Here is a 72,089-nt window from a genome sequence, read left to right as displayed (position 1 = left end):
TCCTCCCCTGCGTCAGTTTGGTATCAAAGCGAGGTTTTTCCTCGGATAGATGGCTTCTAACGACGGGTCGGGCAACAATCCCATGGGCGGTGTTCCAGGGAATTTACCTTTAACGGCGGCAGCTTTCGAAGCAGCACGGCGAGAGAATCGGCAAGCCATGCAAGGGCTGCAGGCTTCCATTGATCGCATGGCGGATCGTTTGGCGGAGGCCCTAGGGCAGCTCCGTGTTCATGGTGGTGATCCACCATCAACAATTGCTAGAATTAGTAATCATATTGATCGTAGGGCGACGCTATCAGTGAACCACAGGATCCCTCCTAATAAAGTGGGATCTAGCGACATGATTTTACAGCATCCTAGACGAGCCATTGATCAGATGGATCGGATGGATCAAGAATTCAAGATGAAAGTCGATCTTCCTAGTTTTAATGGTCAACTCTACTTCAAGGACTTCCTCGATTGGTTGCTTAAAGTCGAACGTTTCTTCGACTACATGAACATAATGGAAGAAAAGAAAGTTAAACTCGTGGCCTACAAGTTGACGGGCAGAGCTTCAGATTGGTGGGAACAACTTCAACTCGAGCGAACGAGACGGATGAAGACGTCAATCCGCATGTGGTCGCAGATGAAGAAGTTATTGCGCATGCGATTCTTCCCTACCAATTATGATCAGGTATTATTCCAACAAAATCAAAATTATTGGCAAGATAACCAATCATTAAAGGGTTATGCAGAGAAATCCTATTATTTGTCGGCAAGAGGTGACCAGGTCAAAACGGAGTTGCAACAGACCACAGGATTCATCAGTAGCGAACATGTGACCTCTATAGGAATGGAAAACCAACCCAAGACTTCTAAAGTTGAGGAACAGTCTCTCACAACTGAACAGGCTTTTGTCAAACAATCTGAGGAAACAAAACATATATATTCATTAGTTGAAAAAAAATAATATATGGAACCTGTGAATATCCCATAAAATTTGAAGCCAATTTTGTAGGAGTTCAAGGAGATTGTGCTCGATGAACCCCTCGATAAATTGCCTCCCATACGAGATATACAAAATCACGTTGATCCTGTCTTAGGGGCAAGTCTGCCTTATTGCCCACGTTATCAGAAAAAATATGAGATCTTGAAGACAGATGTGAAGGAACCGATCAATATTAGTCAAGTCAAGGAAAACATGAGTACATGTATTATGTCAGCTCAAGAGCTTAATGCCAAGTACAAAAAAAGGGCTAATGAACATCGGCGTCAGAAGTTATTTCAAACTCATGTGCCAAGTCTCTTGCGTAACTCGAGGACGAGTTTTTTTTCAAGTGGAGGGGTCCGATGTAGAACGTGTAATGGATACGTTCCCAGCATGGTTGAGCCAAAAGAAGATGGACTGTGAATTGACCATAACTTTTGATCCGGGTATTGTTATGGGGCATGCAACCTATCAATCTTTACTGAAACGGGTCATCCGAGGTGAACCGACCCACAAAGTGGGTCGCATCTGTCCGTTTCGTCAGAAAACGTGCGCTTTCAGCTCAAAAACGAATTTTTAGAAAAAATGTACTATTTTTAGTAATTCCGATTTTTTAATATTTTTTAGAGTTTTAGATTTTCTTTCCTTTTAGAAATAAATTTTAGTTATACTAGGACTCTTCTAGAGAAAGTTTATTTGCAATTTTTATTTTTAGAAATTAGGCCTTAGAAGAGTTTTATTAGAATTAGGATTTTTATTAGAGTTAGAATTTTGCTATTTTTGGTAATTACGAATTTTAGTTTTTTTTTTTCTATATTAATGGTGTAAGGACACACATTATGCAATGATCAATTATTCATCAATCAATTTCGAATTTATTAGAATTTATTTCTATTTTCTGCTTTCTTTCCTCGTGGATTCGAGAAGTCTCTGTGAGGAGTCCAGAGAAGTTCCGTGGATTCGGAATAGTTATCCTCTTGAGGAAGACGGTGCTCGACCTCACGTCCTCCCTGCATCAAAAAGACAATTGTTTAACAGTAGTAGACCCGTTTGAGATTCAGATCTACCTCACGTTTAGGATCATGTCCTAACATGAGCTGGAATAACAAATGAATGGTATGGGTGTGCAACACAAAGCAAGGTGGACTCCTAAATGAATTCGATGGTAAGCCTTCAATCATTAATGTCTTTAAGATGGGGTCCACACAAAGAGGGAGTGGATGGATGGTGTGCATGAGACACACATACCTTAGTTGGGCCCAAGGAAGGTTTCAACAATAGGGCTCGAACTCCATTGTTTGTTTTTTTGTTTTTTTTTTGGTGGTGGGGTTCACTTGAACCCTGGATTTAGTCATCACGGAGGACCCTTGCCAAATTGCAACGGACCCCACTCCTCTAGCCAGATAACAAATAAACATTACAGAGGAACCTAGAAGGGTTTAACAATAGTTCGCATTATCCTAATATTTCTATGGGGTCCGCCCCACATGAGTTATGAATTTATCTCATTTGTAGGCTGGAATATAGATGGACAGTATGTCCATCACACGTCCAACAGGGGTGGACCCCACTGTCTAGCGTGCAAGTGGTGGGGTCCACTGCTGGACGATATGCGACACCACTATTTCTTGTGGCAGGTTGGTCACCACCATTACCTATGGCGGGGGTCCACTAAAGATTTAGATCTGCCCTAACCGTGGGCCCTGTCTCTACTAGGCAGTAGGTGCATCATAAGGGGGCCTGGAAGATTTCAACGGTGGGTGTCATCACCGTTGCTGCTTCCTACAGCGGTGGGGCCCACTTGTACTTTAGATCTGTCTCATTTGTGGGACGCTGGAAAAATGGAGGGGTGGTGAGGATAGAACCCATATATCATAATGGGCCCTAGGAACCTTCGTTAACGATAAGCCCAATTATTTTCTGCAGTGGGGTCCACACTGGTCCCTGGAGGTTTTTAATAGTCCCATTGTTTCTAGCTTGGGACCCACCTCTGAGAGAGAGAGAGAGAGAGAGAGAGAGAGAGAGAGAGAGAGAACCTAACGGAGGGGGCCGGGCGTCGCCATAGGGAGAGAGAACCTGACGGAGGGGGGGTGTCGCCATAAGGAGAGATGAGGGAGGGGTTGTTGCCAAAGGGAGGGAGAGGGGGAGAAAGAGAGTGGAGGGGGATTTGATTTTTTTTTTTTTAATCTCCGAATTTCAAAAATTCAACATCCCCTGCTCGTCAAACAACTAAACCAAAAAATGGATGGCTACAGTTTGTAGAATAACTAAATTTTTTTTATTCAATTGGCCTTGGCCATTTGGTAGTCGATTTTTCAGCATTTTCTTTTAATAAGTTGTATATCTCATCATAAGATGTCCACGGATGTGTCCTAAATATTTGTTATAATTATGGCTCAAAAAGATACCAAGATCCATAGATCATTACTAGAGGTGTACATGAGTCAAATCAAGTCGAGCTTGGCACAACTCGACTCGGCTCGGCCATTAGTTGACCCCAGCTTAAACATAGCTCAGCTCGGTCCTTGAGCCTGTTTGGCCAGCTCGACTCGGTTCGAGCAGCAGCTCGGGCCAGTTCGAGCCAAGTTTGAGTCAAGATCAAGCCTGTGCGGCATTTTCACAAACACATGGAGTGCACTTTCAATTTCTTATTGTATGTAAAACAATAGCAGTTGTTTACAGGTATTTCATCAAACACCTTGTAGGCAACATCAAAATCAAGAAAAAAAGGGTATTTGTTTCATATACATACCTTCCTTGCCACCGGTCAACACTTCGTTGAGTCATTTCGTCGAACACTTAGTGAGCAACATTAATATCAAAGTAACCGAGTCACTGAACAAGTTTGATCCGAGTTCAATTCGAGCTAGGGTTTGATTCGAGTCAAGTCGAACTCGGGCAAGCTCAAACTCAATTTGAAATTTTTTTCAAGCTCAAAAAATCTGTTCGACTCGGCTCGAACTCCGTTTTGAACCGAGTCGAATTGAGCTTTTTCGAGTCAAGTCAAGCAAGCTAAACGAGCTAATTCGGTTTCTATACAACCCTAATCATAACTCAATCAATAATTGTCATGCCAATCTTGAATTCCCATGGACTCATTGAGGAATCACTCTTTACAGGACCTCTATCCATATATGTTTAAGGTGACACCACATATTAGCTAAGACATGTCATTCTATCGATTAGGAACACATGATCTACGGTTGAGATATTCCCTATCATATCTACATGACTAATTTAGGACTCATATTATTTTCCATCACAAGCAATATTAATAATATAATCACTAGCTTTTTAAGTATTTAAAATATTATGATTTTATAAAAACTAATCATTTTTAGTTATCAAAACAGCATATGGAGTGCCACTAAGACCACGTGAGGTTTATATTCAAATCCCCCCTCTTGGGGTTGTTTGGCACCATGATTTTGACGGTATTTCAAATCCCTATCAGTTAGTCACCATAAAGTAACTCGGTATTTCAAATCTGCTCAAAGAAAGGGTTCGAAATCCAAATTGGAAGCTAGGATTTCATCTAAAATCTCTTCATGAGTCGCATGTATAACATGTGTGTCACTAGGCTATTAATTTATTGGGCATGTGGCCCACCGATGATGTCACAAAATAATCATATTATCAACTGCATCACTAAAATTACTTCAATAGGATGATTTGCGCAGTCCAAACATTGTATCAGGTAAATCAATGGTTAGTCACTTGATTGTGATCCTATACTTGAGGCCCATCTGAGACTTGAAATTTAATCACGTTTTGCCAAAGTATATATTTCCTTAGACTTATTATAATCATTGTGTCAAACATTACATACGTATACTCATTAAAGATATTAAAGTTGATTTTGTAATTAAGTTTAAAACCTGTAAATATGTTATGCAAAGCTACCGCTGGATTACGGGGATTCTAAATCCAAGGTGTCAAATACAACCGGAGGATCCCAAATTCAGATAATTCCTAATCTAAAGTATTTCAAATCCAAGGTGTCAAATGAGGCCTCAATTTTTTCTTAATCTAAAAAAAGTAAATATTTTCCGAGTGACTTAGTTCAAGTTAAACTAAGGCACGTCAAATTAGCCTAGTTATCCAGCCAACTAGATGAGTCTTACTAAGTTAAGACTGAGTCTGGCTCAACTGCTAGGGATACGGCTCCAAGTCTCATTGAGTCAAGCTGACTGGACTGAGTCTCGAGTTATCCAAAAAGGTCACATCAATGGAAAAGCTGCTCCATTCCTTCCAAATTACTGAGGAGATGGCTCTATTACATTACGTGCTGTTCTACTAAGCTTCCATTAATGAGAGACGAAATCAGTACTCATTGGGGATATTGACCCGGTGCTTTTTTAGCAGTGCTGATGTGGTATATATTCTCCAGGTAGGATGCAGATTGAACCCAGCACCTCTGGATATGTGGAGACCACAATGATGACGACAACGTATGTGTTTTATCCACACCGTTCATCTATTTTTCTAGAGCATTTTTGGGTAAGATCTCGTAATTAAAGCACATTCAAAACTCAGGTGGACCCACCGAAAGAAACAGTGGAATTGAATGCATGCTTTTGAAAAGTTTTTTAAAGCCACGGAAGTCTTGGATGAAGCTGATATTTGTGTTTTCCCTTTATCCTTCATTTATATCTGAGTTTGGGTCATCTGCTTGTCACAAATAAGGAAATCCTACTTTACTGTGATTGGTCCATGTCATCATTAATATTGCCAATACTGGTGCATTAAATGTGGTGCGTGGTCCACTTAGATTGTAACAAGTAAGATTTTCCTATGGCAAGCAAAAGGATCCAGACTCTTCATGGCTGTGTTACCTTATAGAGAGGTTTAATGACAAATAAACATCACTACGAGCTTAAGAAAATTTTAACGGCATTATCCCCATGGTTTCCTCTGGTGTGGCCCACTTGAGTTTTAGCTATCATGCCATATAATGATCTGGCAAACGGATGGACGGCATGGATAAAACACATACATCACGGTGGGCCCCCACAGTCTTTACAGCACGTGGTCGGAAACGGATTGGCTACTCCCCCGGGCACCAACCCGGGGCTGGTGGTCGGTGCTCTGTGGGACCCACCATGATGTATGTATTTCATCCATTCGGTTCATCCATTTTTAAAGATCATTTTAGGGCTTGATACAAAAAATGAGAGGTATATAAATCTCAGGTGGACCACACCACATGAAAACAATAGTGATTGGATATCCACCATTAAAATCCATCTAAGGCCCGATGTACTGTTGTTTATTTGACATCCAATCTGTTGATTAGATCATACAGGCCCAGATGAAGGGAAAAAACAAAAATCAGCTTCATCAAAACTTTTATGGGCCCGAAAATTTTTTTAATGGCCGAAGCTCATTCAACACTATTTCCTGTAATGTGGTCCACTTGAGATTGGTATATACCTAATTTTTGGTCTCAAATGATCTGTAAAAATATATGGCCAGCATGGATGAAACACATACATCATGGTGGGGCCCACAGAGCACCGACCACCAGCCATTGGCTGGTGTCAGGGGGAGTAGCCAATCCGTTTCTAGTCTGGGTTGACCGTGCAATCCGCGACCCTCGGCGAAATGGAAGCACAGATATACTGCGTTTCAGGTCAAAGTCGTTCGAGGTGAATCGTCGACGAAATCAATTTGTATGACTTTGAAGGTGAGAGCACGTGTGGAGTCGGTTTCGGTTTCAAACAGCAATTGCTGGGAAGTTACGGTGCTGTGCACCGCCTGCAATTTGCACCTTAGGTTCCCCGTTTTCAGTTTGGACACGTAATGGACATTGGGGCCTATCGTTTGGTGATCTGAACCGTTGTTATTATGGACCCACTTAGGTGGACCATGCACTTAAAAACACTAGGATTGAAAGAATCATAGACCTTCGATAGGTGAACAACAAATGGACGGTTAAAAAGTGTACTGGGTGGATCTTTCTAGTGTTTCTGGCAATGGACACGTGGCGGTATGTGCATGAGATCCACCCCCATTCATCTGACGGCCAGGGGCCCAAAAAGAAGGCGATTCAATCCTAGGTTGGCCACGCTAAAGGAAACAATATAAAAGCATGCCTAAAACTTCCAAATTCATGTGATGTGGCCCACCTGTGTATTGGATTGGCATGATTTTGGGGTGTCCTTTCATTTATAGTGGAGAGTTTGGAATGAATGGATTGGATGGAGTATACACAAAACAATGGCTCCACGGACAATGTGAAAATGTCTAATGTTGTGTCCCCATCCCAGCTGTTCCTGTGGTGTGGATATAGGTATAGCCCTACTTTTTAGCTCATGGTCTCCGGACTTACGGCCGTAAGTAACTTTAGATAAGTTACTTTACATAAGATACTTATGCTTCGGTTAACTTTATTTTGGTTTTTACTTATCCAACATATAAGTATATTGGGTAAATAAAATACTCATCCACCAAAAAAATAGTATATAAATAAGAAAGTATATCTGGTTTGCTAAATCACATAAGCACTTGTCTCTCAAGTTTGTACTGTTCCCCCTTATTATCCACTTTCCATCATGAGAGCCCAATCTTTGCTGTGGACCGTTCTTTATGTTGGGCCCACCTTAGTCCTATCCTCAATATGAACCATCCATCGCGTGGGACCTGCTTTCAATGTGAACCATCCACCTTGCCTGGTCCACCTTTAATGTGGGGGCTATCCATCATGCGGAACCTACCTTGAATGAGCCCACCTCTAATGTGGACTGTCCATCATGCAGGCCCAACTACAATGTGAATCGTCCTTTAAGTGAGGCCCTCCTGGATGTGGGTCATTCATCATTAGGGGCCGACCTTTCGATGTAAATTGTCCTTATGTGGAGCCCACCTTGATATCGGTCATCTAATATGTGAGGCCTAACATCAATGTTATTGTCCATCATGTGGGCCCCACCTTTGATGTGGGCCGCTCATCATGCATGACCCACCTTGGATGTGGGTCATTCATCATCAACACCTTTGATGTGGATTGTCCATTATGTGGGGCCCACCTTGATATGGGTCATCCATCATGTGAGGCCCACAATCAAAATAATTTGTCCATCATGTGAAGCCCACTTTCAATGTCCACAGCCCATCATATAGAGCCCCACCTTTGTTGTGGACTTTCCATCGTATAGATCCCACCTTCAATGTAGGCCTTCCATTGTTCAGAGCCCACCTTATATGTGGGTCATTCATCATTAGGGGTGACTTTTGATGGGGACCATACATCATATGGTGTCCACCTTTAATGTTATTGTCCATTATGTTGAGCCACCTTCAATATCCACAACCCCTCATTTGGAGCCCACATTTGATATGGATTGTCCATCATGTGGGCCCCACCTTCAATGTGGTGTCTACCTTTGACATGGACAATCCATTATTTGGGCCCACGTTGATGTGGGCCATCCATAATGTGGGGCCCACTTTTGATGTGGACCATCCATCATGTGGCCTCACCTTTGATGTGGTCCAGGTATGATGTGAGGCCTCTTTTGATATGGACCATCCATTATCACATGGAGAGAATCTTTAAGGGCTCTTTTGGATCTTAAGTTGCTTAAGATAAGCTACTTATTCCACAAGTACCTTAATCGTAGTTTCTATTTATTAAGAAGATATGTATGAGAAACAACAAATTTATGCGAGTATCCTCACTTTCATGTCTCCTTGTGCCTCTCTACAACAACTTATGAAAAAGTAGAAAAGTTAATAATAATAATATAAAATAAAATAATTGAAATATTAAGTATTTAAGTAAAAAAGTTACAACTAATCAAAAACCAAACTTATATGAAATAAGTTACTTATCTATTTTTCTAAATAGAAAAAATAATAACTTATTTGATGGTATCCAAATGGAACTTAAAAAAGAAGCTTAAGGTGATAAGGAGATTTCATCAAGTTACTTTTGCAATTGTGCTTACCAAACTAACTTAATATAAAAAAGTATTTTATTGGCTCACATAAGTTAAAACATTTTGCTTATTTTGTGGTGTTCAAATGGGCCTTTCATGTCTAGCCCATTAGATAAACACCGGAGCCTAGGACCACCCATGCCATCCCCGTGGTCTAAGGTATCCATTTCAAGTACGCTGGATCCACTCCTCAAATGCTCGGTCCACTCGTGTTACAAAGGTTGGGCCCATCTATCGATCTTTTGGGCTGATGCAGGTTCAGATCTTGCCCGATTACCATTGGGTCGTAAAGCACGATTCAGCTCATGGGCTGGAGCTCCGCACAAGCCAAGCCCAAAGAAAGTTAGCCTTGGGTTAGGTGGGCCATCCTACCCCATTTTCCACCTTTGCCCATGGTCCATGCAAAGCAATGAAAACGCTTCAAAGAACCGAGAAAAATACAGAATACTCGACCAAGATAAACGGTATTCCTTAATTGGATCTACAATCATAAAGGACGTGTCCATCTTAAAGCGATCTAGACTGTTCATCAAGCTGGCCTATATAATTGACGCCTATGCTTGGAAGATATGCCCAACTGTCCCATTAGACTCTTCAGTTAATCATCCATTAGTAAAACACTTGTCAAAATCTTAGGATCCTGGAGCTGGACATTTTGTATTATGTCTGTCACGCCCTCCATAATTCCGATATAGAACGTCCACCCTTAGACCCGAATTAAAGACCATGATGCATACATCAAGTGCATGAAAATCATATGTTTAATTACTTTTCAAAGACTTAGTTTATATGTAATCTAAGTCCAAAAACTCAAACATTCTGCAAGACATTCCAAATTCAATTATTCAAATCATACACGTATACCAACCGCTAAGATAATTTATAATAATTCAGTCCACATGTTTATAACATTCACAAAAGCTAAGCATTCTACTATAGCCCATTCATTTGGAGCTTTATCATACCATTGACTAACAAATACTTTATCCATTCATAACTCCCGGTTACTCAATTAAAATCAATTTAGAAATATAGCTAAATAAATAACATAAATTTCAACTAAACACGCTAGTGATTTAACACGTTCAACTCATATTCTTCTATATAGGGCCACTATTCTCATGGATCATCTATTAGTTTACTTTCATGCCCTGAAACTTGAGCAATTGTTTCATCGTCTACTAAATCCGTACAATTTTTCCATCAATATAACGTCAACTTGTCATGCCCGATGAACGAACTCATCACGGTTCATGCACATCATAATTAAAATATGGATGTATGAATGTCATGAGATGTAAGAATGAATCAAGTGGATTGATTAGTTCATTTGCTTGAGTTGGATTCCATCAACCCGCATATCCCCTTTTAGGGTAAGCTTCCACATATTGTTGGCATCTAAGGATGGTCCTCTAGGTCATCGAGTATTTTAAGTACCTATAGGTCATCCACGGAAAGCCCCTCAAGTATTCAATGTAAGTATGCAATGCATGAAATGTATGCATGAGAATGATTGATGTGTCATATTAACAATTGTCACATATATAGCAGCACGTTTCAATAATAACATTCCAATTATAAAAAAATTCAACAAAAGTACTTGATACAAAAAATTACAATCAACAAAATCATCAAACAACTACTTTAATCACAACGGAGATGAAACATGTGGGGATCACTCACCTAAAATCTAGTGATGTGGATTCTGAAATGTTGTCCATATAACAATCAGTTTGCAATCACCTAAATAATTGGAATTTAAATCATATTTCTATTGGTATACATCAATACAATCAATACACCCATGGTTAATCATTTCTCAAAAACTGAAATTTATATAGAAATCAAATCAGCGTCATTTACTTTCTTTTCTTCCTTTTTCCTCCATAAAATTTTGAAATGGTTTCTTTCCAATGTGAGGCCTACTCAATTAACCAAGGTTTTTTTTTTTTTTTTTCATCCCAACATTATAAGAAAATCAAGTTTATTAATAATTTACAACACATAATTAAAATATCAAAGTTCTAAACAAACAAAAGATTCTAGTGTATTGTTGATTGGTTGAACCAAACAATCCATACTACCTTCGATCGAACAAATTAAATCCGAAACCATTCTCTGAATACTTTTTACCCATTTTGATCAGTCGAGACTACTTGATCGAAATAACCCTTCGATCGGTGGAATTGATCTATTGATCGATCGAACACATTTTGATTTTTGATATTTATTTGTTGGACCATTTGGGTTGTTTTCGACTGGTCGAAATGATCACTTTAAAAAAAAAAAAAAAAAAACATGCACACACACCCCCACACAGTAGGGGTGCACACGGGTCGGTTCGGTCTGGTTCTGGGGTGAAACCGGAACCGAACTGTTCCTAACGGTTCCATGATTTTGGGAACCGGAACCGGACCATTAGTACCCTAGAACCGAGTCGGAACCAGACCGTGAAAAACGGTTCGGTTCCGGATCGGGTCCACAGTTCTGGCCTAAAAATCAAGTCATTTTAAATTTTTAGATGTTCAGGAATCTGCCATTAAAGAAATAGCAAGAATGGCCTTTCTTACATCAAAAGCCCTCCGATGCTAGGTGAATTATATTTTGTGAACACTGTAATCAGCATCCTCTGACATCAAGCTCTCCTTCTAGTTCTCAAATTCCGATCCACCAAACACCAACTGTTTTATCCCGATGAAACTACCAACAGAACACCAAATAGCCATCGGTTTGTCTAAAAGATGAAACAACGAGACCATTTTAAGGTTTATCACTGTTCAAAAGCTGAAAAATTAAAATAAAATAAAATAAAAAATGCCATTCAAGATTTATATAGGTCAGCCCAACATTAGCATGCAGCTTCATGTCCTACATTTATGGTCCAAATGCCACAACACTATCGTGTGGTCAAGCCCATATTGCCCAAAAAAGGGTGCAGATACCTAAAACTATATCATCAAGAAGCTATACAAAGACAGAGATAGAGAATTGCTTCAGTCTCTATTCCATGGGACACCATGATTTTGTACCGCTTAATCAAAGCATAAGTAGACATGATATCTTAAATGGCAAATGTGAAAAATGTTTGGATCTACGGTTTGGGTAACGGTTCTGATATACGGTTCGGGTCACGGTTTGGTTCAATGGTTTGGTTCGGTTCTACAAGGCCTTAAACCGGAACCAATCCATATTCAACGGTTTTCCAAATTTTGGAACCGGAACCGGAACCGGTGCTATCTAGAACCGAACCAAACCAGACCGATCCAACGGTTCCGGTCTAGTTCCACGGTTCTACCGGTTCGATGTGCACTCCTACCACACACTCATGTCATAGTAGGATTTCACCACCTATGGGCACTCGAACCCTTGAGCAAGTGTTGAAACTCCTGGGAGTCTACCATTGGAGCAAGAGTAAGGACCTTATGTGGAAATGATCACTTGACCGTTCGAACCAACCTTGCTAGCAGACGATCTAGACTTCATGACTTTTATAAGTCCAGACGATTTAGAATTTATGACTTTTATAAGTTTTCTTATTTTTTCTAATTTCTTTGTTTTAAATGATCTATTGATCATATGGGATAGTTTTGCACTATCCATTAACCTCACAGAATTTCAATTTGGGAATGGGAATAAATTGCTTAGATCCAAACTATTCAGTTTTTCAAAATATAATGCAAAGTATAATAGATACGATTCTACCATTTTCTCTTTATGGCCCATCAAACGGCCAGATCTATCCATACTTTCTGAATGACAAGTTAAATCTATTTAAGAATAAACATAAATGGTGGGGATCAGATTTGATCCGTCATATAACCATTATATTAAATTTCATGTTTGTGATTAGATCTAATAAAAATAGTCCATTCACTTATTAGATCGATATGAAAATTAAGGATACAGTATTTTTTGGCCCTTAGAATTAAATGATCTGTTCAGATCTATCATAAAATCAATCTTCCAACCTCACCTCCAATCGAAAGTCATGGCATTCAAAGTTGTTACAATTTCCTATCCAATAACAAGGACCACCAAATGAATGGTCTAGATCACTGAATCACTCAAAGCTGTAACGTGGGTGGCTGAGTCAGTGAGTCAAGGTAAGATTCGACTACATTGGTCCTGGTTTCCACCTGTTCCATATAAGGAAGCCATGGGGCAGGTAGATTATTTTGATATGTAGTGTATTCAATGGGAGTCTGACAAGTGTCTTTAAATTGTTCATTCATTTTATATAATGTGACCCCACTTTATGATTGGATCAGGCCAAAAGTCAGGCTGGGCCATGCATCACGGGCCCTTGCCCGACTGGCCTGAATACTAGGCCTAGATTTCTAACGTGAGCCATGAACTTTGGAAATTGGGCTTGGGCTACACTGGGAAAGCGGTCAGCCCACCATGTTCAATAATTGGCTAGGGCTGGGGCTTGACCCTTATATAGAGGCAAGCCCATTTTCAAAGTAGGCCGAATACTGGAACCCATGACCTCAGTATTGAAACCCACAGCCACAAGGTCTACCACTAAGCTATGAGTAGGACCCATAGTTTGAGTAACTTCAAAAGGACCTAAGGTAAGTGGGGATCTGCCTCTTCATATTTTTATTAAATCTACTCCGTCCATCGGATGCCAACCCTTGACATTACACATTAAGTGCTCGCTAAAGAAATCTTCCCAATCCAAAACTCAAGTCCGCTATAGCATTAGGGCTGAAAGTTGGGCAGGTTCAACCCGACTAACCCGTGACCAACTCGATATTGGGTTGGGCTTGGGCAGGATGTATGGGATTTGTTCTCGGGCTTGGCCCATACAAACACCAACCCGATAAAACTTGGGTTGGGCTTAGGTTGAGGTCTCGGGTTGCCCAACCCAACAAGGACCCGATCAATATATAAGTTTCTTATAAATTAATTATAATTGAGTGTGAATTGTCTGTGTTGAAGGCACAAGAAATTCTAATGCCATGGGGTTTCATTGGTCGACGTCATATCCGATAACTCAAGCTAGCAAGATACGCCAGATTTCTCTCTCCCAAATATATTACTTGATACACAACACGACTTTTAAAGGAATAGTTATCTTATATTTTACCTTGTTTGTTTATAAAAAATAAACTTCTTTATGATAAATAACTACATATATAATTAATAAAATTATAGGTAAAAAAAATAAAACTTGTATTGAAAATATAATAGACTAATGTAATAATTAATGAAAATATTAGCATATACCTGCCGGACCAACCCCGCCGAGCCGGCTTAGGTTGGGCTTGGGTTGAGAATTCCCAACCTAAGGTTGGGTCGGGTCGGGTTGGGTTGGGTCGAGGTATATGAACATTGCTTAGGGCTATGGTTGATCACCAACCACGCCCAACCTGCGACTTTCAGTCCTACATAGCATGCAGAACAAATGAACTGGGATGCCGACTATAGGTCTCTATTTGGGTCAGCTTAAGGTGTGTATAGCCCATCCAAGCCGTTCATGCAGTGACAAAATGCAACATAAGGGACTTTCCAAAACATGGTCAATCTGAACCGTTTGTGTAAAGAATTTGCGGAGATCTGCTAAAACACATACCTTTCTTTGGTTCCTCTCCAGGAGCGAGTAAAATCTCCCCTTAAACCCTTATAATAATGGAATTTTTATTTATTTATTTTTTAAATTCTTCAACTGTAGAGATTATTTAAACACCCTAGAAAATAAATCATTTTTATAATTTTAAACGAATGAGAATTTCCTAAGTCACGTGCATGCATGCACGTAAGAGACCCTTCACATACCACACATGTATCAAAGCGGCACATGCACGTGCAATCTAATCCATCCATTGAGTTGGCCCAACCACACCAAGACTCTTATTTGACTTCAATCTTAGACTTGACAGGTACACCCAATTGATCTGACTTCAGGTCTTCAAGAATAAGACCCGGTTCTTAACTATGGGACATGAAATGACTCATACGTACCAAATTAACCTAGTTACAGTTATGGGTACTACAAGACCCGACCTGAACCTGACAAGTTGACAGCCGTTGATCCTATTTCTATATTAGAAAAAGCTTGTACTGTAAATCATTTGTGATGCTTCTGGACAACCACCACCAACTACTTACCGGTTAATGGTAGAAATTCACGCTTGTATTCTTTATGCTTACTTCAGATGAAATCAAAGTCACACCAAGAAATAGCATCCCCTTAGACCGTCCATCCTGTGGGCCCTACTATGAATGTGGACTGTTGGTGTGTCTTTTTCTCAACGTTTACTTAAAGGCACCAATCGAGGGTTTGGATGGTTCTAAGGAGATTTTTAGAGAATGATCATTCCATGGTGGGGCCATCTGAGAAATCTATAAACACACTCCTCGGATCATTAATCAATGGCAATTAATTCATTTAGGATGGGCCGGAGTCCAATGTTCGAGTTGGGTGATCCTAACCCTTGATTTGTAGACTTAAATGCAAAATATCGTTGGGTTTCTTTAAGATAGACCATTCAGTCATTCTACCATTCATGCATATGGGCCACAGATCGACCATGCACCAAAGATACCTCTTGATGGGATGAATCCTAACCGTTCAATGCATATGAACCATCATGAATTTGTGGCCAACACATTGAACGGTTAGGATTCATCTTTTTTCACATGGGCCATACATAGGGGCTCATATCATGGACAATTTGGATCAAGGAACCTACGGCCCGAGTTGTCCAAACCAAAAGCAAGACTCTGGCCCAGGCCCAGACCGTTGTCATGTTTTCGGTGGAGACAAAATGCCCATTTGCGGAACTTAGGGACCCGATAAGTAATGTAGGGTTTAAGGCCCTACATGATACCCCGGCTCGACCCACCTATTCTCCGATGTTGGAATGGCTTGGGACAGGCTCGGCCCTAGATTCATATCTCTAGAAGGATGGGCTTGGCCAGGTTTACAGATCATGGCCGGAGTCGAATTTTCTGCAAAAGAAGCTTTGTGGCAAAAGTTACAGATGAAGCCATAGAAGTTTTGGATCAAGCTGATATTTGTGTTTTCCCTTCATCCAGGCCTATGTGGTCTTATGAACAGGTTGGATGGCATATGGACATCATGGTGGGCCCCAGGAAGGTTTGAACAGTAGGTATCATTATGAATGTTACTTCCTGTGGTGTGGTGCACTTGAGCCATCGATCTACCTCATTTTTGGGCTTATACTCTAAAATGATCTGGATAAATGGATGGACGGCGTGGATATAATCCACACATCTAGGTGGGCCCCATGGAACCCCTGGGTGGACCGAGTCTGACCTAGCAGGGCACGACGCGGTGGCATGACGCGGTCCACTTCCAGTTAGCCCACCTACGTCCTATCCATTCCTTCTTCTAGAAAGGCTCGCGGATTAGGTGTGGCCGACAGTGCGGCCCTTTCTGTAGGGCCCACCTTGATATATTTATTTCATATCCATACCGTCCATCCGTTTTTCTAGATATTTTAGGATATAATTCCAAAAATTAAATAGATCTAAACCTCAGGTGGAACATACCATAGGAAACAGTGGTGATTGAACGCTCCACCATTAAAAACTTTCTAGGGCTACAACAGTTCCAGATAAAGATAAAATTTAATTTTTCCCCTTCATCCATTTTTTATTTTTTTATTTTTTTATTTTTTTTACCTCACCAATAGTTTGATGGAAAATAAAAATTACGAAATCATAACCCTAGGAATTTTTTAATAGTGAGACGTTTCTTATAGTGTAGTCCACATGAGATTTTTTACTTTTAATTTCTAGTATGATTCAATAAAAGTATCTTTAAAAAGGGATGGACGGAATAGATATATAACATATTTATCAATATGGGCCCCATGGTAAGGGACGCACTGTATTGAGTGAGGCCGGGGCGTACCTAATTGGTTCCGTCAATTACCCCTGACGAGCCTTTCTCGCGCGCTGTTGGCGCCAACTGACAAACCGGAAAAACGGGAATGCTATTTGTAGCCCTGCACATGTATATGCCAGAACAAGCACCCCACACTTAATGACTTCGAACACTTTAGAAGGATCTGAAACGTTAAATAGATGATATCCTTGTGAAAAATATCCTTTCCTAAAAATTAGATAGTCTAAATTATCAATTTAACCACACATGACCGTTGAACATTTAGATTGGTTATCCTTTTCTAATAGTCGGATTCTTCATGTAAGTGTCATCTATATGATTTATTGAAAAGAAAAAAACTTGGGATAGACAGTATTTAACATGAGACCTATATTATGAACGTAGGTGATCCTTTCCACTTGCATCAACATCACAAATATAGAGCGCATCCCTTTGGCGCTCGCAGATGCGCAGCTGCGACTGAATTCCACGCAAAAAATCTCCCAGTAATTCAAAAAACGGTACCCGTCTTCTCCATTTCGGAAGCGAATTGCGTCCTGCCTCAGCTGGACAGTTTCGGTCCAGACAAGGGCTCTGTGTAGTCCATCGTGATGGGACTCTTATATCCACACCGTTCATCCATTTTTTGGATCATTTTAGAATATATTTAAATAAATTAGGAAGATCCAAATATCAAATGGACCAACAATTGGGGAGTAAACGTTCACCGTTAAAAATTTATTGGGGGCCAAATAAGTTTTGGATCAACATGAAATATTTTATTCCCTTCATACCGGTTTTCTTGACCTTATGAACAAGTTTGGTGGAAAATAAATATCACGATGGGACTTATAATAGTTTCAACGGTGGTCATCATTATCACTGATGCTTCTGGTGATGTGGTCTACTTGAGCTTTTTATTTTCCTCATTTTTGGTTCCGTTTTGTAAAGTGATATTTAAAAATGGATGAACAGAGTGGATTAAATCTATAGATTACAATGGACCCCACAGAGCCCGTTTCTGGACTGATTTACATCCAGACGTGGCAGGACGCAATCTACTTCCCTCATTTTCGTACCCCTCCTCGTCCTTTTGTTTTAAATAAATAGTAAATCATCAAGGAATAATATTCGCACTGTCGCATCCGCACCCGCCAAACGAAAGCAACCACTCGTGCTAATTTATTACACGTGTAAAATATCCAGTCCATTCATTTAGAAGATATCAAATATTCTGAACAAAATGTTTGTCTGGGAGATTAATCCACTAACCTACATATCAACGGTCATAAAACACGTAGACCGTCTATACGCAATGTGTATATTTGGCCCATATGATGATCAAAGCATTATTAATTTCAGTTTCTTATATAAATAACAAGGGGTTGGTCTGATGAACGATCTAGATCTTTAACACGTTCCTATAATCCACACGTGTGTGGCGCTTATTTTTAACGCAACCACATACGTGGCTGCAACAGCATTCCTTAAAACTACAAAATAAAATAATAGTAAAAAAGAAAAGTCTGCGAAATGAATCTTCCTTCGAAAGCTTAAGACACGTTTTTTTTAAAAATGACGGAATTAATTAATCTCGTTTAATCCTTAATTTTCATTAATCAAATCAGATAATTCTCTTTTAAATTACCCACATTTCTCTCATCTCTATTTACTCTCTCTCTCTCTCTCTCTCTCTCTCTCTCTCTCTCGCAAGAAATCTTTCAAGATAAGCAAAATCCCGGTAAGGAGAGAAGCTTCATTTAGGTTTTCGATTTACATTGAAGTTTTGATTTCTGCTATTAATCGTTTTTATTTTTTATTTTTGAAATTTTGTGTTTGCAGATTGGGTTTGAGTTCTTGATTTTCCAGTATCTGCTCTTCTTCACACAGGTTTTTATTTATTTTAATTTGGTTAGTGTTTCGTTTGGATTTGATTTGTTTGATATTTCATCATCTGTAGATCTGGATATGATATTTTTTTCCTATATTTTGGATTTTTTTTTTTTCTTTTCTGTTTGGGATTGGTTTATAGGTGGAGGTATTGGAAATGGGGTCTTGTGGGGAGTGGGGTTATGGTTTTGCTTTGATGGATGGATTGAAATCTTAGAATCGTTTGGCCATACAAACATGAAGAATTGTAATTTTACTGGATTTGGAAGAAATAGGATTCTGAGAGAATTGGAATCTGTATAGCGACTATTGTCTTTCTCTGTTTGTATTTTCTTCCTAATATGTGTCTCTTCTTTGAAAAATGCTATCGGTATTTGGTTTTGAATTTGGGGGTTAGGGTTACAATTATTCACATCGTGTCCCATCCGCTGTGGGGACCATCAGATGAGTCGTTCTGATCACCAAAAGTGGGCCCCATATCCGGGAGTGGGGCCTTAGGACTACTATTTCAGGTTGTGCGGAACTAGTAAACCGGTCCTCGGTGAACATACAGTTGTTTTTTGTTTTGTAAAGTTGATAAAATGTCGAAATATAGATTAGGTGAATATAAATAACTCCTTCCCCTTTTTTCTCACATGCCAAACAATAGTAATCCGGGTGGAAACTGGTGGTCTTGAAAAATAGATTCCCCTGGAGGAGATTAAAGTCTCTGGGTGGTGACAAAGTTCCTGGCCTAGATGGGTTCCAGATAGACCTTTTGGGACGTGGTGCCGGGTGTTCTTCCGCAGTTCTTCTTCGAGTTTTTGGAAAATGGTTGGATGTTGTTTGAGCTAGGTGCATCATTCATCATCTCATAAGTTGAAGGTGTGGAGTGCTTGTGGTACTTTAGACCTATTAGCATACTAGGTAGATCCTAAAGAAAAAATACCCTTTTTTATTTCAATTGATTGCAACGTGAACACTCTGCATTAGGCGTTTACAGAGACAAGGAATTTAAACATGAAAACATGAATACAAATCTCTATAAAATCTGCTGCTACCGATATCCTTCAACGTCTCTCCATTGATTGAGGCCTACAAATCTCCATAACATTTGCTATCGTATCTCCAACCTTATCACCTCCACTGATTGAGGCCTTATCACCAACCTTATCACCTCCACTGATTGAGGCCGTAGTTGCTGAGCTGTGACGTGTGCTAATATCCTCCCGCAAACTATGCCGGGGTTGGAGGCAAAGTTTGGTTCGGAAATAATGAAGGGCGACCTTTGACATTGGCTTAGTGAAGAGGTTTGCAACTTGGTTTGCAGTGGCGATATGTCGAGTGATAAGTAAACCCAGCGCAACGCGTTCACGCACAAAATAATAATCCAACTCGATGTTGTACTTCGTGCATGGAACACAGGATTAATTGTCATATGAAGAGCACTAAGGTTGTCGCAGTAGAGTATGGGAGGAGATGCCATTGGAATGCGGAGATCTTTGAGAATGAAGGTCATCCATGTGAGTTCAGCTGTTGTGTTAGCCATGGCTCGGTACTCTGCTTCTGTGCTTGACCGAGAAATTGTATGTTGCTTCTTTGCACACCAAGAGATGAGATTTCCTCCAAGGTAGGTACAGTAGCCAGTAGTGGAACGTCTTGTAGTAGGACACCCTGCTCAATCTGCATCTGAAAAAGCAAACAGATTAAGTGTAGTGTTTGAAGAAAAATAGTCCTATGTCAATAGTTCCTTTGACATATTGTAGGATACGTCGAACCATTTTCAAATGTGCCAAGGTAGGAGCATGCATGAATTGAGATACATAGTTAACACTAAATGAAAGATCAGGGCGTGTTAGTGTGAGGTACTGTAATGCTCCAACAAGTCCGCGATAGTAACTAGGGTCTTCCATAAGAGTTTCATTTGATGAGGTTTTTGTCTTAGCTTCGAGAGGTGTACTCATGGGCTTGCAATCTACCATGTTGGATCGTTCAAGTATGGTAAGAGCATAGTGTGACTGAGACAGATGAAGACCATTTGAAGTTGGGGAGATTTGTATGCCAAGAAAATGATGAATTGATCCCAAGTCTTTCATTGCGAATTCACTGCTCAGTAGTTGAATGAAATTTGTAACAAGTAATGGAGTGGATCCTGTGAGCAGTATATCATTTACATAAAGAAGCAAAATTAGTGTTCCATAATTAGAATGAAAAATAAATAAGGAAGGATCTGCTAGACTGCAAAAGAACCCGTATTTAAGGAGAAAGGTACTGAATCGATCAAACCAAGCACAAGGTGCTTGTTTTAAACCATAGAGAGCTCTTTGGAGTTTGTAAACATATGTCGAGTGTTGAGAATCCGTCAGTCCTGGAGGTTATCGTGTGTGTGTGTGTGTGTGTGTGTGTGTGTGTGTGTGTGTATCTTCAGAGATGAGACCATGCAGGAATGCATTTTTTACGTCTAGCTGATGAATAAGCCACCGCTGAACAAGAGCTACAGTAATGATCATGCGAATGGTTCCCGGTTTGATAACGGGAGAAAATGTTTCAGTGTAGTCTACACCATCAATTTGATGATAGCTTTTTGCAACAAGACGAGCCTTGAGTCGATCTAGAGAACCGTCGGGTTTGAGTTTTGATTTGAATACCCATTTAAATCCAATAACGCGCATGTTAGATGTGCGAGGAACAAGTTTCCAAGTCTGGTTTTGATGTAATGCCGCAAGTTCTTCATGCATGGTAGCTTTCCACCGAGGATGTGCCAAGGCAGATCTAATATTGTGTGGCTCACGAGGTACGTTGATAGATGTGGTTGTAATCAAAGCATACTTTGGATTGGGTTTTACCACACCCAGTTTAGATCGAGTGACCATAGAATGGGATGTTGGTGTTGAAGAAACTGGAGTAAGGTGAGATAACTCTAATGGTTCAGACATGAGTTGTGGAAGCGGCGCTAGTTGAGACTCGTGCGGTGGAAGTGTTTCAGGTAGTGCCGAGCTATGATTGTGGGTAAGCATATCGGAAGTCTCTGAAAGGGAGGATGGAAAATCTAGTAAGTCAGTGGAACTGGGATGGTGGGATGGTGGGGTTGGATGATGGATGTATGTTCCTGGTAAGGGACTCAAACAAGGTAGTGTTGAAGTTGCCAAAGAAGGTTCAACAGGGAAGCACATGTCAGTGTGTGGTAACTAAGAATCAAAGATGCTAATGACCTGTGGCTTAGTAGATGTGATGCGAGAAGTGTTAGCAGTCTTATAAGGAAAGACTAACTCATCAAAAACAACATGCCGAGAGATTAAAAAAAAATTTGCTTGAAGGATGAAAGCACTTGTATCCCTTGTGTTTATCACTGTAGCCTACAAAAATACAGAGAAGTGTTTTTAGATCAAACTTATGACGTCGTGTGTCCCAAGTGTAAGGAAAACATTTAGAGCCAAAGGTACGAAATGAAGAGTAAATAGGATGAGATCCATGCAGCGCAAAATATGGGGTTTCAAAATTAAGGGCAGATGTAGGCAGTCGATTCACAAGGTAGATAGCTGTAGTGAAAGCTTTTACCCATAGAAATAAAGGAGCACCACAATGAAATAACATAGTTATACCTAGCTCTCTTATAGTCTTGTGTCGTCTTTCAACCATACCAGTCTGCTCGGGTGTATACGGGGAAGATATCTGATGAATAATGCATGTGGAAAGAAAGTGAGTTGAAAGTTTGGAGTTGATGAACTCACCGCCTCTATCTGAATGACAAATTTTAATTTGTTTGTTGAACTGCCTGGCAACGTATTTTTCAAAGGCCAAGTATGCATTAAAAAAAAAAAAATAAATCAGATTTATGACGTAAGGGAATAATCCATGTATATTTAAAGAAGTCATCAACCAAACAAGCATAATATCTGAATTTTGCAATAGATAAAACAGGAGTGGGTCCCCATAAATCACAATGAATTTTTTCAAAAATACTAGAACTTGAATGTTTAGAACAAGAGAAAGGTAAACGACTAAGCTTCCGTAATTGATAACTATCACAAAGATGTTGAGATTTTGTTGCCCCTAAAAGATCAATTAGCCCCTTATTTTTTAATAACTATAAAGCCGAAGACTAAGGATGGCCTAAGCGTTGGTGCCAAACTTCTGCAGTGCCGGATTTGAAGCGATGAGAAAAATATAGTTCTGGCGAAGATAGTAGTAGAACATAAAGATCACCCATGCGTCTCCCTGTTATCACTGGTTGTCCTGTTTCCCAATCCATAACACAAAAATCAGTGTTAGAAAATTCACAATCAACAGGAAATTGATTAGTTAATTGGCTTATAGAGAGTAAATTGCTTTTTAAATCTGGAACTAGCAAGACATCATGTAGAGGTAAAGCATTTTTTTGTTTTTTTTTTGTTTTTTTGTTTTATACACGAGTCACCAATTGCAAGAATTGGCAAGGAAGATCCATCGCCAATTAGAATTGTGTCAGTACTAGAATATTTACAAATATTGGTTAACATACCTGGCTTACCTGTCATATGATTGAAAGCTCCAGTGTCTGTTGTCCATTCTGTATCTGTGATGGTGTTGTCCAAGGTAAGTGCTGCAAGTGCTTGTGGGATTTCATCATGATGAGTAGATTTTTTGGGTACCCACCAGCAGATCTTTGCAACATGACCCATTATCCCACAGTATTGACACTATTGGTCACGGTATTTGTCCCTCTCTGCAGGAGTCATGCGACGCTCACCTAGTGGTGGAGGATGGCGCTATGAATTGGCAAAAGGAGGGTTGTTTGTGTAGCTCCGATTGGAGTCCTTATGTTGTTGTTGTTGTGCCTGGAATCCACGCCCACTGGATGTGAACTTCTGTGGGGTTCCATGATAGCCTGAGGAAGTTTGCTGAGATCATTGTTGCTGTTGACCATAGAATGCCATTTGATGAGTGAGAGATGAGGCTGGTACATCTGTATGACTAGAAAACCGATTGCGCCTTTAATCAAAATTTTGGAGTTGAGAAACCAACTCAGAGTATGATGGTCGTGGGGGCTTTAACATGGTTGTTGTGAAAGTTTCATATTGAGGACCAAGACTGGTGAGAAGACAGAAGACTTTTTCTTGGTCTGGAACAGGTTTTCCAATAGCTGTTAGATTGTCACATAGGCTTTTGATGGTACGAATGTGGTCTGTAATGGTTTTGTCATCTTCTTTTCGAAGATAAGTTACCTGTTGCCGTAGTGTAAATTCGCGTTCTTGCAAGTCTTGAGCATATGCATTATTGAGTGCTTACCATACGGCATGAGCTATGTTGAGACCAACGACGAGTCTGAGAGTTTCCTCTGAGAGTGTTCTAATGATCCACCCACGAAGGAGAGGATCAGACTTTCGCCAGGCTATGAAAGCATCTGTTAACTGTGGAATAAAATTTTCCGCATTTGCAGAACTATTTGAATTTAGTGTGGTGTATTTAATGGGAGCAGGATCTTCATTTGTGAGATGGCCGACCAATTCTTGACTCTCTGCAAGGGCCAAGGCTTGTTCACGCCACAAGGGATAATTATTTGAGGTGAGTCTGAGTGTAATGAAGTTGCCAACGTTGAGAGATAGAGTAGCCATGGCGGAAGAAGAGAGCGGAAGATAAGAGAAAGAAGCTTTGACATGGTAACAATGCCAAGTGTTCCCAATGGCTCGATACCATAAAGAAAAAATACTCTTTTTTTATTTCAATTGATTGCAACGTGAACACTCTGCATTAGGCATTTACAGAGACAAGGAATTTAAACATGAAAACATGAATACAAATCTCCATAAAATCTGCTGCTGCCAATATCCTTCAACGTCTCTCCATTGATTGAGGCCTACAAATCTCCATAACATTTGCTGCCGTATCTCCAACCTTATCACCTCCACTGATTGAGGCCATATCTCCAACCTTATCACCTCCACTGATTGAGGCCTTATCACCAACCTTATCACCTCCACTGATTAAGGCCTTATCACCTCCACTGATTGAGGCCGTAGTTGTTGAGCTGTGACGTGTGCTAATAGATCCTACAAGATTCTTGCCAAAAGTCCTTGCTACTCACTTAAGGACGATGTTAGGGAATGTTATCTCAGAACCTCAAGGTGCGTTCATGGCAGCGTGAGAGACACTAGATATGGCTCTTATTGCTCACAAGTGCTTGGACTCGCGACATAAGGAATGGAAGAAGTGGGTTATCTCGAAGTTGGGCATTGAGAAAGCTTACGACCATATAATTGGGGCTTCCTAGATGATATGTTGAGAAGGAGGGGGTGCGGTAAAAAAATGGAGATGGATTCCAAGAATGTCTGAGATCGGCCAGGTGTCCTGTGCTTGTTAACAGGTCACTTAAAGGCTTTTTCTGTGCGACAAGGGGCCTTTGGCAAGGGGACCCGCTTTTCCCTTCTTATTTGTGATGGTGGTGGAAGTTTTGAGTAAGATGTTGGAAAATGGCCAGTCATTTGGGTTGATTAGTGGTTTTAGGGTGGAAAACATCGACTTCCAGATATTATATCTTCATTTTGCCAATGACACAATCCTCTTTTTTGTGACATGGATGCTAGGAAGATGGACAACCTTAGAAAAATAGCGAGATGCTTCGAGGTGGTCTCCAAGTTAAGAATCATTATTCTTGGGAGCCAGTTAATGGGTATTTGCACTTCAAAGGATGAGGTCGAAAGTTTAGCGAAGGTGTTTGGGTGGTCAGTATGGTTCCCTTCCATCGTCTTACCTGGGGCTCCTATTATGTGTTGAAAAGCTCGCTAAGCATCTGTAGAACAATGTAATTGAAAATGTCAAGAGGAAGTTATCCAGATGGAAGAGTCGACACCTGCCCCTTGGGGGGGAACCTCACGTTGATTAATGCAACTTTGTCATATCTTCTGGTTACTTCATATCACTCTTTGAGTGACCAGCATCAGTGTTAGAATGGTTAGATAAATTGAGCAGCAACTTTGTATGACATTGAGCTGAAGTGAAAAAGAAATTTAATCTCCTGAGATGGAACAAATTGTGCAGGCTGTACCAGGAACCGGGATCGGGGATAAGGAAGTTGGATAGGCTGAATCAAGCTTTGCTTGGAAAATGGCTACAAAGGCTTGGAGTGAAAAAGGGGTGGATGTGGAGAGGTGATTGCTAGCAAATATGGAGTCCAAAGAGGAGATTAGTGGGTGAAGGATTCGTCCCTCTATAGAGCTTCTGGGGTGTGGAAGGCAACTGGCAAACTGTCGAACAAGTTCAAAGAAGGGGTTAGATTCTCATGCGGCGACAGGAGGAGGATAAGATTCTAGCTAGATCCATGGCTTGGAGAATCGACCCTCAAGGATGAATTCCTGGTCATGGCTAACCTTTCCCCAAACTAGGACATCTTTGTGTTGCATTGCTTTTGTATCTTTGGTGACTCAGTTTGGGCACCTCCTTATAGGAGGAACTTGAAGGACAAGGAGGTGGAGGCTTTTAACTCACCTATTGGAGAGGCTCCAGTGAGTTAAGCCATCTTTGGGTGAGGAATCGATGGTGTGGGATAAGGGTAAGTCTGGTTGTATCTCTATGCGCTCCTTCTACAGTCTACTGATCGGGAGCTCTGTGGAGGTGGCATGCGACTATAATTCCCATGTGTGGTGTTATGGGCCCTCGTTTGGCTGGTGGGGAGGAATAGGGTGTTGACAATAGACAATTTGCAAAAATGGTTGATAGCAATTCCCAAATGTTGCATATGCATGAAGAATGTGGAGTTGTTGAACCACTCATTCATCCATTGTGGGTTTTCTCAGAAGGTGTGGGAAAGGTTTTTCACCTTTTTCAAGGTCTACTAGGTAATGCCGAGGTCTATTGAAGGGCTTCTCCGTGCATGACATGGGGGAGGAGGTGGGAGTAAATGGAGAGTGGTGTGAAGATTTGCTCTTATGACAATTATATGGGCTTTATGGGGTGAAAGAAACAACTGTTCTTGATGAGATAAAAGTATATTGGAGTCTGTTGTGTTAGAGGGGACTATGTTAGATGTATTGACTTGGGTCAATCATTTCAAAGCCCGAGGCCATAGTGGTGGCTTGCAATGGCCAGGTGGTTGCTGTTTAATTTTTTGCCTTTGTGGTGGTTTCAATAAATTTATTTCAAAATGTAATAACTTTTTTTTTTTTTCCTGTTCTGGGTTATTTTCAACTATTGCATTTTACAACATGTTGCAAAGAACACTAATATTACCCCTGTTCTTTTCAAAGTAACATAATATGTACAATGGTTGTGACAATTGCCGGTAAGACTCGAGTTTTAAACATGTCTCATGTAAGGTTCTCTCTTGTTTTTGCTCCTGAGAATATGGAATTTGCACTTATTAAATTTTAGAAATTAATATAATTTGGCCACACAATTATTGTAACATATGGGGTTATTCAAACATGATTAAGTTTTTTTTTTCATGGCATTATTGAAATGTATAATGAACTTTGAGGCCCTCATGAAGTTATTGAGGATGGGACCTTGACTGTCGTATTTTCTCAGCAATTTTAAAATATTAATTTGAGGGGAAGTGATTGACATTGACGTGGGTGTATTAGATTTAAATGATCATAAATGACTGAAGGAACCACAGTTTTGTATGATAGAAACTAAACTTTTATTGATATGGAGTCTGTAGTGTTGCTTGTTGACGCTATTATTTTATTTTATTTTATTTTAGATATATTTGTTAGATACTGGATCTCTTAGATGAGATGGCCAAATAGTACATGGGAGTGTTTGTGCTTAATGAATTACATCAAATGTTTTTCCCCCCTTCTTACCACCTATTGCTACAAATATCGTGTCAGATTGGTTGATATTGTAAATGTGCAGTGTATCATGTGGGGGACAACATGATGCTGATAGCAGATGTTTTGACAATTAACAAAATTCTGTTGTGTAATGTTCCTTACTTATACAATCCTAACAAATTTCTAACATTCTTGTCACACATGTAGAAATAAGGAAATATAGAATGTCTTGCTATAGGAAGTCAAGGAAATGTAATTAGTTTCATCAAATTTTAGCATGCTAGAAGGTCAGAAAATAATACTTTGTTTAGCTTTCAATCAGATGATGTTCTGCCTTTTATCTTTCACTGTTTGACTAAAATTTCTGATATGAAATTGGTTTACCAATGGAGCCTGACACCAGCTCATGTCTAAGTTACTTTTGGTGGCGTATTTTGACGTTTTTGTCAATATTCTTTGAAGAACCAATAATTTAAACTTAATCTGGGAATACAAGCTTGTTTACAAATGTTATATTATGATTGGATAATGGCTATGGCTTATTTAAACTTCTTATGTCTCAGTTCATCAAGAGGAATAGTTGCTCTTATCATCTTCACCTAAAGGAGCAACCTTCTTTTGGCCACCTCCCAAACTAGATTATGATGGATAGAACTCAGAATGTAGCTAGTTTTTCTACCTCTACATCCCAAAGCAGTCAGCAAAATATTGAGGATGACAGAATGATTGCAATTGTACTATCAGAAGAGTTTGGTCAACAAGATGGTGCTGTTGCTAAGCGCCTTTCTCATCTGCCATCCATTCCAGTAAGCTATGTTCATTTTTAGTACGTTGAAGTCTCCATTTTCACCGTTTTTGTAATTAAACCAGCCTTCTAGGGCCTGGCTATGCCTTGATATCAATCTTGTTCAGTAGTTTAATGATAAGCCCCCTTGTTTTCATCTAGTTTTGATTAGTATGCACATTGGTATGATATTATTTTTGCCCTCTGATCAAGAAAGATAGCTACATTTAAATTTTACCAGCATTTACCCTCTTGATATTTCAGCACGTTCCAAAGATCAACTCCTACATTCCCAACTTAAGTGATGCTAGTCTAGATCACCAGCGGCTGCTCCAGAGGTACGATGTTCATTTTAGTCAACATAATTAGTGACACCTGGTAGATTTGCTGCAAATGTGAAGCTATGCATGCACAATGTCAATGAGTTTATGTGTCCATTCATTTTGTCCTTTTTCAAATAGCTTTCTAATATACATTTTATGATTTTAGAATTTCAGCTTAGGGTATGCATATAGAAATTATTTTTGTTCACTGAGGCTCCTCTCTCTCTCTCGTCTCCCAAATCAATGGTGAAGAAGCAAGACCTTAGGAAGTTTGTGCTTATTTCAACAGATTTATTCATTTACACTTGGACGGATATGCTCTCCCATTGACATTTCCATGGCCCTCAACAGTTTGATGCTTTTGCAAAGGATGCACGTTATGCCATTTCTAATGTTGATATTATCTTTTGTAAGCAACATTTCTTGAAATTGTATCCAAACTATGAAAGTTGTATCTAGGCCCATAACCATTGAACCAACTGATTTTAAACCTATCACATCTTAGATTATATGATCCTAACCACTTCTCATGCTGATTTTAAAGGAAACATTGCAACAATTCCAAGGATCCAGAAAATTCAATCATAGTAATGGTCAATTAGCCCCGTAACTGTTACCATTATGTAACGGCTGTGACGTAACCATTTCAGCATACCTGTACTTTTTTTTAGTGGTATTGTGCAGCCTAGACTTTACTTGTGTCTGTAACACATGCTATTTATTGCTCTTATATTTAATAGGCTTATTTTAGGGAAGACCTGCACAGTCATGCATTTGAATATGTGCATGTGCCAGCTTGTTTTCATTAGCACACAGGGATTGTGATATTTGAATCATTTTTTATTTTTTTTTTAAAATTTTTTTAGAGATATTTCTCAGCCTTTAGGTGTTGGCGTAAATAAGGTGCTTCTATATATCAGGGAGTGGAGCTCCCCATTGTGGGGGCTGTTTGTACTTTTAGTTTTTTTTTTTTCCTTGATTTTTCTTGTTCTTTGTTTCTCTTTTTTGGGCCATTTGGCTCTTGCAAAAAGAAAAATAATAACAAATAAATAAATAATATCACACATACAAGTATTTTCTTCCATTTATCTCCTATCATAGCTGAGGTACTAACTGATGCCACATTCTTCTTTGTTAGGCTTCATGTTTATGGCTTATATGAAGTAAAGGTTTCTGGAGATGGCAATTGTCAGGTTGGTTTTACTATTGAGGCACTGAGTATAGGTCCAATCAATGAATTTAGTGGTGCATCAGAAGCATGACAATTATTTCTTCTGTTTTGCAGTTTCGGGCACTTTCGGACCAAATGTACAAGTCACCAGAGCACCACAAATATGTGCGCAAAGAGATCGTAAAGCAGGTTTTTTATGAGTATCCTTTCTCTAGCCACTCTCTATTTAATGGCTGAGTACTCTTCCTTGACTTCCCAAGGTTAGGGCTGTCAATGGGTTGGGTTTGGGTTGGGTCCAGGTATATTCATATCCGGACAGTTCAGGTCCTGGGTCATGTCAGGTCAGGTTCCGCCAGTTCTGAGTACTATATTCCACATCCCAGACCCAAATTCTGTCGGAATTGAGTTCCCATCAGGTACCCATGATATCAAGCATCCTTTGGTGGTGGTGATTTTTTGAAACATGGGCCATCTATGATTAGACCCATCAGTTAGACCGTCTCGATTGCAACATCATCACATGTAATCAAAGGAGATTGCTATTACCATATTTAATTCTTTGGCCTCTATCATTTGATCCTCATGCAATGGAGGTATGAGTCTTGAGGATTGTAGTATTCAACAGCTCTTCTACACAGCGCCTAAAACACCCTTGTTCTATGGGGCCCATCATGTTGTATATGTAAAATCCACTCTGTCCATGAGGTGAGAAGTATTATATTTGCCGTTTGTGCAGAAGATCAACCTTCTAAAAACCTTGAGTGGGTTACACCAAGGAGAATAGTATAAATTGGCTCCTAGAACCTCTAAGTTCAAGTGGTGTGTCGCACCTGAGTTTTGGATCAGGATGATTTTTGTATCTTCTTCATCCTAGTGACATACGCTTGATTAATGGGTTTTATGAGAGATACACAACATGGTGACTCACACGAAAACCTACGGTTGGCATCCTATCCCCACTTTTGCATGTGGTGTGGCCCACCTGAAGTGTTGATCTGGCTTATTTTTTGCCCCAAGGCCTAGCATTGAGTTGAGCACATGATAACGGGGCGGATTTTAACAAACAACATAGTGGGCCCCACACAGTTGAAGATTAAAGATGCCACGTAAAACAGGTGTTGTGGACTATTCTGGACTGATTTCTGAGGACCAAATACATTTTGGAAGTTGTTACCAGAAAAGAGTAACCTTGGGGTGTTATCTGATACTCTAGCAGGGTAGGAGGCTTGATACACAGGCACTCAGAAATTGTGCATGTGGAATACACACTCAAATCAAAACCACTAAATTCTAGACCCACTGTTTCTAACTCAACATTTAAAAATCAGATTAGATTGAACGATCATAACCTCTTCTCTGTGGACATGTGTTTGTTGAAATAGGACAATTGGATATTTTGTTATTTTAAACATCCAAATATCCAATAAATGTCAACAAATCTGATGGTCATATAATCAAACTTCATGGTACCTCTAGACTGTGGCACATAATTTGGATGGTTCAGATGGTTTTTGTTGATTATACATTGATGACTTTATGGTGGCTAACTACATATATATGGTTTATGCATGTGCTTATACATGTATCAAGGCTCACGAGTTGGAAAATTCTCTTGAAATACTCTCCAAATACAGCATGATTTATGGCATTAAATGCCTTAAATATTTAAATTAGTACTAATTCCACACAGCCCATACTCAGGAGCCAGTCGGGTACCTGTACCTGATACCTGACCCGATCATACTTGGTTTTCTAAATGGGTAAGAGCGGTGGACCCAAACATTACCCGTTTAAAAATCAGGAATTACCGCTATAACTGGCTCGAGTTTTATAGGTACCTGTGGATCTGGGTATCCATTGACAACACCACCTATGATATAAGGTCTCTACTTATGCAACTATTTCTTCTAAATAAAGTGTAAGTATTTTTTGGGTCCTTACTCTTACTCGCGTGGTAGACTCTCAGGAGTTTCAACACCGGGTCAAAGGTTCGAGTACCCATAGGTGGTGAAATTCCACTACGGCTTGCGTGTAAAAAAAAAAATGTAAGTATTTCTAATGATGGCCTTTCCTTTTTTCTAATTCCAGCTTAAAGACTTCCGTTCATTGTATGAAGGATACGTACCTATGAAGTACAAAACCTATTACAAGAAAATGGCCAAGTAGGATACATTCTCTGAGGTTACTTTTATCTTTCCATTGGTCATTTTGTTGTGAATCTCCTTACCCTGTTTGTGCATTTGATTTGTTAATTTGACCTTCATTACTGTAAGGGTTGAGAAGACAATTGTTTCTAGGATTAATTTTATGCATTATGCAGATCTGGGGAATGGGGAGACCATCTTACCTTACAAGCAGCAGCTGACAAGGTGAAGCAATTTTAGTTAGACAAATTATATTCAGCTACTGGTTTACCAGATTAAAAATCTAATTCTTTATCTCTGTCTTGGCATTTATAACAATATTCAAGTAGTTGATTGATGCAGACCTTGGCTGCATCAACTTGATCTTACCAAACTCTGGAGTACTAATATCCAATTTGTCATAATTGGTTAGTTAACAATGGTTAGTTGACATCTTGTCTAACCATGTTCTGAAAGCTTATTAAATAATCTGTCTAGCAATGGGAAAGATTTGAGTAGCACAATCCAATTTAAAAATATCCACAAAGCCAAATTGCTCTAATATCAGCTAGTTTTCCATTGATTCAGCCGAGCAAACTTGGAAATCAAAATACCAATTTATGAGATGTGCTGGAGTCTATGAACATTGATCTATAAAACGATGAGTTGTGCAATAATAGTTCTGTCTACTTCTGTTGTAGTGGTCTTTATGTGGAACTTTTAACATTGGCATCAACAGCAATTCTCATGCTCTGTCTATTTATTTTGCAGTTTGCAGCAAAAATATGTCTTCTAACTTCATTTAGAGACACCTGCTTTGTTGAAATTGTTCCACAACACCAGGCTCCTCAGCGAGGTAAGAACTTCAAAGCAAGCCATCTTTGTTTGACCATCCTGGAAAGGTTAATAGATCAACTACAGCTGAAATATGGAAACCAGTTTTCTTGTGACACCATCTTGCATTATATTTTTGATTTCTATGATGTTTTGTGAATGCCTCTTATAGATCTGCCAGCCTAAGGCATCCATATCTTCTTAATTCCATTGACATGACATGGTTATGTGTATGAGTCCATGCTTGATATGGCTTAGCTTCACCCAATTCTTTAAAAAGCAAAAAAAAAAAAAAAAAAAACTAAATTACAGCAAAACTATTTTAAACTGCAAAAGTACATGCAAACATTTTCTATGACATTTTTAAAAGTATACAGGTGTTGAAACACACACAAGCACACACACAGGTTCTCTGTGCAACACCCATATCTGTAGTCGTTACCTGGCACCTGTTCTGGTATATACCTGAATAACATAGCAGTTGACTCGTATCCATTCAATGATCATCATTGTAGTCATCTAAGCCTTATCCCAACAATGATAAGAAACTATTAACTGCATCACCATTTGAGCAAGCCTTAATCTTATTGGTTCAACTATAGGCTTTTTTAAATTCTGAAGTTGTGTGATCCTTCAAAATTTCTTCCCACGATGCAGAGCTCACAAAGGGTTTCCATAGCCTAGTGCTTAGAACTATAGATGTACAAATGTTCTCTTTAGGAGCACCTTCTTGCTTCAAAACCTCACAATTTGTGCATTGTTGGGGTTCTAAAATTTCTTATTTTTCTACTTCTCTTTCCCACTCCCCTCTTCTATCATTTTTTCGTAACTAAGCTTTAGATTGAGCTGGTGCTTTTTTTCCAAGATGGATGGTATAATGCTCAATCGAAACAAAGGATTTTTTTTTCTTTCTTTCTTTCTTTCTTTCGACTTTGCAATGGTATGGGCGCACCTCAGGAATTGGAACCATAGCAACTGGGATGCTCTTTTACCACATTTGTTTCACGCTTCTAGCTAAATACTGTACAATTGTTGGGTTCCATGCTCCAAATCTCCGTAATCAGATAATTCTAGCCATCTGATTGGTGGCCTGTGAATGGAAAATTACAACGCTCCATATTTAATTGATAATTTGGTTTTTTTTTTTTTTGATTGTTGTTAGTTGGGCTGAAACTCAAGTACCTCAATGTTGAAACATGAATGGATTATTTCATTCAAAAGAATAAACAACCACAACACAGACAAGGGGAAACAATTCCACCCAACATGGACAAACAGGGACCCATAACCTAGAAGACAACAGAGCTCCTCTATCACAAACCACACTGCAATCACTAACTGCACTGCAGCAGCTCCCTCCAACTTGATTGAAAAAGAACACTCTGAACTTCCAGCAACTAGTTGGGATGCTTTTCCCATTGCATCACTTGCTTACAAATCTTTCTGAAGTTCGCCTTTTAAAAGATTTTGCAGTTCCTGTCCAACCAAATGCATCAAAGCCTAGCCGTGATGGCTAAGATCCACAATACCCTTCCCAAGTGACAGTCCATGATTCAGCAATGAATTCTGCCACTGACTCAGGGATGACCCATTGAAACCCAAATTTTCTGAACAAACCAACCCAATTCTGCCTTGCCACTTTGCAGTGCAAGAACCACTGAGAAACTCTCTCCACATTAGCGGTGTACATAATGCATCTCTGTTTGGCAGAGAGATGTCTCTGTTTTGAATACGATTTAAGATGCAAACTGGATCCCTGTATGAGGCCCACAACAGCACCTTCTCCAACATCAGACTTACACTTTTGGCTACAGCATTGAACAGAAACGAGGATGTAGGGTCACTCTTGAAGAAGCCCACTGCGGTACCATTGATCTGAATGGAAAGCCAAAACAAGTGATGTAGAGAGGCTGGCAGACACTTTCATGGCAAAGATGGACCAGAGAAAGCCTGATTGGATGCAGAAACAATCCGGACCGTCAGAACCTTAAATTAGTCGTATCTCACAAACCGGAATGAGTTTTTCGACATACTTAAGCCAACCAACCCACTACATCGGGTTGCCCACGCCAGATTTGTGAGATTCCATCAGATCGACGGTCCAAAGTTCCATTTAGTTTTGTTTTTACTATAAATAGTAAGTTTTAATTCGAGTATAACTTTTTATCCTTGAGTTGCAGAAGTCGGGCCCAACATGAAAAGGGCTTAGAAAAGTAGGAGAATAACATGGTTGGGCCAAATTGGACAATTACTATTTTTGGCCAAAAACCACGAAGTCTAGTAGAAATAGAAGTTGTCTATAAATAGTAAGTTTACTATTTATAGTAAGTCATGTTTTTAGGGTGTTTGAGTTGGAGTCTTAAAGTCTAAAACTCCGTCCTAAGTCTGAGTCCCTTATTTAAAGAGTTGTAATTTCCTTTTTTAAAAAATAATAAATCAAGTTATTTCGAATTTATTAGGAATTATTCATGCTTTTACCCCTCGTGGATTCGAGGAAGCTCTATGAGGAGTCCTGAGAACTCCGTGGATTCAGAGTAGTTATCCCCTGAGGAAGACGGTGATTGACCTCATCACGTCCCCCCTTGCGCCACCAAGGATACACACAAACTGATCTACCCCCTTCATCTGTGTCCAATTCGCACAATTGTAGGCATTCTTCAATTCTGCATGGCAAAATGCAAGCAGCGCACACATACTGGCATGGCCCATGTGTGCACGATAAAGTAATTTCAATCAGTGGGTGTCTCTATGAAAATGTAAACTAGTTTAAAAGTCAGGATAGCCTACCTATCAGTTGGGTCATACATCTAGATTTAATGTTGAATGTTGGTTGTCATTTTTCTTACCAACCATTTTTTGGCACACGTGTGGTTCGGTATTTACATTGTGTATATCCTCTGGTCCAGGATTTTCTAATTCCTCTTTCTTTTGAACTCTGAGATGGGCAATTATGCCTGCTTCCACATTTCATCATTTCATGCGTTTGCTTGAATTCCATTCATTTCTAACACAAAGATTTCTTCTTTCAATGCAGAGTTTTGGCTGAGTTTTTGGTCTGAAGTGCACTACAATTCGATTTATGAAATGCGAGGTCTGTTCTGGACAGAATCTTGATTTATGCAAGTGTTCAGAAATGGTTGTATCTAAAAGTCGATTTTAGCAACTGCTGTTTGGATTTATCTTTGCAGATGCTCCAATTCGGCACAAACCTAGAAGGAAACACTGGTTGTTCTAGGGGCCTACCAGTATCAATGCAGCAGGTTTGGCTATTGGGAAGCTGAGGCTGTGCGTACTGGTGTTGGTTATTCTTTTTACATTTTTGTACATTTTTTCTTCATGTCTTTGGAGCATTTCCTTACCTACTTGTGAGGTCAAGGCTATTTATTGTATTTGTTTTTTATTCTTTGTAAATTGTAACACATCTTCTCATGTACTACAACCAGTTTTCAAAGTATCAATTTGCCTATCATATTGCCTACTGTTTTAAAACCAAGGGTTTTAATGGGTTGGGTGGACCCAACAGGTACCCAAGCTGAGCCGAGATGGGTCAGGTATGGGCGTAGCTAAATGGATGTGTTTTTTTTTTTTTTCCTTAGCCTGATTAATAATTGGGCCGGGTGTGGGTATTCGTGTGGCATATCTGGACCCTACCCAAACCCATTTGTACACATGCACAACATAGTTCAAAAACCCAGAAGCTTGACTCAACTTGATAACCATCCTGGTTGGGTTGACTCAAGGAATCGGCCCAGTTTGCTCGACTTGAATCAACTATTTATTAATTAAATTAATTAATTTAAGTAGATGTTCTAATATTTGAAATAGTTAATTTTCATTACGACTAGTGTAAAATATATAATAATATATGAGTTGTAGTTCATAGCACATTGTTTGTGGCCTCTGCTCCCTCTAGCAGAGGTCAGTGTTTTAAATCACACCATCAAAGTCGGGCCCTAGGTAACTGGTAGCGAAGTAGTACTGTGAGGAAAAGGTGAAAAGAACCCCTATCGAGGAGTGAAATAGAATATGAAACCATAAGCTCCCATGTGGTCCATGCACTAGTCTATTTTGGGTTAGGTCATGTTGATTTTCACCAGCTGTGTTGGTATGCTTATCTTTTATTATTTTCTGAAGGAAAAGGGATTTTTGCATATAAACCCCAATCTTTTGGTCCATTGCCATAAGACCTCCTTCCTCATTACTATTCCCAAATAAACCATATAAATACATTATAATACTTCTTCCTGATTGGTTGATAGATTTTAAGGTGGTTAATGATTGATTAGAGAGTTCAGTTATGCTGAGTCATTGGATTAGGATGAGAGGCTGCATGTATTGAAATCTGTAAGGCCTTTGGTTACAAGTACAATGACTGATTGTTTGATGTTATTTGCAAAAGCTTGAGTTGTTACACTCCCATCTTCCAGCATGTAGCTTGAGGATCCAGGCTGATGATGTTTTCACGACCTTTTAGTTGATAAACTTCCTTCTAATTTGCCACCAATGTGTTTGCCGAATTGAAAGGAGCATTGGCAATTTCCATCATTGCCATCCTCTCATCGATTGCTTGACGCACGGAAAGGTGTGGGAAAGTGGAGACAATGAACACTATCTCTTCTACGTGGTGTGAACCTTGAATCCACAAGGTGTAACGGCTCTGGAAAACATAAAAAAATAAGAAATTTTAAAATATTTTATTGAAATATGTTTGTAAAAGGAGATTACAAGGCTTTAAATAATAAAACACAACCCTAATTAAGAGTCATATCATTCCTCCATGGTTAAAAGCAAATCCTAAGAAATTACATGTTAAAACTCTAATATGAAAATGATATCCAATCTAAAACTTATTAAAAATAGTAAGATTTCTAAATTTTTATTATTTTTTTTTATAAAAAAAACCACGAATTTTTAATAGGACTAAGTCCTTTTCTCATGAAATGAAGCGACGCGCACCCATTTATAGAGGTCGGTTAGCCCCGGATGGCTCGTTCCAGTCAAAATTTATAGGTGTGCGTTTCGTAACTCATCTCAAATCAAAAGTTATAGCCGATTTTTGGTTTGCACTTTGAATGGCAACTTTTTCTCGATCCGGAATGAATTTCTTCAATCTGGGCGCACTTCTGGCCCAGTTATGTCATGCCCCATGTAAAATTGGGCCTAGATCTGACGGCCTACATGCTTCCATTCGGGCCTTCTTTTGGTCCATTTGTGCCGGGAATACGTCTGCAGCTTGCTCTTCATCATTGCTAGTTGTCACCATGAACACAATGACTAGCATAAATTCAAAGTTGAACCAGTCCAATCTTCAGGCAGTCTGAATTTACTGGTTTAGGAAAAATGTTTAGGGGTTTTATTTATAATTTAACAGAAGTTATTAAAGAAAAGTTTTTTTTTTTTTTCTTCCCTTCCTTGCTAATCTGGTACAGGCATTAACTTGGGACATCCATCTCTGTCATCTTCATGCTAACTTTCAATCTTTTGTTACGTTTAGTTGGTAAGGTTGTAAATATAATAGTCAGTGCTAGCTAATTTTAAATGATTAGAGATGGGGCTTGAAAGCTGGAACCCATTTTAGGCCGTAGACTAGTTCTGAGCTTTGAAGACCCATGGTTGGTCAGGCCAAGGCCCTACCCTAGTCATGGTTGAAAAACCTGAAAACTCCAAGTCAATTCTGTCATCTAAAATGTTCATGTGGTGGCCCAATCATGATGAATCATGCCCTGAAAATCTCCAACTAGAAAATCATAGGCATTGGTGGATTTCACCCATTGAACTGCAGGGCACCATCAGACAACTAGGATCAATTTAACAGAGGATAGCTGTCTTATACGCCTCACTCATGATTGGGCCCATCACAGGAACAGCTTAGATCGCAGAGGATTCGCTGGGCCAAGGTCAACCATGTTGTTGTTTTTCATTAATCAGTCGATTTCATCATCAAATCCATTCAAGAGGAGTGTGATTTGAAGCAGGCCTGCTGCGCATGTGATGCACTAATACAGGCACATCAGATGTATCAAAAATCTGACATGGTACTTTTGTGAGATCTGAGACGTTCTTCAAGAGAGCTGATGGTTGATGTGTATGTTGATTGATCTCTTAAATCTGTAAATCAACGGTCTGTTGATGACACCTCAATGCCATTGAGTAGACTTCAATGCCATTGGAAAAATACGGGAATTTCACAATTGGTTGCTAGACACTTTTGGGGTCCCGTTCGATGCCATCAAAATGGGTTCAATGACATTGAAGTCTCATCGAAGCACCATCGAGAAAATACAAAAAATATATGTTTAGTTGTTGAAACATTTTGGTATTTTGTTCAATGACATTAAAGCTGTTCGATGACATCAAAAGTTGTTTGATGCCATCAAAGTGACATTGAAGGTGTTATTGAACGATCACACAGAAATTATGTGAAGTTGTGTAAGTGCGGAATTTGTTTTCTATTTCGATTGTGATTCACCTAAAGGCTATATATATGAGTGTAATCGGGAATAGGAGATATTTCAAGGCTTTCTAATTCGTTACAAAGGGTTTCAAGGGCTTATAAGGGGTAATTCGAGGATTGTTCGAATCAGGTAATCTATTTATCTCTTGTAATTTCTGCTTTCATGGTGCGTTACTATCGCTTGGTGCAGTGGTTTCTCCTGTAAGAGTTTTTCCACGTTAAATTCAATTTGTATGTGGTTAGACTTAATTGTTGCCATTGGAGTACTTTGCTTAATTGATTCATCTCTGTGTACTTCCGCAGTCCCCCACTCTTCTGGCAAGCCACGATGTTGACTGTTGGCTCTCTCTCTCTCTCTCTCTCTCTCTCTCTCTCTCTCTCTCTCTCTCTCTCTCCATATCCATACTTTTGTACACATGGCCCTTGTGTTGGGAGCTGATCAGGTGTTGCCCGAGTAACACGCAGTGGGTGTTTCCCTGGTGGGACCCACCTTGATGTATTTCTTATATATGTACACGCCCTCCATCAGTTTTTACTGTTCATTTTAGGGCATGGTCCAGAAAATGAAGCAGATCTAAATCTCAAGTGGACCACACCACAAGAAAATTGATCATTAATAACTTCTTGTGGGCTACAAAAGTTTTGAATCAACATGATATTTGTGTTTTCTCTTCATCCAGTTATGTTCGAACTTATCAACAGGTTAGATGGCAAATAAACATTACGGTGGGCCCTAGGAAGTTTTTAATAGTTAGTGTTTAGTAACCACTACTTCCTGCGCTGTGGTCCACTTAAGATTTAGGTGTGCTTTATTATTTTGAACATACCCTAAAATAAGATGGAAAAACTTCTGTACGGAGTAGATATACAAGTCGTACATCAAGGTGGGCCCCACGGTCAGGCAAACACCCGCTACTGTGTTACCTGGGTAACACCTGATCCGCTCCACCTTGGAACTCCCTTATCCATGTAGCCCTGTGTTTTTTACCATATGGGTCTGGCAATTTCCTACTCAGGTTAAAATTTTCTATTGTTATGAGTAGAATAACTGGATTTTCAGTACTCTTAGAGATACATCATAAGGTCCACCTGATGAATGTCCCAAATATTACTACACGTGCCACATAAGCACGTGCGAGTAGCATGTTCATGACCCACTGGAAACAGTATTCCACTTCATACAATTCATGGATGATTGGGATACCTCAAGACACTCCTTGGAAAGGTTAGCAATGGGGGAGGTGATTAGCAATTAAAACATTGTTTCATACAAAACTAACCTTGACATACAATTAAGATGCACAAGATGCTATAAATGCAATGTGAACCGCACAATTTCTCATGCGACTGAAGCAATCCCAAGCCGCATGATCTCCTCTTATTTTAGAATAATATTATATAAAATTAATAGAGTAACACATGCATGGTTATCATTTTGTTCTGCATGAGATTTCTATTTTAATAAGTTGTCTTTAAAATGATTTAAAGAAAAAAAGGAAATTCTAATATTAAGTAGGGTGGTTATTTCATTTTTAATCAATGATTAATCCAGACTATCCAATCAATGATCAAGTCTTGAATGGGCCACGATATATGACCATCTGATCAATATGATAATTGCTCACAGAATATTCTCACTGATTAAAAGGGTCAATCAATTCAATTTGATGACTTCAGTTCTAGCCAAGAGGCCACTCAAGACACCCATCAATTGGAGGGTTCAGATTGATGATAATGTGCGAGTATTGAATGGCACATGCAACTAGTTATGGATAGGAAAATCATGCAACCTTTCGGTGTGGAGTCCATACCATGTACTGTGATACCCCCGCTGTGATGATGGGACGCCTTAAAAAACAGTCAATTCCAACCATCAGATGGGTTCCCAAGCGAATTTGGAAGTTTTGTATCATTGCCTGTTGTTTTGTAAGGGGTGGCTCACCTGATATTGCTGATTTTTTATGCATCCCATCATCATGAGAGGGTGATCCTATGGTGTAGAGCGGGTCAAGGGCACTTTCATGGTAAAGATGGACTAGAGAAGGCCCAATAGGAGGTGGAGGTGATCTGGACCTTAAAACAAATTGATCTAGCAAACTGGAATGAGTATTTTAACATATCATATATAATTTTAGGGTAGGAGAAGCTACAAGCCAACCAACCCACTAAACCAGGTTACCCATGCAGGAATTGCGAGATTCCATCAAATTGATAGTCAAAAGTTCTATTTAATTTCATTTTTACCATAAATGGTAAGTTTTAGTTGGAATATAACTTTTCATCCTTTTGAGTTGTACGAGTTGTGCGCAACATGAAAAGGGCTTAGGAAAGTGGTTGGGTCAAAATTGGACACACACTATTTTTGGCGGAAAACCATGAAGTCTAATAGGATTGGAGCAAATTTACCATTTACACTAAGTCATGTTTTTAAGGTGTTTGAGTTGGACCTTAAGTCTAAAACTCCATCTTAAGTTTAAGTTCCTTATTTAAAGAGTTGTAATTTCTTTATATATATATATATATATATCATCCGATGAGATATTTTAAATTTTTTAGAAGTTATTTCTGCTCTTATCTGATAAAGTTATTTCTACTTTTATCCCGTGGATTCAAAGCTCTGTGAGTAGTCCATGCATCATGAGGCTGACAGTGATCGACCTCATCACATTCCTCCCTACATCATCCTGCTATATGGACCGGAAGCTGTACACACTGCTGTTGGCTCAACAACAGTGGGTTCCAAACAATGCATAGATTTTATGACTCAAAAATCAGGCTGCTTCACTACTTAGGTGCTCACATTGTACAAATTAACTTGAAGGTCATAACAAATTATTATTTTTTGACTGTTCATTTGTTTGGTATGATCTGAGCCACCTCCACATAGATGCATGATTAAATTCTAGATAGTGTAGTCCACTTGATGGGAAGTTCAGGTCTTGTGCACGTATTCTATGGGTATGGTTCTTGCAAGTGACCATGCATAGCATCCACCTGAAACAATGCTCCAGCTACGAGCCTTTACAACAGCCCGTGAATTTTTATAGCACATACAAATGGTGCATGGTTCAGGGTCCAACCATTGGTATTATGGTCCCACTTCGGATGGCCCATGATTAAAAAATCTTCTATATGGGAAAGATCCTAAAAGTTCAGTTGTATGGTTAAAAATAGACTGTTAAGAAAGAAAGTAATTCGATACTCCACATCAACTAGAAAAGTCGCACTTATGAAAATATCTCACCCTTTTTTGATGTGGGCCAATCATCCATGTTGGGTCAGATCATCAGCAGTCACTATCTGACAAGAGGAACGGCTTGATTTTCGGGCCCAACCATCTTTTTCGATGAGGCTGACTGTTTCTACATTGGCTTATGATATGACACAAAGTGTCTATTTCAACCAAAGCTTTGACTCGGCAATACCATTAAAATACATTATACAGCTGTAGGGTATACTGTCTCTATTCCAATACGCATCAGCAGGTGTGAGACACAGTATGAGTTTAGGGCCTGTTTGGCCGGGCAGATTGGATGGGATTGGATGATATTAGAGCAGATTGCACGGATTTCAATGTAATGATAGCTGCATCAGTGAGTTGGTGCAAGATCTATAGGATTGCTATACCAGGTCTGTTTGGCACTCCCGGCCAATCCTAGGATTAAACCTTTCAATACCTTTCAATCCCTCGGACCAAACATGTCCAGGCAATTTCAAAGGGATTAGGGTGGATTGGATGGGATTTAAAGGTAATGATGGTGATGTCAGTGGATTGTCTTAAGATCCATGGGATTGCTATATCCGGGGATCAGGATCCCTTGTCTGTTTAGCATGCCTGGCCAATCCGGGGATCTATCTTCCAATCCCTTCCAATGCTGTCCAAACTGCCAGGCCAGACAGGCCCTTAGAAAATAGATAGATCTGATCAATGGCTATGAAAATGGATGATCCATATATATCATACTAGAAATGTTCAAACATTGGTATAGATCTTTCACCGGCCAGATGATCCTAGCCATTCAAATTGATGGCTAAAGGAATGGACAATCCATATTGATAATATAAGAAAATGTTCGATAGTTGATATTGACCATTTTTGGACCCACCCTTGATGGCCCACTTCCCTCATATCACTTTGGCGGGATGACTCTATCTGTTCCATCAGTGGCTAGGAAATGAATGATTTATATTGATCGGACTAGCAAAGGTCCAATCATTGATGTGCACCATGAACAGTATAGGGCTCATCCCTTTCAAATCACTTGGGTCAAACGATTCTAACCATCTTATTGAAGTTTCTAATCAATATTAATTATGCTATAAAACAATATGATCATTGATATGGGCCGTCCAAACATTAGGAGCTGGCACTACTCAAAGCAGTACATGAGTAAGTCCACCTAATTTAAACATGATTGGCCTCCAGATCAAAGACTTGATGTCATTATGATGTAGAGTGGGTCGCAAATACTTTCATGGCAAAGATGGATTAGAGAAGGCTCGATTGGAGGTCTAAACAATCCGGACCACTAGAATATTAAATCAGTCGTATCTTGCAAATTGAAATGAGTTTTTCGATATATTATATATGATTTTGAGGTAGGAGACTTACTTAAGCCAACTAAACAGCTATACTGGGTTGCCTGCATTGAATTTGCGAGATTCCATCCAATTTAGTTTCATTTATACTATATATCCTAAATTTTAGTTCAAGTATGACTTTTGACCCTTTGAGTTGTAGAAGTGGTGCCTAACATAAAAAAAGGGGCTTTTAAAAGTTGGGAGAATAACATTGTTGTGCCAAATTGGACACTTATTATTTTTGGTAGAAAACCATCAAGTATAGTGGGAATAGAGGTGTCTATGAATAGTAAGCTTACTATTTATAAGTCATGTTTTTAGGGTGTTTGAGTTGGAGTCTAAGTTTAAAACTTCATTCTACCTTTGAGCTCATTATTCAAAGAGTTGTAATTTCTTTTTATTTTTTTCTTTTTTATATCATTAATTAAGTTATTTCGAATTTATTAGGAATTATTTGTGCTTGTATCCCGTGTGGATTTGAAAAAGCTCTGTGAGGAGTCCAAAGAGTTCCATGGATTCAAATTAGTTACCCCCTGAGGAAGACAATGATCGACCTCATAGCGTCCCTTCCCGCGCCACATTCTCCAATGTACATGCCTTGCGAGGTTCAAGCATAAGATCCTACATTTGTGAATATTCACATTCCCATGTGAGATAGAACAAGACACCTCAAGCTTGATGATGGAGACTATCCATCTCAACTCGTCACTAGTTTCCACACATAGGCTGACCAATGTTTGAAATATCGGTATTGTTCACACCCCAAGTATAGGGATGTAGTAATAATCTCGGTAAGACCGAGGTCGAATCCACAGGGACTGAACCTTATACGTAATCTGAAAGTAACTCGAAGTAGAACTAGGAGAAGATGTATTTAAACCAGGGAAAATTTAAGGGAATAATTGTGAATTTAAATACTAAAATTTGTAAAATTCAAAAGTGAGAAACTAGGGTTTCTAAGGATCCACTTGTAGAGATCAGGGAGATCTATACTTGATTCATAAACATAACTGGAATCAGAGTCCCATCTTCATCCAGTTCGAAGATAATCCATTAAAATCCAATCTGAACTTCTTTTGATCTAGTTTTCAAGAGATGAGAGGTATGAGAATTAGAATTGATTCCATCACAAAACTATGCCCATGAGACAAAGCAAACAACAGAATTTAACTAATCCACATCCAATCTAAGGAAGTTATGAACATTAGGAAGGGTTCCATCATCCAATCATGCCCATGAGACGATGGCGAACAACAAGGCTCCCACGTTCATAATCCCTATAATGAACAGAACATGCTCAGAGCCATCGCAGATCCATTGTAATTTAAGTCACAATAAACCATTAAAGACTAAAAACATTCCATGTAATCAAACTATAATCAAAGAGAGTTCATAAACATAAATCAAAACCATAGAAAACTCTCCATCACACTACAAGCTTCACCTCTTAGCCCTAGCTAAGAGGTTTAGCTAATCATAGACATGATTAACTAAAGAAATTTCAAGGAAAGATATAAACAAAAGGATAAAGAAAGGGGAGAAAAACTCCTAATGCCGGTCCGCTCCACATCTCTCTCCTCTCTTCTGTCCTCGTCTTCCCACATCCAAGCTTCCAAGGTGCCTCCACGGCTGCCCAAGATGATGGATTCACGTCCCTGCCTCTCTCTTTTATAGCCACAAGGAGGCGGTGGCTGGAGTCGGTTTCGTGCGTAAGTTTATGCAGCAACAGAGTTAGAAACGTCTTACTGCACAAGACGCGGAAGCTTCTTGCGCTCGACCCGTGTTTAGTGCTGTGGAGGACTCCCCATGATCGGATCTTCTCCATGGAAGGGTTCGGTTCTTGCCTGAACTTCATCTGGATGGTCCGGATCGGCCATCCAATCAATGGTGGTGGGCCACTACTTCCCGTATCATCAGGAACTCGCAGATGGGCATTCCTTACGTACGGCAGCTGCATTGGACCCTGTGGGGCCCACTCTCAGTGATATTCCGTGAATCAGCGCCGATAATTGTATTCATAAGGTTGATTTAAGCTAATATTCCAATTTTTAAGTAGATCTGAGCTTTGGGTGGACCACACCACTAATCAACGTGGTGAATGGTTCCTTACTGTTGTGATCTTGAATGTATGCATGGATGCATGGAACTGATTGGGATTTGGTCAAAATTTTCTCCCGAGAACGTTGGATGGCTCAGATCATCCGTCCGTATGGTGAAGGTGGGCCACAATTCGTCCAACTGACGGTCGTCCACACGGATGTGAGAGAGAAGAGAGAGAGACTCTCTCGAATTTAAATTCCTTCGAGTCTACGCGCTTTGACCGGGCGTCCCGCTTCAGTGTACATCCAGTGCATACATAGGACGTGCACATGAATCACTGATGGGGTTCACCAGTCTGTCTTTTGTCAAATCTACACCATCCATTCATCTTTTCATCTGATATAAGGGTTGAATCCAAGTTTGAAGCATATCCAAATATCAGGTGGGCCCCAAATCAGTGTTTTATTGGATGATCTGTCCGTTGGGCTACTTCCACAGGGATCTAATGGCTGAATTTCGACATGTGCGGTTAATTTAAGATCCTTAGGCCAGATATAAATTTTCAAGCCAAACGGATGGTGGGAACCCTGTGATCTTGCATTCGGGATGATTTTTGGGCTTCTTTATCTTCAATCACTTGGTTTTCTCGGATTTTTGGCATGTAATTTTTTCGATCTTGGTCCCCTGGGATCCGTCCCTTGCCTTGGTGATTTTTGGGCGTTAAATATATGCTTTTAGTACCCTTTTTCAGTCCAAGCTCTCAAATTCATCTTGCAATAAAAACACGATTAAAATAGGGTGTTAAACGGTATCATGTTCATAAAATCAAGTAATAATTGGGGTCTAATATGTAATATTTAACCCTCAATAGGGATCGCTATAAGCTTTACATGTTGGGGATATGAAAATAGTATCAATATCATTGATTTCTGAAAATCTTAAAAAATATCAAGCAAACATGGAAAAATAATGAAATTTTTCAGTGAAACTTCAAGAGATTCTAAAATATATATATTTGCATATTTAAGAATAAAAAAATACATAATGTGACGTCCTATATTTTTGCTATTTTGGATTTTCAAAAAATTCTTGAAGATTTTCAATATAACTAGCTTATGTCGTCACTAAGTGACCCTTAACGCTCGAAATGAGCCTATACGCGAGTGGTACCGGTAAAGAACCGCACAAATTCAATTAATCAATCATAGGAAGCCAACAAATCCACCCAATCACTTAAACATCGAGTTTAATCACGTGATTTGTTCATTTAGAGCCAAAATCTAGTTGACCTATCACTGACTAATCAAGACAACCATAATTAAATAAAGACATACTAAAAGTCGAGACAAATAGGGGTCAGATATTAATTAACAAACTAAATTGACCCAATTATCCTTTTAGCCTAAGAATCAACGGTTTAGGGTGTTATGAATGAATCGCTATTTTTGCTAGTTACGAATAGGCCACACAATGAACTTAGTTAATCCAAACCCCAATCATTATGTACAAGAAATCTAGATACCCAATTCATTCTAGAAATGTCCTGATTATTCAAACAAGCTCTAGACCACTCGTTGGTGGCTTACTAAATTCGAGACTATAGAAAGACATTCGTCTTAGTGGGCTTGATGTCCATTATGGAACATCGAGCTAAGATAACATCTCAAATCACTCAACTTGGACTTTCAAGGTTAGTGCATGAGATGTGTAAATATTCTTGAAATTAATCCAGAACTGAAGTTAGTTACTTGTGTCTGGTCTTTACCGAAGTTGTAGCTTTCAAGCCATTAGATTGTGACTAAATTTAGGCCAACAACGTAGAGTAATGTCCTACACAAATCCGTATAATCGCGGGCTTGATCGATGGTCGGTGGCCGTCAAACTAATTTTTAGTCGTACCCATCAATCGACGCGTCTAAATGACGGGTCAAATGTATTTATGCATAGATCATCACTAGGGTCAACTATCCTACGGTGGGTGTCGACCCCTACGCCTTGTAGTGACCCCCAAAGGGTAGAAACACACTCCTATAGGGCTAATATAGTAAAAGCTCAGCCCTTACTGCCATTTGCACCAAATATGACACTATATAAAGCCTTCGTTTGGGCACCTCCTCCTCCCATACGAATTTCAACAAGAAAAAAGGGGAGAAAGGGAGAAGAAAAAGAGGAGAAAGGAGGATAGAGAGAACTTGGGGTGTGGGTGTTGGTGCACCTCCACCCTCTCATCTCCTCTTTAGCTGTCTCGCCGTAACAAGAGCCATCGTCGGAGCTTTCCCGATAATAAATGGAGGTAAGTGTTGAATCTCACTTGTAATTTAGGGTTTTCAATAATTATTTTCCTTAATCTCACATGCTTGTATGCTTGTTTAGGTTCTTTAATGATTTTCTCTAAAACCCTAACCCTAAGAGCGTCGTGGAATGGACGAATCGTCACAAGGAGTGGACCATTATGCTAGGTTTCCATTTATCGACCCTTGAGGGTCTTAGTTAATCATTAGTTGCATGTATATGAATTTGTGCATATTAATATGTTAACATTTTAATTTTTACTATAATATATGCTATTGCTTGGATATGGATGCTCACATGTTTGATGAAATATATAAGTGGCGGAATATCTTGCTTTGTCGATGCTCACATGCTTGATTTAATGCTTTAGTGAATGTAGTACCCTATTGATGCTCACATGTTCGATGAAATGCCTAAGTAATTGTGTAATGAAACTTATGCTATAATTGTGTGATGTAGTGTTAGTCCATAGCAATACTTAGTATTGTTACGATGTCAGGTCAATTGGCTAATCGCCTGAACTAAAAGGGTGACCCAACTTAGGGCGACCACCTTAGGCTTGTTTGATCGACTCGGGTTGAACACGGACAACCGACAGTAGCTGGACTATACGGGTTACTTACACCCAATATCGGTTCCATCGGGGTTCTCCCAAATTAATCAAATTAGTCTACTAGTCGACTGATCATGTATGCTCACAATGTATGATATGAGCAAATTGAATCTAGGATACCCTTTTCTCAATTGATGGTTCATTCATAACCGTTAGTGCAATACGATCCACTAAAACTTATGAGCCGAGCATGGTGGTATGGGACACCGTGTCTGAGTTGTTGACTTATGCTGGGGTGACGATGTAACGCCCTGAATTTTGAGGGTCGAACAAAGCTCTACTCCCGAGATCCATCACATCACTTATGCAAAATGGATAATGATGTTCAGATTTCACCTATATTAATGAGTTAAACATGAGTAGGATTATACTCAAATAGCATATCATACTCCGGATATAATTAAATTAAGTAAGCAGAAGTTTGAAACATATATTTAAACATATAAGTGTTTCACAAACCTCCAGAGTATGAATATGTAACCGGGCTCAATATATACACGAATTGTTTTAAAATATACAAAATGTGAAAATGTAAGGTATTCAACTAAGCAAAGTATCTCTATAGTCCCTACGCATTGCACGAGGTTTACGTAGACCTGCCTGAGAATTGAACGTAGGAGAACTCCTCCTCCTAATCCATAAAGTCCTGCTCCATCGCATAGACTTCATCAGCACATGCATCTAAACCACAGTCTAGTTGGTGTTTTAAAACACTGTCCTAGAGTGGGAAAGAGTGGCCAACTCAGTGGTACTATAAGGCAAAAGTTAACATGTTATCAAGTCAATCAAGCAGTAATGATAAGGCAATCATAACAATCACTTCCTAACTACTCTTATTAATGTAGGAATGGAGTACAAATAATGATGTATGCCCTCGCATCAAAGCTCACTCACAAGTGACTCCAACAACCTATTTCGCATATGACATCACTGCCTCTCGTGCAACTTCATCACCTTTAAAGCACATCCTAACTAATGCAATGCGAAGCATGGTCGTGTTAGCTGAGTACTTAATTAAGCTTATTCATATAGTAGATTTGGGAAGCTAGAATACCTCCCTTTATATCATTGACCCGAATCGAAGGATCCATCTAGTTTCGTTACTCCCAGTTGAGCACATACGATAGGCAAGTTGTAGGACATCACTCTTAATGAAAAGCAGTTGATAAGCAAATTCAAGAGTTTATACTCACGGTCACTACGGGAGGCTCGTCACCTCAGTGTATGCCAACAGCACGAACACGATGTCCCATACCACCATGCCCGGCTCACGAGTCTTGGTTGCTCACTGGTCACTACGGGGAGGCTCATCACCCTAGCGTATGCCAACACCTCGAACACAGTGTCCCATACCACCATGCCCGGCTCATGATTCTTAGAAGATCATGGTACCATAGTTAAAGTGGGCCTTTACATTGGTGAGGGGTACCTTAGATTCAAGCAGTAGTGTCCACACATGGTAAACACATAATATGCCAATCGATTTATTAGGCAAGTTCGATCGGTACATGCACACACTGAGTTAATCGACATGGAGCGCATAAGCACTCCTTGTGACCTAACCACTGTCGACAATCGTTGTGCGACCCGGATTCACCGAGTATACCCAATGTGGCGAGACTAAGTCAACCACCTGAGCAGGGACTGTTACCGATTGCCTGGGCTACGTTGTAGTCCCAATCTTACTCAGATGTAGCAAATAAACACATGTGATAATCACTTCAGCATTTAATAAACAATTTAAGTGAATTCCTCATTTGAGCATTTCATCAAACACATTGATCATGTCACCAAACACTTACATTTTATCAATGAATTGCATAGAGGTAAATATGATTACATGAAAAAAACTATACATATGTATAAGGCAATTAAAAATCTTATCTAAATACTCGTAATAAATACAAGTCATCAACGATTTTTCATTCAGACAATTCATCAAATACTTAGACTACACTTCACCAAATATATAAATTAGATTAGTTACAACCTATAATTTAGCAATTCCTCATACAGAGAGGTCAAGATGTATATGATAATGATTAATTAATCCTAGATCAGTAATCATGGCAAGCACAAATCATGTCTAAATGTTCGTTCAAACATTTCAATAAACACATGGGATGCATCTTTTACTCATCATAATTCATATGTACATTTCATACAGAAATTGGCATATCTAAGATAATACGGCAGCAATCAAGTCAGACATAAATCATTAGCTGACTTTGAAGGCATTGATAACCATAACCTAAGTATTTATAGTCCGCACCTTTCGTCGGAATACTCAATTTAAACTCAGTTCAAACTCTACGTTGCCGAAAATAAAACATCGGACACCTAAATGACGAAATAGGTTAGCTAGTTTGATGAACCATCAACCCGGATCTCTACAACGATATTAGGATTAGGTTTTCTTACCCAAAATTGTAACCGGAAGAGATTCGGTAGCGCGACGGGGAGGCGATTTGGTGTGTGGAATTGTGTGAGAGAATTACTGCAGTAATGTCCCAAAATCCTTCTTCTCTCTTCTTTTCTCTCCTCTCTCCCTTAGAGTTTGGTGAAATTCATATATGAGAGAGGTGGGGTGAAATAAGGGGTATTTATAAGCCTAGAAGTGATGTAAATGGCCCTAGGGCCACTATATACATAGTTTATACCCTTTGGGCGACTATTTTTGACAAACAGGGCTGATAAGGAGGCCCACAACCCACCTACATCATAGGGTATGCCCTTCGATAATGGATCTATGCTAGGTTATGATTTCGATGTGATCGGGTAGGCCGATCGTCCGTGGAGGACCTGTGTCAGATCAACGGTCATACTTACTCGATCGAGGCCACAGTTATATGGATATGTGTAGGGAAATTTTCTTTTTCCATGGGCGAAGTTTGGTTTGAAACTAACGGTCTGAAATCCTTAATTTCGCCTAAGAGGGAATGATCCAATTCACTTAAGTTTCATTTCATTTTCTAAAGATATTCGCGTTTCTCACGCACTTCACTCAGCGTTCAAATTGGACGTTTCTGGACACCATTTGGGCTTGATTCCCGCGATGGTTGTCAAGCCCATTAGGACAGATATAGTCCTATAGTTTCACAGTCATCGGATCCTCGACATGCGGTCTAGGTCCGATACGGGGTTTCAATGTACTCCCGAGAGCAACAGGCTCTTGTGATTTCACCTAGGTCTTTAAGTGATGGTGTGCCCATGGTATTAATGGTTTTAGGCCTTCTCGTTTGTGAAAATGGTAGCCCGAGCTTAATCCACCTATTATTTAGTTTAGTACTTAACTAATTTTCGCCTAAATTATTCGACAGGATGCAGTCCTTGGGTAGTCCTGCCCGAGGTGGTACTCGGGTCCTTGTACGGATTTTTTTGAGCCATTACAGATGAGCCGACCACTGAGCACTGATGTAGGTGAAAGATTGTTGTTCGAACAACCCCCGTCAAATTACTCGCCCGATGGTTCTGTACAAGAGTACTATTCGAATGACCCAGGAGTGAATGGAATTGGGTAACGAGCCCTTTCCTTTATGGTGGTTTGATTTTATGTGACAATCCCGTATCTCAGAATTGAGTTATCATACTCGGTGTTTGGGTGACAACCTATACTGAGTTGATCCTCATACATCTAAGTATCATGTCGTACCTTTGAAATCGTTGATTTGTGAGATAAACGGGTGATACCTAAATTTGAATCAAGGGACACTGGTAAGGAATCGCTACGTACGGCAACGAGCCACCTGATCTGGATAAGGAATTATGCTATAACGTCGGTATCCTAGCTTCGACGATATACTGGATGAATGTAACTTAATAATTACTCAGATAACATACATATCAATCACATTGCATTAGATAAGATGTGGCGATTTGGCATTGAAGTTGCGTGATGAGGGAGGGTTGGCATTTACGAAATAGGCGTTGAAGTCGCGTGTGAGGGAGTGTAGGATTTAAAGGTGCATACATCATTACATAATCTCATTCGTGCATTCAATAAGTGTATTTAGAAAATTTTTGTTTTCTTGTTTTATCATTACCTGTGCTAATTGGGTTGATAACATGTGAAACTTAGAACTAATGAAACCACTGAGTTAGCTACTCACTCCCACCTGGGACGGTGTTTTAAAACACCAATTGACATTATTATTGAAGCATGTTCTATCAAGGCCTCCGGTGGGTAGGCTTGGATTGGCTTGTGCTTTTCGTCATGATGCCTTGGGAGCATCGGACGAAACTAGAAGACTTTGCTTTTATTTTTATTTTGTGCATGTATATGTTAGAGTTCAGGATCGGGCATGCTTTATGTATAAATTTTGTTGTATGTTCGTTGTGGCTTGTATAATCCCTATTTTAGGCGATCACTACTATTGGAATTATATTTTTGACTGTTAGCCCTATATTTTTAAATTTTTCGCTATCTCTACCTCACTTTGTATCCGCTAAGTTAACTTGCATTACTCTAATTATTTTTACATGAATCTGAATGAAGACACGTGCACATTTTATTAAGTTAACACTCGGGAACTAGGGATCAAAGTCTATGTACTTAGATGCCGATTTTCAGGTGTTATGTTCACTCTCCAAGTATAAGGTTGTGATGTAGTAATAATCTCGGTAAGACCGAGGTCGAATCCACAGGGACTGAACCTTGTACATAATCTGAAAGTAACCAGAATTAGAACTAGAAGAAGATGAAATCTAAATCAAGTGAATATGAGGGAATAATGGTGAAATATTACTTTAAAACTTGTAGAATTCAAAGGTGGGAAACTAGGGATTCAGAGGATCCACTTGTAGAGATCAGGGAGATTTACGCTTGATTCATGAACTCAACTGGACTTCGAGTCCCATCTTCATCCAGTTGGAAGATGTATCACTAAAACTCAATCTGAACTTCCTTTAATCTAGTTTTCAAGAGATGAGAGGTATGAGAATTAGAGTGGATTCCATCACAAAACCATGTCCATGAGATAAAGTAAACAATAGAATTAAACCAATCCACAACCAATCTGAAAGATGCATGAATGTTAGGAAGGATTCCATCATCCAACCATGTCCAAAGGGCAATGGTGAACAACAAGGCTTCCTTACTTCACAATCAACATAATAGAAAGGAAATACTCAAAGCCATCACAAATCTATTATAATTTTAATCACAACAACCATTAAAAACTAGAGGCATTCTTAATAATCAAATTATAATCAAAATCAGTTCATAACATGAATCAAGCCCGTAGAATACTACCCATCATGCCACAAGCTTCACCTCTTAGCCCTAGCTAAGAGGTTTAGCCTGACATGACTAGGCTAACTCTCTCAAAAATCAACAGAAAAACAGTAAAAACAAGAAATTCTAAACTCTCTCTCTCTCTCTCTCTCTCTCTCTCTCTCTCTCTCTCTCTTCTCAGATGTCCAAGCATTAGATGATTTTCTTCTCTCTCCCTTTCTTCTCCTTTTATAGCCAGCAAGGAGTGGCTAGGTCAGTCAGAGTCAGACGAATCGACCTAGTTTACGCAGCAATAGTGGTGAGAATCTTCTGAAATTTATCTTATGCAAGTCGTTCTTACGTTGAACCTGGCCTTCTCATACAAGTGTGTTTTTTGTGAAAAGATGGGATTCTTACGGATGGTTTTTGGCTTCCATTCAGATGAACGGTTTGGATATTCATGTAGAGTCATCCGTGATGGCCCACCTGGAACGTCAGTTCCGGTCGCAAAACAGGACTCGCGCAACAGCTTCTTGTGTTGTTGATTGGTGGGGCCCATGAATGATTCCATCTACGAAATCCAGTCCGTCCATTGGATTACCCATGAAAACCGGTCGGACATGATCAGTTTTGGATCAGATTCATTGTGGCTCATGAAATTTTGCTTGGCGCCATCTATCCTGCGTCTAAACCTTCGTGTAAATGCAGCATCTGAGAAAATCATGAAACGGGTCAGGGTACGGTCGGTTTGACCTCCTGATTGCAATGAACGGTCCGGATCATCAACATGTGTGATGATGGTGGCCCACCAAAAGTCGACCACAACTCCCTATTGCAGAAATTCAAATTTTCGAATTCGGATCAAGTCAGCGACCGCTGACCGTTTCCGTCGGTCTGGTGCACCTCCTATGCACAGTCACATCATGTAAGTGGGTCCCACCTTGATGTTTCAAGAAATCTGCTCCGTTCTTCCAGTTTGCCACCTCATTTAAGGGGTTAAGACCGAAATTGAAGCATATCCAGCGATCAAGTGGGCCCTAAATCGCTAATATGTGGGCTGATTTGTCTATTGAGCCACTTCCATAGAGATCCAAGAGCTGAAATTCGACCTATACAGTTAATTTAGGGTCCCTAGTCCAGATATAAAGTTTCGAGCCAATCGGATGGTGAAAGCCCTATGATCTTGCATTCTGGATGAATTTCAAGCCTCTTTAGCATGAAATACTGGATTTTCTCGAATCCCGGGCATGTAAATTCTTCAATCTCAGTCCCCTGGAGTCCTTCCCTTGCCTTGGTGATTTATGAGCATCAAATCCATGCTTTTAATACCCTTTTTCAGTCTAGGCTCCTAAATACACCCTGCATCACAAACACTTAAAATAGGCCGTTAAACAGTATCACGTTCGCAAAATCGAGTAATAATTGGGGTCTAATATGCAATATTTGACCCTCAACACAACTCTCAACCAGCATTTTGCTAATCCTGAGCAAAGTATGCGAAAAATAAGTTGAGACTAATAGGATAATTTCTATAAATTCGAGTGATTTTTGAAAACAATCCAGGTACTAGAATTCTAAGATTTATGAATATTGGACATTACTTTCTCCTATAGTCAAGCACACGGTAGACTTCATAATCAAGTTTAAAGTATTAATCCATCAATTAGAAAAAATTCTAAACATTGAGTTTCATGGGTGTATAGTGTAATCTCGGCTTATCATCATTAAGATTCACTTTTCTATTTCATGATATCATTGGTAACCAATAAGAGAATTCATGACAACCAAAATGCAACCGAAAACTTGCCTCCTAGATCATCTTTTTATTCTTCTAGCTTTTGATTTTTCCATTAAAAGTAATGCCAAGGAGGGGAATCAAATCCTCACCTATAGGGAGCAAACCTATGGTGAAGACTAGTCACCCAACCCTTGCCGAATGTCAACCTTAGGGAATCGAACCCTTACCTATAGGGAGCAAACCTATGGTGAAGACCATTCGCCCAACCCTTTCAATTCTTCTTTATAAGCATAACGGTAAAATTTCTTAGGCTAGTTCCTTTCATGCTTAGTGATTACCAAGTAAATCCTTCAATATCGAACTGAAACATGAATAAGCGAGATGTGACATGTGAAATCATGACTCAATCAATGTTTAAAACTTCAAATCATGGATTAATAATTCGAACTTAATTATGAAATCTAGCAGCTAACTGAATCCAAGAGTCATAAATTACCAACATCACGTATCTTATAATTTTAAATCAACGATGGCCGTCAAAATCACTTCGAATTCACAAGAATTTCCAGAAAAATGTTAAAAATTCTCACAATTTTTTCTCAAGACCGAGCAAACACTGATTAGGTAACCTAATCTCCCACTCCCCAACCTAAAATCTACATTGTCCTCAATGTAAAAGATATAAACCTGCAATGCACATGAGACAACGAAGGTAAAAGAGGAGTGATGGAAAGATAGTACCTGGACGAAAGAATTAAGAGGCTTTCCAAAGATATCAGTGTGAGAGCAGGGTAGCATAAGAGTGAAACCAACAAAAGCAAACTATCCTAAAATAATGTAGAAAGCAAACTAACCTAATAGCATAAAACTGACTAACCTAGAACAACATAAAACAAACTACCTTAGTCCTATGAAAGCAGTAAACCTACCTATACCTCCATCAGACTAGGAGATCAATCCTGGTAAACAGGATCAGTCAGAAGCATGACATGTCCTCTGCATCAAATTTCTTGACAAATGGCTTTAATCGATGTCCGTTCACTTTAAACTCATTACCATTGTCTAGATTCCGAATCTTGACGGCCCCATGAGGATAAATATTGATAACGGTAAAAGGGCCGATCCAACGAGATCGAAGCTTACCCTGGAAGAGATGTAATCGAGAATTATACAAAAGGACTTTTTGACCAGGCGTGAATGATTTTCACATAATATGTTGGTCATGAAACGCTTTCATCCTGTCCTTGTAAATTCTCGAGTTCTCGTACGCATTATTCTGAATTTCTTCAAGTTCATTCAACTGAAGTTTGCGTAACGAGTCAGCGTTGTCCAGATTGAAATTTAGATTTTTGATCACCCAATAGGCTCTATGTTCCAACTCCACAAGCAAGTGGCAAGCCTTCTCATAGACAAGTCTAAAGGGAGATATTCCAATAAGGATTTTAAAAGCAGTATGGTAAGCCCATAAGGCATCGGTCAATCGAATTGACCAATCCTTATGGTCATGGTTAACTATTTTCTCCAAAATATGTTTGATCTCCCTATTGAAAATCTCAGCTTACCCACTTGTCTGTGAGTGGTATGGGGTGCTCACCTTATGAATGATACTATATTTCTTCACTAAACTCTCAAAATGTCTATTACAGAAGTGTGAGCCCCCATCATTAATGATGGCTCGAGGCGTTCTGAATCGGGAAAGGATGTTCTCTTTTAGGAATATAATGAACATCGGATGGTCATTATTCTAAAACGGAATTGCATTGACGTATTTAGTGACATAATCTATGGCGAGCAAAATATATAGATTTCCAAAAGATTGGGGGAATGGTCTCATGAAATCGATGCTCGAGCAATCAAATGCCTCTATGATAAGAATGGGATTCAAGGGCATCATATTTCGATGGGACAACTCTCTTAATTTCTGACAACGCTCACAAGCTTTGTAAAACTCATGAGTGTCCCTGAACATAGTGGGCCAGTAAAAGCCACATTGCAGAATCTTGGTCGTGGTCTTTTTAGCAGAAAAGTGACCACCACAGGCCTATGAGTGACAGAAGGAGATGACACTCTGATACTCGTCATCTGGCACACATCTCCTTAAGATTTGGTCTGGGCAATATTTAAATAAATATGGATCGTCCTAGAAAAAGTTGCACACCTTGGTGAAAATTTTCTTCATATCTTGCACAGTCCAATGTGTCGGTATGAAACCTGTAGCAAGATAGTTAGCAATATCAGCGAACCAAGGTGAATGGGAGACTCTGAGCAACTGTTCGTCAGGGAACATGTCATTGATGTGTGTCGTCTCAAGAGAATCAGATGGATTAAGGTGGGAAAGGTGATCAACCGCTACATTCTCTACTCGCTTTTTATCTTTAATTTCTAAATCAAATTCATGGAGTAGGAGAATCCATCTTATCAAGTGGGGCTTAGCATCATTCTTAAACAGAAGATACTTGAGCGCCACATGATCTGTGTAAATAATGATCTTAAATCCGATCAAGTATGACCTAAATTTGTCCAAAGCGAACACTACAGCCAAGAGTTCTTTTTCCGTAGTCGAGTAGTTCACTTGGGAAGGATTTAGAGTCTTACTCGCATAATAAATAACGTAGAGTTTCTTATCTTTTCTCTAGCCTAGAACCGCCCTAAGAGCATAATCAGACATGTCGCACATAAGTTCAAAAGGAATGCTCCAGTCGGGTGGCTGTATGATACGTGCACTGGTCAACATGCTCTTAAGCTTAGTAAAAGCTTCCTGACATGGCTCAGTCCACTCGTATGGTTCATCCTTTTGAAGTAGATTACATAGAGGATGAGAGATAAGACTAAAGTCTTTTATGAATCTTCTGTAAAACCCGTCGTGTCTTAAGAAGGATCGCACGTCCCGTATATTCTTGGGTGGAGGTAGGTTAGAGATAAGATCGATTTTTACCTTATTCACCTCGATTCCTTTGGACGAGATAATATGTCCAAGGACAATTTCTTTATGAACCATGAAATGACACTTCTCTCAATTAAGTACCAAGTTCTTTTCTTCACATCTTTTCAGCACACATTTAAGACTTTCTAAGTACTCGCTAAAAGATGGACTGAAGACAAAGAAATCGTCCATAAAGACCTCTAGATATTGCCCCACCATGTAAGAAAAGATACTCATCATACATCACTGAAAGGTGGCAGGGGCATTACATAGTCTGAATGGCATCCTTCGGTAAACAAAGGTGTCGTAGGGACATATAAATGTAGTCTTTTCCTGATCTTCAGGGGCGATCTCTATCTGATTGTAGCCCGAATACCCGTCAAGGAAACGGTAATAGGAATGACTAGCTAACCTTTTCAAAATCTGATCAATGAAGGGTAAAGGAAAGTGGTCTTTCCTTGTGACGGTATTCAACTTCCTGTAGTCAATGCACATTCTCAAACCAGTAGTAACTCTAGTTGGCACAAGTTCATTATTGGCATTAGCTACGATGGTGATCCTGGACTTCTTAGGAACCACCTAAGTTAGACTCACCCATTGACTATCAGATATGGGGTATATGATATCCACATCCAATAGTTTAAGAACCTCGGTCTTAACCACTTCCTTCATGTTTGGATTTAGTCTATGTTGTGATTGCCGAGCGGTCTTCGCATTATCCTCAAGATAAATGCGGTGAGTATAAATCGATGGGTCACTTCCGTTGAGGTCCGCAATCGTTCATCCAAGGGTTCCTTTATGCTCAATGAGAGTAGATATGAGCATATTCTCTTGTTCTTTCTCAAGGTGGGCAGAAATCACCACCGGGTATGTCTCATTTTGACCTAAATATGTATCTTTCAAATCAGAGGGCAAAGGTTTTAAGTGAAGCTTCGATGGCTTGAGGTTAGATGGTAGAGGCACTTTATCAGTTTGGGGCAACTCTTTAAATTGTGGCCTCCACCGGTTAACTTCAAATACCGACGCAACATCAAGCATGGCACACGTCTCCCTAATCATGTCATCATCAAAATCATGGGAGTGAGCCAGGAGCGTCTCTAGAGGATCAGAGGATAAGGTAAAGGGTGTCCTATTGTAACGCCTCAATTTTCAGAACCCGAGTACACGCCTCGCATTCCAAAAACCCAAGAGTTAACTAATAGTAATGGTAATCAATAAGTAAATCAAAGTACAAATAGCGAAAATGAAACATAGTATAGATATGATCCAAAATGTGAACAATATCCTGGCCCACTCAGCTGGGGGCCAATTACAAAACTTCAAGTTTCTAAATGTACTGAAATAATCATGAAGGGCTAATCTACTGGTTTAGCTCAAAATAGGCGGCCGCCTCTTGCTGCGGCTCCTCGTTATAAACCTCCTCCTCGACTGCCACTGCCTCGAAATCTGCTGCATATTCATCAGCTCCTATACCTACATCCTCTGTATGGTTAAACATTAATGAATGAGTGGTCAGCTCAGTGTGATTTCCCCTCAAGATTTCACACCACCGCTCTAGACAAGATATAACATAACACAATATAGCATGCAAAATAAAGCAATATGCAAGTCTTATTTAATGCATGGATGAATGTGTGCACATCAACTGGGGATGCTCATCCAGTTGACTTTTGGGCAGAGCCCATGCAATGTGGCCGGTCACCAGCAAAAGTACATAGTACATGCATAGTGCCAAACTCACCAAAGGTGGGTCGATAGTCGATGGTTTGGGAGCTAGCTAAATGATACCCCAACTAGTCTTAATAGGCACGTGCTACAGCATCCAGAATTAGCCATCCGTCATCGTCCGAATGCTATGTATGTATGATTAGTCAGTCCGCTAGTAGTCCAATTACACTCAGTCAATTTAATTAGGCTCACAGTCACTATGGGGAGCTTATGGCCCAGTGTATGCCGACGACTTGGGCATAGTGTCCCATGACCACCATCCTCGGCCCATGAGACTACCGCCTTAGGGTGTGTGTAGTACCCACTAACACATGATCAATCAACTTAATATGAAAGGACCACCACCAATGCCGATTGGGAATGAAAGGTTAAAATTACCAATTATGATGATTAAACATGGTGGCATGAATGATTCAAAGACGAGTAAACAACGGTGTTTAATAGAGTGCAAAGATCATCCCAAATCAATTAGGTAAAACCACATATGGATGGTAAGCCCCTACCACAACCAAAACCTCTATGTTAGGGGCCTACTCGTATCACAACCAATCTTGTTACACCCTAAGCACGTACTCTCCTTAATTAGAGTCTTCCATGGAGAGATTCCAACAATGTGTGTGCCATGATAGCATGGATCTCATTTTGAATAGAAATTCGAAGAACAATATTGTAACAATAACCTGGATCTTGCTATGAATTAAGAACAGAAGAACAACATATGTATTTCTTCAAGAACATACTAAGTGAGTCGACATAAGGTACATGGAATGAATAGTTAGTTTAGTCACCTACGCAGTTCAATGCACATATTCAAGGGTCTAAACAACAATAAGCATGGAAGTCATTATGCTAAATAAATATGTCAAGTAAATGCAGTGTAATACCATACAATTCATCACAAGCCTATCTAACCATCAAACCCTTAACTACTTCTAGTCTAATTGGAGACAGAAAGCTCAAGGGGAAGAAAATCATCACCAGACAAATAGCAACGTGCCCCTTGATCTGAGTGATTGTGAGTACCTAGCTGCCCAATATCACGAGAGTGGCCTCCTGGAGTCATTTCCAATACAATAACTGATGTTAGGGGGCATTCACATCTATAGAATGAATAGGACGGGGAAGGACTCGATGGTTAAGGGAACATGGGCCTGATTTATGATGACCAGGCCCAATAGACTTATGTCCATAAGTGCCCGGCTGGGGCCCCAAGTCATGCCTTGTTAAGGGTCAAATTGGGCCCGGACTAGGCCCAGTTGTTGGGTCCAACATAAACCCAAATATTTGGGCTGGAACTAGGCCGTTTCTGGCCCAAGTCCGGGCTTGGATCGGCCCATGCTAACCTAAGGTGAGGCCCACCGTTATGTGGTGTGTCCTACACTAAAATGCACAGGGCCCATAGCCCGCATGTGGTGCGTCCCACTGAGCTGTAAACTCAGGTGAGGCCCATCCATTTTAACATGGTGTAGCCCACTGAGTTGCAAACTCAGGTGTGGCCCTTCTGCTTTGAGCATGGTGCAGCCCATCTGTTTCAAGGTGCATGGAGTGGCCCACTTGCTTTCAAACAGGGTGCGGCCCGCTGTTATATATGGTGTGGCCCACCTATTTTTAAACAGGGTGCAACCCACTAACACTTTACAAGGTGCGGTCCACCAGCACTTTACAAGGTGTAGCCCACTGTGATTTGTGGCGTGGCCCACTGAGACACATCTCAGGTGTGGCCCGCTGTGATGTGTGACATGGCCCACTGAGTTCGAAATGAGCACGACCCACTGTTATATGGTGTGGCCCACCTATTTTCAAACAGGGTGCGACCCACTGTTATATACAGTGTGGCCCACCTGTCTTCAAACAAGGTGCGGCCCACCTGAGATTTTGAAACTCAGGTGATGCCTACTGCTATTGCAGCCCACAGTAGTGAGGCCCACAGACGTACGTGGTACAGCCCACCTACTTCCTCATTGTAATCGGCCCAGTTTTGGGCTAATTTTCAGCTTGGTCTAGGCCCACGCCAAACTCCCTGCACCTGCTCTCAGCGTGGCCGACCGATGGCTGCTTTCAGCCCCTTTATGGCCCGCATCAATGGTCTACTTGAGGCCTGGTCTTCGGGTCTACCTACGTAGTTGGAATGACGGGTTTTCAACCCGTTGCACAGCTATGGCAAAGGCTGGAACTGGACCCCGATTTTTGGCTCAAATCATAGCCCTCTATGACTAGAACGTGGTTCACCGAGAGCTGCTGCAACCCAAAGCATAATGTCTGACTTCCGTCCATAAATGTCCCGCTATTGGACTGGTTTTGGACCCGATCTCATCCATTCCAATGGCTACTTCTTGTGTTGATTCAAGGCCCAGATAGAGCCTGCTCCCTGCCATAATCCTATGCCCAAACTCCGCCATTGATTGGCTTAATTTTGGCCCGAAACAGAGCTATACTCGGTCTAGTTCCAGCCCAAAATAGAGTCACTACTCGGCCATCATTTTAGTCCAAAACGGAGCTGCTATTTGGTCATCGTTTTATCCCAAAATGCTGCTAACATTTTGGCCTGACTGGCTCTCAACTCAAACTCGACCTTGTTTGGGTCCAAAACAGAGCCTCAACTCAGCTTGTCTCTCGGCCCAACCCATAGCCATTATGAGGGCTGGTTTGGGGCTGGAGTTGCAACCATTAATAGGCCTAGATACATTCTGAGCTATCTAATGAACGGCTCAGATCTCACACACGTGTAACAAAGCTTGTGTGTTTCTAAAGAGTGTTAGAGCTCAGATGAGCTTAGATCATCTAATTTTAGCCGTCCAATTCATGGACACCGTTAGAATAGTTAAGATAATCTGGTCAATAGTCACATTCACGGTGGACCACATGAGTTTAATAGCATCGATTATGCAACCATCAACCGGCATGGTTCCAGCTCAAAACGCAGGCATTTCCTGGCCTAGTTCCAAGCTGTTCTCTGGTCTTTGTTTTGGTCCAAAATATAGCCATTGATTGGCTCAGTTCCGGCTCACTCAAGTGCCCTCTTCAGCTCAAATGGAAAGCTACAAGAAGATGGGGGAGGACGGGTTACCTGACTAGCCTCTAACCCCCTGTTTCTCTCCTCGCTTCTCCCGTCTTCATCTTCCTTCCTTTCTCTCTCACTTGGGTGCGAATCCCGAGGTCTACAGGACCTCCATTTATAGAACTGGGGAGAGAGCTCCCAACGGTCGGATCTCTCCACATGGTTAGGGGATGTCCGAGATCGTGCCATCCTCTGCTTTCCTAGGGAGGAAGGTCTCCGTTTGCTATCTCTACCTACCGTTCCTGGTCCCGCGGCTAGAATGGATGAATGGGATGGCTTGATCAAGGTGATCACGGGCCACCCATGGGTCCCAGATGGGTCTCACCTCGCTGATATCCGCCACGTGCATCATATTGGACGGTCGTAACTTATCTTCTACGTCCCTTTATATGAGCTTAAAAGCCTATACCATTTTGTTAAGTCGGGGCCTACAAGAATAATGAACAGTTTGGATCCTTCGTAAAGTGCCTTGGGTGGGCCACTTTGGGGTTAAAAAATGATCATGTTTAAACGTTTCATCAGCGGGAAGAGTTTTTAGTTTTCTTGGTTGTTTTGGCATGGTCAAAGCATGTTTGACCAGCTGAGGACGTCCAATGCACTTCGTGCACTAGCGCTAGGGTGTACGTGCACCATATGTGGGGTCTACTTTGATGTTTGTGGCAAATCTACACCATCCATTTATTTCGGGGGCCAGACATAAGGGTCCCGGTCCAGTTTTGGGTGAGGCCGAGGCTCAAGTGGGCCATATCATGCTCTTCAGACCTTCTAGTGGTCAGTATAGCCGATCCAATGGTCGGATTGACTTATTTTTGGTCCCAACGGCCAAAAGTGGTGCCTAGGTGCAGTGGTGATTTGATTTATCACCTACTATTCCATGAGGACTAGCTACTAGGATGTTTGTTCATTACTTCCTTACTAATTGACTAAAGACTGTTTTAATCTAAGAAAATTGTCAGTTGTTACCTTCTTGATTGCTATGGGGGTTCTATCTCAGCTCTTAAGACCCTCGGATAAATGGTTTTGATGCTGGCTGGAGTTCACATCCTGCATGCACCGTGTTCAACTAACTACTTACTCTGTTATTTTCCATTAATGTGGACTTAAGCAGGTAACACCTGTGTATCATGTGAACGGGGTGTTACACCTATCTTCCACGAAAGTGTCAATCATGTTAATGTCGTGAAAATCGTCATCATCCTCTAACTGTCTTCCTGTGTTGAAAAAGATATTCATTTCTAATGTCATATTCCCAAAAGACACACTCATGACATCATTCCTGCAATTAATAATTGCGTTTGAGGTAGCAAGGAATGGGCGACCAAGAATGACAGGAATCTGAGTGTTCATGTTACCGATAGGTTCAGTATTCAAGATGATAAAATTTACAGGGTAGTAAAATCTGTCAACCTGGACCAACACATCCTCAATTATCCCTCTTGGTACACGAACAGAGCGATCAGCAAATTGTAGTGTGGTTAGGGTGGGTTTTAATTCACCCAAACCTAACTGTTTGTATACCAAGTAAGGAATCAAATTGACTCTCACTCCTAAGTCAAGAAGTGCATGCTCAATTTGATAGTCCCCGATTACACATGATATGTTTGGGCTACCAGGATCTTTGAATTTCTGCGGCACATCTTGCTTTAGGACGGCACTCACTTTCTCAGTCAGGAAGATTTTCTTTTGAATATTTTGTCGTCTTTTAGTCGTACATAAGTCTTTCAGAAATTTGGCATATGAAGATATTTGTTTCACAGCATCAAGTAGAGGAATGTTGACCTTCACTTGTTTCAACACCTCTAAAATATCCTGAGAGTTAGAGAGAGGTTTTGGTGCAACCAACCGTTTGGAAAATAGAACAACCGACTTCCCTTGAGGTTTCGGTTCTAACTTTGGTGAGGCATGGCTAGATCCATCTTCTTTGTCCACTTCTGAGTCCTTAGGCTTTTCAGCCCTAACCGGAATAGTTTTGTCAATGATCTTCCCACTCCTAAGAGTGGTGATGGATTTAGCTTGCTCCATCTAATTTGAAGAGCTTGGGTCGCTAACTTTATATTGCGGTTTAGGATTGGGAAGAGGTTGAGCTGGGAAGCTTCCCTTGTTACCAATCGTATTTTCAGCCTTAAGTCCTTGTATTGCTTTTGTAAGGTTTTGAAAGGATTGTAGCATATCCTAATTGAAAAGCTCTTACTTTTGAAAGTGTTTTAAAACCGAATCCTCTTGAGGTTTCTCTTGAATTGAAATTTGATTTAGGAAACCTTGAGGTGTAGCGGTTTGTCCATTCCTCCAACTGAAGTTTTGATGATTTCTCCAACCAAGATTGTATGTGTTAAAGGTGGGCTGTGAGACCCTACCCGAGTTCGCTTGTGTGTGCATGTGTGTGTGTGAGTATATATTTCATTTATTTTTGGTCCCGCGGTCCTACCGGTCAAATTCCGATAACCCGCAACCTTTAGATAGTGATTGCGGTCACCCTTGAGATTGGTCACATAGACCCGACTCGGATTGACCCAAGACCTATGCCATTGTGACCGCATCTTCGCTGCGGTTCCAACATCACGTCTCATGCGTAAATTTGATATGTCCATCAAAAGTTATGGGCCGCACATCATTTGGACCGTTGATCGCATATTTTTAGTGGGACCCATATGATTTACACGTTTCCCCATACACACATTTGCCAATGGTGATGACATCACCATTTTCATGATGACATATGGCCTAGCTTAAGGACCTATAGCCACCAAGAAAGCATGTGATTTCTTTCTCCAAAAAAATAATCATGAGTTATGTTTTTTTTTCAAGGCAATTATGACTCACCCTACCCTATGAGCAATGAGTATTTTCCTCTTCTCAAAACCCATCATTTCTTTTAAACAATCATTTCCTCCCATGGCTACAACTCTCCTATCTCTCTCCCTCCTTCATTTCTCTCTTCTTCTCCTTGCTAAGCTTTAGATGTCCACCATTGCTGAAATTTTTAGCCCTTTTTCTTCTCTCTTCCCCCTTAATCCAACCCTCTAAATCTCATCATCACTATAGAATCCTCTTCCTTGAAGCTTGAGGAGTATGGTGGTCGAAGAATCTTGAAGATTCATCATGTGGGTGAGCATGTAGAATAGATTATATTATTTTTCTTCATAGATCTTTTATTGTTTCATATGGAGAGCGTAGGACTCACTACATTAATGGTAGAGGTCCCACACCACTCCTTGGATGTGGTCTTTAGCCACCACTTACATGCATGTGATCTTGATGGGGCCATTCTCCATGAACCCCATCTTGATGAGATTTTCCCCTTCATCTATGCATCATGGGTCATCTAGACCTTAGATTCTTAGCTAGGGTCCATGCATGTATGAGACCCTTTTTGATCTTGCATGTACATGTTGATTTCTTCATTGTGGAGGGTTTATAGTAGCAGAGCCCTCTCTATGGCTGGCATGTTTCCTTTCTTCTTCTCTCCTCCCCTTTCTGTGATTTAAATGTGATGAATTGTGTGGCCCACCTGATGTGCCATGCAACCAAGTTCTTCAGATTTTTGGGACATCCAGGCCCAAGTTGCTGAATGCCCAGGCCCAACTATGTTACCTAGTTTTGTTGCTTGATTTGGAAGGCCCTTGGGCCTGATTTCTTGGATTATCTTGGAAGGGGCTTAGGCCTGAGAGTTGTGTGACACATCAGGGTGGACCCCACCTTATGGAATCTGTGATTTATTTCCTAATTATTTATATTTATGGGCTGATCTAGACAGCAACATGTTGTTGTCTAGATTTCTGAAATTTTATAATGTGGTAATGTATGGGTTGTAGGCCTTATTTGTGGTCTCTTTTTTTCCTGATTTCCTAGACTTTTCTTTGAGGTGTGGACCCCACCTAAAAGCATGATAAGTCCCACCGTCAACTGCCCCTGTTTGATCACCCAAAAGGGTAGGCTAAGGAGGTTGGACGGTTTAGATTTTTTTTGGATTGTCTAGCCACTCTGGTTGCTGGAAAAACATAAATATCAGCCTATTTTTGAAATGGTGGGCCACCTTTGTGGGCCCCACCTTGCTGTATACTTGTATAGGGATGATGGTCTTGCTTTTTCCCAAATTTACACAGACCTGGGCCCACTCAAATGGGATGTATAACCCAGGGACAACAGTATTGCTGTAGCAGGGAAATAAGATCTGGACCTTGCTGTCCATTTGTACAAAAATTTATTTTAAATATTTATGGCCTTCCCCTTCACCCATTTTGTGGCCCACCTTGTGGGGGTCCATCTCAGGTGCATGGGGGCCACCTGGACCATCAGATTTTGGGGGTTTTTGGGCCCACCTTGGTGCTGAAATGGGCCAGCCATCCCACCCTTGGGATGCCCAAGGATGGGCTGGCCGTCCCATGTGTGTGGCCCACCTTGATGTATGTGTTTTCCCCAGGCTGTCCTCCATTACATGGCCCCCTTTTAGATGTGGTCCACCTCCCTTGAGGGACGCCCGCAAGTGGGGCCCACCATAAGGATGTAAAGGGGCAGTCGTCCAGGCCCCTTGGGATGCCCAGGCCCACCTGGGACGTCCAGGATTTTTGGGTGTTGCTGGACTTTTCGTCCAGCAGCAGGCCCACCTTGATATATGTGTTACATTCACTCCGTTCATCTGGTGGGACACACTGTGATATGTGTGGATCACCATGATTCAGTAATCCATCTAAATTAAATAAATTTCTGGACTCTAGCAGGCCCAGGAAATGGGTGGGCTGGAATTCTAGTAAGGGGCCCAAAATTTGCTACATGGTTGATTGTTTTGGAACTATTGTGTGAAATTGCGGTAAAGATCGCTTTAGTTGAAGTAGGAATATGTCAATATGTCCTAGAGGGGGGGTGAATAGGACTTCTAAAGTTTTTATGATTTATTTAAAATCTTATTGCACTAATCCTAATAACAAGCTCATATTTAAGATTACTCAAAAGTAACTCTACTAGCTTCCAAGCCCGGTAGAGGATCCAATCACAAACTATTCAATAAGTGACCAATAGGCAAACTAGTTTATGATGGATATGACTGTGTATGTGTGTGAGGTGTGATCTCAGATATTTAGATATGAAAATATTAAAGCAAATCACACAAACCAAAGAATAGCAATCTCAAACACAGTCATTTTTATAGTGGTTCGACTACTTGTCTACTCCACTCCCGGTAACCGCACTCAACCCTTGAGTGTACCGGATTTCACTAAGGAGGTTTCACAACGGTTCACCTCAAACCTAAGGTTTTAAATCAGGTTCACCTTCAACCTTTACAACCTACACTGAGGCTGACTGTTTATGCTCTCACGAGCAAGGGTCAACACAACGCACCCACTTTTAGGCACACTGGCCAAGGATCTTCCATAAGACCCTAACTGAGGTTTCACACGGTTCACCTCTAACCTAAGGTTTTAGACAGGTTCACCTTCAACCGAATGTTTATGCTCTCCACAGAGCAAGGGTCCACACAACGCACCCACCATGTACACTCCTGCCGGAGGCCTCCTAGAGGACTTGCAAGGGTGAAAAACACCTTAGACCCAATCCTACAGAGGAATGATCAAAGGGTCCTCTGGACTCTAGTTACTTACAGATAAGTGGATGAGTCCCATTCAGCTCATTGATGAAGATCTCCTCCTTTGTTGATGAAGAGTCTTCTGCTTCCTTGATCCGCAACTCAAATGATGTACCAATATATGGCGACGGGTTGGGTCAAGGTTATGATGGAATCCTACTCTCTAAATGTTTTCCTATTAGGAAGATAGAGCGATTCCAATCATCTATGCATTCAAGGCATCCCAGCTTAATGATTTTCCATTAAGGTAGTAGCTGGAGGATCCTTGAATGCGGAAGTTCATTCCCCAATCCACTCTATTGAATATCAATGATGAGGTGGATTGAAGGATGAACTCCCTTGAGAGAAAGGGCTTTGGGTATATAATCTAAGGTAAAACGCTCAAAAGTACTCTCTTCTTTCTCTACCAGGAACAATAGACAAGCTCTCTTTATATAGGCAAAAGGTTCAAATGGATATAAAATGGTCATATTTATGACAGAGTTCGATATCATCGAGCATATACTCTCGATTGCATCGACTGGCCGCTCGATGACACAAACTCAAATGTCATACGCTTTTGAAACCTTTTGCCATTTGGTCGAGGGAATCAAAACACGTATCGATGTCATCGGATTTCGAACTCTGATATCATTGATGAAAGGATCGATTCATTGACAGTTGAAAATGAGAGAGACTTGCTATGTAATATTTCAGGTTTTATAAGAATGATCGAGAGACCTTCGAGATCATCAGAATTTGAATGTCGATGATATCGATAAAGTGTCGAGGCATCGATAAATTCAAAGGATTTTTGTTTAAGCTTGCTGGACAATTTCAATCCTTGTTCGATGCCATTGAAACTGTACCGATATCACCGATATTTGAATATCGATTCTATCGAGTGTCCCTCGATCGCAGATAAACAATCCTAAAATAATTGCTGGAAAACTTAGGCGCCCATGACCGATAACATCGAGAGTCTTCTAATATCATCGAGATTTGAACTTTGATATATCGATGCACATGTGATTTTCTTAAGTAAAAACAGGGGCGCTAGAGATCTGTCTATCGATATTATCCAGTCACTATCGATGGACTCGAGCTTCAAATATCGATGATATCGATAGGTATATCGATACATCGATAAATAATCTAGATGAGTATGTGGTTGCTGGACATATTTTGTCCTCATTTCAATGATATCGTTTAGGCATCGAGGAATTGACAACACAAGTTGATTCGATCGAGAAATGTATCGATAAAATTGACAAAGTAAGAAAACTTATAGAATTTTCTGATTTTAAAAAAGTTTTCTCAACTTTAAACCCTATGATGTTCTAGTTTGTCTTAAGGGTTTATATATCTGGTATTTTGGGACATGAGAAGTAAGGCTTAGATTTACTTGAGGCGAGCTTGCACACATCTCAGTTGAGGTAGACGCTTGAATTGATCTTCCTATGAGGCTCTGCAGTCTGTCCGACTCAACACTCACGTTAATTGACAAACCAGGGCACTTTCATTGTGGCCTACTAGATTTAAGGGAGTGTTGCACACACTCTTTACCTTCTTTCCTTAAACATTTTTGGGCTTAATTAGTGCCTCTTAAGGCTCACTTTTGTGGTGATATTGTAGGCTAACCTTAACCAGATTTTTAAGTAGTTTTATAGGCCCAATGGACTGTAAACCTCTTCCTTGAGCCTAACATTGTACAAGGGCTGACCTTATTGTGAGCCCAATGGGCTGTCTATAAGCTGATCATGAATTATGGGCCTTAATGCCCTCATGAAGTACTTAATTATGGGCTGACTTGTAAGGCCCACATTAATGCATATTGTGGAGGGACTTGCTAAGTCTTTGGGCTAATATGACAAGGCCCACACTGTTGGTTTAGGCCCTGCCCATGTGTATTTTTTAAGTTTATGAGCTACCCTCTAAGTCTACCATAAAGCATGAATTGAATGGCTTTTGTTTTTAGGCTATTTCCTCAAGGCCCATTATGCGACATTATATATATACATGGCCGCCCTTTTGTGTTAGTACTTGGGCCTTGTGGACTAAGTCCTTTTAGATAAGCCCATTGATCTTGGGCCTATACTCTCCCATCTATTGTGATGGGCTTAGGGGTAAGAATATGCAAGAAGTTGGGCCCTTGGCCGCCCATTAAAATTGACCATATACTTGGGCTAAAAAGTGAGGCGTAACTCACTTGTGTTAAATGTGAGAATTGCCCATGTAAGTGAACTACCGAGCTGCCCATGAAGCCCACCACAACATATGGGTCTATGACCCTTATGGTTGGGCCCAAACTTCACTTGAGGACCCACTATATGGTCTATGAGATTGGGCTTGGAGTATGGCCCATTAGACCATACATTGCTTAGGCCTAGATCTCTCAACATATCCATAGCGGGCTACCTGTTGGGACCCAGTTGAGGTTGGATGTCCTCCTTGGTGGCCCTAAGGTAGGCCCATAAAGGCGAGGCCCTTATAGGTGGTTGGAGGCCCACCTTGGGCTAGGCTAGGACCGTTCCTCTTTAGGATCATGACTCTCTTAGCTTATGGGTCGTCCCAGATTAATGGGCCCCCACTAGAGAATTTCTCTTCTCCTTAGAACACCCATTTATGTGCCTAGACCTTGTCCCTCCTTAAAACGGGGGATTTCATATTCTATAGGTAGTACACTTACATGATCCAAGTGCATCATTTATATGAATTGATTGCATTGTGTGGTGATCATTAAGGGATGGAGTTTCTCCCCTCGTGCACATTGTGTGCCTGCGACTAGTGCATGAATTGTATGTGTAACACATGTATTGGCATCGCATTTCATGATGATACCACCCTTGCTTCATTAGGGTCTTGCCTCCACAGGGACATTCATGGATTGTCGTATGTGTGGACACCGAAAATATAAATTGAGCATACCGGGTGCATAGGATGCCTATGGGTGAAATTTTCAAAGCTTTCATGGTACCAAGGGAATGCCCCAACGCTGTAACCGAGTGGAAACTATGAGCGCAGGAGGGCCTTATACCATTAGGTCACGACTCCCACTGTCGTGTAGTCGGTTGGGTAGGGATGTGGCCTTATCCGCCTGTGAGGGAGGGTATTATTAGGCTGAGTCTGACCAGCTCATGAAATGGGTCCACTACCACTAGGCCTTGTTGGTGATTGGCTGTCCACAGGCAGGTAGTAAGGTCTCTTACGCTCATTCGATTGTGCGGGTCTGTAGAGCGACAGTCATTCAACAGTGTAATGGACCCCG

General features: G+C 40.3%; 1 protein-coding gene across 3 annotated transcripts; it reads left to right on the top strand.

Moving 5' to 3' along the window:
- Positions 1–18,304: 18,304 nt before the first annotated feature.
- On the top strand, positions 18,305–36,091 carry LOC131246498 (OVARIAN TUMOR DOMAIN-containing deubiquitinating enzyme 12). Of its 3 annotated transcripts, none has more exons than XM_058246690.1 (11): positions 18,305–18,506; positions 18,608–18,655; positions 27,951–28,193; positions 28,436–28,509; positions 29,633–29,687; positions 29,780–29,854; positions 31,754–31,827; positions 31,986–32,034; positions 32,560–32,644; positions 35,657–35,713; positions 35,811–36,091. In XM_058246690.1, exons 3-11 carry the CDS (start codon positions 28,029–28,031, stop codon positions 35,855–35,857), a joined length of 681 nt encoding a protein of 226 aa, XP_058102673.1. In that variant the 5' UTR covers positions 18,305–18,506; positions 18,608–18,655; positions 27,951–28,028; the 3' UTR covers positions 35,858–36,091. The 3 variants fall into 3 exon arrangements, with proteins under 3 accessions (XP_058102673.1, XP_058102674.1, XP_058102672.1); XM_058246691.1 differs by having other exon boundaries at positions 18,608–18,676; XM_058246689.1 differs by lacking the exon at positions 18,608–18,655.
- The last annotated feature ends 35,998 nt before the right edge of the window (positions 36,092–72,089 follow it).

The sequence above is a fragment of the Magnolia sinica genome, chromosome 5 (assembly GCF_029962835.1).
Source record: "Magnolia sinica isolate HGM2019 chromosome 5, MsV1, whole genome shotgun sequence".
Lineage (NCBI taxonomy): Eukaryota > Viridiplantae > Streptophyta > Magnoliopsida > Magnoliales > Magnoliaceae > Magnolia > Magnolia sinica.
This window is presented reverse-complemented; position numbering and strand designations above follow the sequence as displayed.

Bases quoted from the DNA above. Each gene is read 5' to 3' on its own strand.
- LOC131246498 (XM_058246689.1), top strand. From the start codon at position 28,029: ATGATGGATAGAACTCAGAATGTAGCTAGTTTTTCTACCTCTACATCC. The intron at 29,855-31,753 runs GTTTTTTATGAG...TTCTAATTCCAG, and splicing joins GCAAAGAGATCGTAAAGCAG to CTTAAAGACTTCCGTTCATT. The intron at 35,714-35,810 runs GTCTGTTCTGGA...TTATCTTTGCAG, and splicing joins TTCGATTTATGAAATGCGAG to ATGCTCCAATTCGGCACAAA.